Here is a 72,089-nt window from a genome sequence, read left to right as displayed (position 1 = left end):
AAATGTGAATAACAAGAAACAACATTTTATTATGTTTGGCAGATAGATAAAAAGCTAAAAAATTCTGAATTCAAATACAAACACTGATTCAAAGGGGTTTTAAAGATTAATATACAATTGAGACCAGAGGTTTTTCTTTTGGGATTGATGGACAAACAACTGAAAAAAGTATGGAACCTTTTTTGGAGGGAGAGGGGTACATGATAGTGATTATGGTATCCACAAAGATGGAAAGATCTGGTACTGACCACAATAGAGGATTAGTTGGCAAAGACAGTAGAACTGGCTTAGATGGCTAAATTGACTTTTTTGGATCAAAGAAAAGGCAACAGTTGTGTTTATTGCTGACTGGAATCTCCTTATGGACTTTTTAAAAAACCAAAAATGAATTTATGATTTATGGTTTGATGATTAGACAGGAAAGGTTACAATCAGAATAAAATTATGTTTTAACTATAGAGTAGGAATTAAATTTATCTATTCATAACAATTGTAAAGGAGATTAGAAGCTATTCCTTTATATAATGTTTCTTTCTTTTCTATTTTTCTTTTACTCCCCCCCCCACATTTTCTCTTGTTTGCACTTGTAGCTTTCTGTTTTGCTTTTTTCCCTGTCTTGCTTTATGTTACAGCATTGACTTTTTAATCTTTTCTTTTTAAATTAATTAAAAACTATGTTAAAAATAACAATTTAATAAAATTTTGGGCTAAATGGAGTATATAAGAAACATAGACGTTAGCTCACAAGGCTAAATCAAATGTTTTCTTCCCATCTCTCTTCTGCTCCCTATATGGCAACCAAATTTATTTTCAAAAATCAACCAGGCATAGCAAGAGGATATTAAAGTTAGTTTTGCTGTGGTCTACTGTAGTGAGGAGGTGGATTTCCAGGAGAGGAGGGAGGGTAACTCAATCTAAATATTATGTGTGTGAGAGAAAGAGTTTGAAGACAGCTTCTCCTAATTGATCAGAGTGCACTGTACATGCAGATAGTAGAGAGCTTCAGCTGGCAAAATTTTGTTTATAAGTGTGAAACTATTAAAAAAAAACCTCTGCTTGGAAGAATCACCACATCATTCTTGGTTTTGGGCCTCCTGTTTTGGCCTTGGTTTTGGGCCTGCCAATGATTATTTTTGATGCAAATATGCGTTGCTATATATTGAAAGTCATATGTACGTTGTGTGACGTTTGCTTCTGGACTTCATACTGCCACAAGACATATGGCTGAGAACTGGGTACCGTCACCTATGAAGGCTACCACATAATTCATCATCATAGATTGAGGCAGAACCTAGACTGAGGCAGATCGATACTTTGGGTTAAAAGATCTGGGTTGCAATAGCCATTAGATGGGATAGAAAAGTTAAATATCCTTGATTTCTTGACAGTGGTGGGATTCAAATAATTTAACAATCAGTTCTCTGCCCTAATGATTTCTTCCAACATCCAGTTCACCAAACTGCTCAGAAAGTTAACAACTGGTTCTCCAAAGTGCTGCGAACTGGCTGAATCCCACCACTGCTTTTTGATGCTATTTACTAATCCTTTGTATATTTGCAGCTCAGATCCAGCAGATTTACAAATACAGGGTGCTGTTATAAAAGGGAAAATGTTTCTAAAACAAAACAAAGAGCCAAAGTAGGTATCTGCATTTGGCATCTTTTTGCAGGGGAAATATTAAGCTAAGTGGTAGTAGTAGTGGTGAACCAGTGAACCTCAATTCCCAGAGTTTTACTTCACCAATATATAGAATAACATATAGGACAGATTCCCTGCCTTGGTAAAGTAGCATAGAAACTATTGTTCAGTCTGCATTAGAAGCTGTTCATCTTTATCTCCTGAAGCTGGAGAATCCCATTAATTTGTCATGATTTATTAATATTAATAAATTTGTAGACTGCCATACATTGGAAGGTTCTCTGGGCAGTTCACCAAGTTAAACAACAATGAAATAACATAACAGAAACCTTAACCTTCTAGAACTGGAATAGTGGTGGACATTCTATCCTTTGAAACTAAGCCAGCAAAATAAATATATATTTACAACAGCTTTCTCTCATTTTTCCCACACCAGGGAGAGAAAACTAAAAGCAATTTGATAAGAATTTTGAAAAAAAATCTAGATTAAATTAGATGCAGACTGGATTCATTTTCCTTTCCTTGTTTCTTACACAAAGGCTGAAATAAGTAAAGTAATAAAAATAATCAGGAAAAAAACAGGTAACACTATTACTGGTGTTTAAGCAACTTGTTTCCTCTTTGTTTCTTCCCCCCCCCCCCGCCCCGATAACAGATTTTGAAATACTTTTTATGTGACATTTAATGTTGAGTTTTGTGGATTTACAACCCTGATAGAATTGTGGGGGTGATTTCTTTTGCTCCTGGCATTTTTGAAAACATGCTGTTTTGTCCTACCATCCAGTTCCTAAAGGTTTGAAAAAGATATTTCTACATGCAGTAAAATTAAAGAAAAACTGGGGGTAGGGATTATTTATTCCTTCTGGGTTGGAAACATGAATTTGAGTTGAGAAGAGTCCATTCATTTCCATAAGAGAAGTTGATTTTCCTTCAAAATATGTGGGCTCTTCTGCAGTATCTAACCCACATTATTATAGTCATGTCCATCATTTTGTTGGCACTCCAAACTGATAGATATCTGATAATGATAATTTAAGAATTTGCTCCAACAGTTACCTTGAAGGTCCTATTTTCTATTTTCCATTTATTGACCCATGGTTGTACAAACCAAACTGTGTTTCTCAAAGCTTCAGCTGAAATAGGGAAGAAGTTCCTGACAGCCAATTCTATTCTTCTGTCATTTGATCCTTGGGGAATTTTTGTAGGGACAGAGAAATGCTATGTGCTTAAAAAACAAAGAAGCTACTGACATTTCTTAAGAAGGGATCCTCAGAGTGGAATCGTTCATAAAGAACAAGATAAAGTTGTGCATTTTGAAGAAGTAGATGAGTTGTGTAGAGGATGAAAATTACATGGGAAAAAGTAGCGCTTTTTTTTTTTTGGCTAGCTACTGAAATACATTTCTCAAATAATCTTTCTCCACCATCATAAAAATGAAAGTTTTATTTAAAAAAAAAATTAGATAGTTAAGTTCACACCCCTGTCTTAAACCGTAGTTATTTAACCATTGATTGTTGAAAAGGAGGTATTTGATGGAGTTCACACACCATGTAGTCAGTGGCTGTTGTGGTTTTTTATAGACCATGTACTAAAATCATGGCTTACTGATTTGTGTAAACTCATGTGTAAATACTATATAGCACAGAACTAATCAGAAGAAGTTTGTCCTTGACAATAGAAACATTTGCCCGCTATTTTGCTGACAGAAATACAGAGAGGAAAAGGGGGAAGTATGTACTTTCTGAGATTAAAAAGATTTTCCACTGATATAGAGGTTATCTTCTGTTGTCAGTTTTCCAATCTCATGGATTGATCACTATGTGAGATCAGAGAACTATCAGCAAGTGAGCCATTCTTTCCCTCTTTTCTTCCTGTGATTCTCCTGCCATCCATGGGAAGTGACGTGGGAAGAAAAGGACATCTTTACCTAGCACTCCATCAGGAAATCAAATATTTTTGGTGCTAGGAAAAATGATACCAAAGAGCCAAATCCCCTCCTTCTCTTTCTGTTCTTCTTCTGACATCCTTTGGTGACCAGAGAATAGAGGAAAAAGTAGGTCAAAGTTCTTCCAGCTAGCCATCTATCCATTCATCTAGCCATCTAGCCCTCCAGATTAGAGAATTGATAGAGAAGTCCAGCTTGTCTCCTTTTTCTATACTCTTGCTATGGTTGGCAGAAACAGCAATTAGGGCACAAGGGGAAAATATCTTTACCACTATCTATGGGAATCGGGAAAAATTAGGGAGAGAAGCAAAGACAACAGTCTCTTTGCTGCCAGCCTTTTAAGTCTCACGGACTGATTACTGTGAAACTTCTGCTGAGAATTACTGGTGATAATTGAGCCTGGTAGAGCTTCATTAATATATCTATCTGGTGGATATTCTACCAGGTAGATATTCTACCAGGTAGATATTCTACCTGGTAGATATTCATTAATATCTGGAAACCCTTAGGTCTCCTACCTTTGCATGAAAAATTCTTATTTACAAAGCTTCTGCTCAAACATGGCATGTTGATGGTCCCGCTTTTAAAAAGTAAAATTACAAATACTCCTATTACAACCCTTTGTTCCTTCTTAGGCACACTGAATAATCAACCCCCTCATTCATACCACCAACTAGCAACACTTCGCTAACCGTCTTTAGAGTCATATCATCTTTGCATGTTTTCTGTCTCAGATCACAAACACTGTATTGAAAAGGGGAGGCACAAAGGAGCTCAGCTTTTCTAGAATACACTGGAATTGATAACTTGTGTGATATTATCAGTCAGAAGATTAACTCTTCTTGGGGTGTTGTTGTTGTTTTTATTTGGTGGCGGCTTCATGTTCATGTTCTCTATGGTGAGGCTGTCACTCTTTGCTACTTTCAGAGGGTTTTTTTATTTATTGTCCCTGTCAGTTAGCAGCCCAAGGTTACTGCCAGCTCTCTGTCAGTGCTTTGATTTTTGTCAGCGATGGCCAGGTCCTTTTAGTTATCTGCTATCTTTTCAGCTTTGTTCAGTCTGAGCTCTACTTGTCTACTAATTAGCTCTTTGGAGATTTCCTTTTTAAAACTCACTATCACAGAGGACAGGAACCGTTCAAAAGTTTTATGCTTCATAGTAATTCCATATTCATCCACATCCCATGCAACCATCCTTTTAAAATTAAAAGTGGCAGCTCAGGCCAATTTAAAGTATATAAGCCACATAGCCTAGTTTTTTTAATTCTCTCTGTGTGTGTGTGTGTGTGTGAGGGAGAGAGAGAGAGAGAGAGGTGGATATATATGTATTTGAAAGATATATTTAAGACTCTGGAAGGAAGGAAGGAAGGAAGGAAGGAAGGAAGGAAGGAAGGAAGGAAGGAAGGAAGGAAGGAGTTTATAACCCAATGACCAAAGTATTGCACATTGAAGAAAAAAAGCCATTCTTTTGTATAACTTATTCTGATTTTCTTTATTTTCTGGTGCGCAAATATTGTGCTAGCTGAATATAAAAGTAGCACAACTTTTGGGTACCAAAAAAAAAAAAACCCCTACACTACAACAACATCAAGAGTGGTCTTACATCTAAGGAGGGCCCTGAGGATGTCTTTGTTGTCAACTTCAGAAGAAAAGAGAGGAACAGAAGAGGAAACTGGCAGAAGGAATAGATGCCAAAGAGAACTCAAAGGATTAGGTCTGGGCGAGGTGATCGGTATTCGAAAACCGTCTGCCTTCTGGCTCTGATCTCAGGGAATAGGCTGGCAGCCAAGCCAGAGGGCATAACAGCACAAACACACCTTCAGCAGACTGCTGGAGGCTTGCCTCAGTACCTTAAAATTGTACTAGCAATTAGAAATCAAGGTGCACAGCAGCAATAGGCAAAAAGGCTCTGTTTATAAATAAAAAGCCTGATTTTTACATAATACTTGGACTATTTTTATCTCCCTCATTGCCACCACCATGAGAATCACTTTCCTTTTTTACTACTGTGCCTTTTCTAGGCCCCCAGAGGTAATTCACTGATGCAGCGAAGTTGTGACTACATTGTACTTACGTAGTGTTAATGCTAGCAAGATGAAAGTAAAAAACCTTTGAATATATTAATGTTATAACACAGATGTCTTACTTTTCAGGGTCTTCTTCTTTCTTTCTTTCTCTCTTTTTTCTTTTTTAGAAATATGGTGTGGTTAATAATGATGCAGATTGTGCCGGACGGATGAGCAGATGAAACGGGGGAATACAGATTACATTTTAAAAAAGAAACAAAAAAAAACCCCTTCAAAGCTTGAAGTTGGCTTCATAATTTAACTTCCGTTCTTGTCAGGAGATCATGTTGTTAGGTGTAATTGCAGCCTCATGTTGTTCCAAAGCATTTGTGTATAAATGAATAGCTTTAATCTAAACAACATTAGTGACTCAGATAACTATGCTAAAGGAAATGGCTGGCAACTCTACATCACGGCAAATAATTAGACATATGTTTGTAACTCACATCTTACTTAATGCTTCTTCTGGCTTGCACACAATTATGGCCTTGCTCTCAGGTGGAACATTCAGTTTTAATATCACGGTTAGAAACAGTTGCATATCCATTATATAGATTGAGAATTTCTTTAATGTTACTGTCCCAAAAAGTGAAATAGAAAATAGAGATGGGGCTGAGCAGTTACCATGTACAAGATTTGTGATGCAGATTAAAAGAATAACCATTAATTGGCAGCAGAAGTGAAGCTCTTCCTGGTATGTATAGTTTCTCTGTGTATCATGAGATACAACAGCAGTACAGGCTAGAATGTGTACAGTCTCCAAATTATCTTTCTTATTAGAACTTTTTCCCCCAAAACCCAAAACCAACCTAAGGCAACGAGGTTATGAACTTGACCCAACAAGAGTATTTGCCAGATAATCAAGAAAGGCTGCTAAAAATTTGTGTCTGTATAAGACAAAGTGAGAACAATCAACCAATGGAACAGCTTGCCTTCAGAAGTTGTGGGAGCTTCATCACTGGAAGCTTTCAAGAAGCAATTGGACTGCCATTTGTCAGAAATTATGTAGGGTCTCCTGCTTGGGCGGCAGCAGTGGGGGTGGGGCTTGGACTAGGTGACCTACAAGCTCCCTTCCAACTTTGTTAATCTGTAAAGTGGGATCCCTATGAGTTAATTTAAGTCAACCAGGATCTGAATGCTTCGCAGTGCTGCAGAAGTAGAGATGCTATCTACAAATATGTTCAGGACTTCTTTGTCTATCATGATCCTGTCCATTGTATCATTGCATTTGGAGAGAACCTGCTTGAGATCCCAGCCCATTTGAGGTAGACAGTATGTTGTCTACAATCAGTGGTGGGATCCTACCGGTTTAACAACCGGTTCGGTGAGAGCACACTTCAAGCGCACATGCTTACTTCGCTCCTGCATGCACCTGAACCAGTCCAAACCAGCCTGAACCTATCTGAACCGGTAGAATCCCACCCCTGGATACAATGCTGACTTTCCAAATAATGGTATATTATTGGACACACTGTCCTTGAGCCATAATCCTGGTCTTCAGAATTCTTTTCTTTATTTGTAGTCAGGCTTTCAGCAATGGTTAATGCATTGTCAGGATGGAGGGTGGCCATCTAATTTTACTTTGGTCTTTGTTTTATTTCTTTGAAATACCCTATTGAAGACATTGCTGTTAGGAAAACCTACTGTTCTCAGCCTGTGGTTTTTCAGGCTGTGATAAGTAATGTTTTCAAGCTTTCTACATATTTCCTATCAGTCTTTCTGCTGATTATAGATGTTCTGCAATTGCGGCTTTTTAACATAATTCCATTCTATCCATGTTCTTCACTGTATATATTCAGAACATAAAGATAGTGAGTTTGATAGTCAAAATGCAGGAACAAGTAATAACAAACTACTCATTTATAGTTAATTCTAGTTAATGTTGGACCCGTGAAAAGTATACTCAATTAGTCCCTCTCTAATTATAAATTCACTTCCAGTTTCAAAAGTTAATGTAAAAATGTTCAAAAGGCTATATCCATAAGTCAACAAATACTGTCTCCATCATCATCATCATTTAACCTTCCCATAATCCCTTGAAGGGTGGAGTCTGGGCAACTGAATGGAGCTAGTAGAGTGTTTAATGGCCAGATGCCCTTCTTGTCGCCAATGTGGAGCTTTGTTCAGCAAATATATTCTCATTGTGCCCAGAGAGAAATATCTGCCCTTACCTAGGATTGAACTCACAGTCTCCTGATTGTGAGGTGAGAGGTCCATCTCTAGGCCACCACACTACTCTAACAAGTGACCCTCTCCATGCTCCTCCTAAAATATGACTGGTGAATCCCAGCCAACGTACATTCAAAATGCAAAGATACAGATTGATGGTCAGCTTCTTCAGATAAAACCCCACCATATTATACTCTTGGTCTTTTGCTAAACTTTAGGTAAGATGAGCCATCTATGGAATTATCCATAGAATAACTTTTAAAACATTGGTAAAAAGAATAATTTGCCCCTGGTTTAGCATTTATATCACCACCTCTTAGTATAAGTGTTATATCACAATTTTCAATTCCATAAAACCTTATCTTTATATCAACTGGGAGTCAGTACAAATTGAACAGAATAATTTCCAGATTTTCGAAAAGCAGCAATTGCCAAACATCTAAAGGAGGAAGAGACACACATTGATTACTACTAGTGAATGCCAATTAGAATAGCTAATTCCACCTTGTGTCTCTTGTCTAACACATGAATTAATATAGAATCCATTTAAATGTAGCTCATTTATAGCTAGAAGGACCACACAGGACCACCTTTATTATAAAGAAGAGTTATTTATTTCAGAAAGTTACCCTTTGGTTATGCACAGTGGTGGGCTGCTGTGCGGCCGCGTGGGTTCGGGCAAACCCTTAGCTTTGATTGTTGGTTGGGCCCGCCCACGCACCCTTGTGCTAAGCCAGGGGTGTCCAAACTTGGGAACTTTAAGACTTGTGGACTTCAACTTCCAGAATTCCCCAGCCAGCCATGCTGGCTGGGGAATTCTGGGAGTTGAAGTCCACAAGTCTTAAAGTTCCCAAGTTTGGACACCCCTGTGCTAAGCTATCCATTTATAACTAACTTTCGAACTTGTTCCCTCCACCTTCGCTGCCCAGCTGAGTTTCACGCCGCCCCTGCTTTACTCACCGGAGCTGCCTGAGTTGATTACCTGTTTCTTTGAAGCTCCGGTTCACTCCCAAAGGGGTGCGTGCAAGCGAAGGTAGTGTGTGAGTGTGCACTCACAACCAGTGAACCGCTTGTCAACATAAGTGCAGCCCACCTCTGGTTATACAGTATTTAATTGAATTATTTATTTTCTTGATTTGCTACTGAATTTCCCTTTTTCTTATAACCATAAAGAATAAATGTTTATTCCTTAAATACCTCTTCCAGATTTATCCATTGTTTTTTTCAAGAAAATATAATCACTGTATTTATAGTCTATCTATGTATAGTTAGTGTAACTATATACTGTCAACAATGTTAAAAGAACAAATGTTGAGAGAAGTGCAGATTTGTATAAAATTGCAGCCTATTTTATTTGTTGAGCAAATTTTGAAATAGTGCTCCTGTTTAATTTTTAACTTAATTACAGTCCATCTTATCTTAGTATGGAAGACTATTTGGATGGCTTTTGTCAGCTCAGCCTGCTGTCAAGGTGTTAAGCATTGCTGGACAAGCTAAGGTTTTCCTACTTAACTATCCCATGTGTTTCTACTGTAAGGATCACTTTGGCTGAATAACTTTTCAAATAGAAGATTCAGTATATTTATTTTCACAGCCTAACTTAAGTCCAGCAGAAAGTAAATTGATTGGCTAGCCATCAATTAGAAAATCTACTTATGGATACATTTGCTCAAAAAAACAAATAAACCAAACTCATATATCAAGCTGCAGCTTTTTTTGTAGCGTTGTAAAGGGTTGTGGAGTCACCACGTTTGAGATAATCTTAAGAATCAAAATAAGCAGTCTGATTAATAATGATCACATTTTCAAGAGGGGGCTAATCACAGTTGTTAGTCTGAGGGTCAGGAATATCCACAGCTAAAAAGTAATCTGTCTAGAAATAGTTCCCTTCTGAAAGGACTTTAATTATGTCTCTTCTTTTAATTTATTTTCATATGATTTACCCATTATACCTTTATTACATTTCATAATGCAATTTTATGAAGCATTACTAAATAACCCTTTGTGCTCTGCAAAGTGGGATGTGTGGCTACTTTATTTGCAACCGAGTGAAGTACATTTAAATGCAGTTTTTGTATGACAGAAGTTCAATGGGAGTGGCTAGAACTCCTCTTACATACACAGAATAATAGGAATTGGACTACAACTAGGGTGAAGGGATTTTCTATTACAATTTTCATTTCCCACCATTGTGTATGCCTAATTTGCCCTGTCAGTTTGGACTAATTGCATGGGGACCTATATTAAGAATCTGTTCTATACTAGTTCTTTACTACTGGAAAGGCCCTATTGGATAAAAAGACCTCCCCAAAAAATGAGTTGCCTGATTTCAGAATATAAGATCAAAATTTATCACATACCTTTACTTGCCATTTTAGGTTTTATAAATCATCTCAGTTGTAATGCAAATCATATATAAACTGTTAAGCTTCAAAGATAAGAACAAAATTCACTAGAACTTAGTAATCTAAAGAGAGCTAGATAGATATAGCTATATAGATTGCAGTTTTCTACAACAGTTAGTTAAGTGGTAGTGATCAAATGTTTTCACTAGAATTTGACCTATAATTCACAAGGGAAGAATTTTGCTCACATTTTCTACCACACAGATAAAAGGTAAATTAAGGTAACATGTACTTAGAATGGAAAAAAAGAAAGTACACAGACCATAAAAATGTATGCCTCCTTAGGCATCTTCTCTTCAGAAAAATCAAAAAAGTCAACAAAGCAAAATTTAAAAATATCTTTTGGAAAGTAAGTATTCTGCAGGAAACCTCCCACTTTGTGCCATATTTCAAATTCCTGATAGTAAAGAATTCTCATTCTTAGAAATTCTTTTGGCTGTTACTCTCCACTTGGACTTCACTTTATCTGCCTCCCCTTTTTTTCCCCTCTCTCTCATTCAATGTTGTTTCCCAATTTCCAGATGTACCTAGAACCTTGTTGATTTCTTTGGATTTGTCTAACTATCAGTTCCTCAAGCTCTCAAGGCAATTGTTATTAGTCTTGTATTCTCCTCTCCAATTCTCAGATGCTTCCACATCGTGTATGACTTCTTAAATATGCATGAAAACTAAGTTCTTAATAGGACAGTTGCCAATATTAGATCAATTTTAGTTTTTATGGGACATGGTTCATTAAATTGCAGGATCTTCTCAAAAATAAAGTCCTCTGTGTAAAAAATTGATGCCTATGTATACTTTTTTTCTTTCATCTTGAGAACTTAATATTTTACTCTCAGAAAAGTAACTAATAAAATATGACATCATTTACTTTGTAGAAGACATAATGACTGAAAGGATAACAGGCACTGCCCTTAAACCTTTAAATGCATAGAACCGATAGGATTTACATTTTCCATGCAGTTCACAGAAATTAGTTATAACCTTCTAGAAAAAAATGGTCATGGAGTCTAAATTATTGAACATTACTTCTGTGTTTTTATGCAATTAATCAAATCAAAACTTTGTTATGGGCATAATGCCAGCAATCAAGTACAAAAATACTACTAATACTAATATCTTTCAGATGCAAGGAGAGATGGATGTTGCACACAGTTATATATTTAGGCAACCTGGGAACAAATACCCAACCAATGGTCATACAAAGAAATCAAATATATAAGCTATGCTTCCCGCTAGAAAATTTCTTCAGATAAGATAACACATATGAAAGTCATCAAGGATTCACCGCCGAGACAGCAGTAAAGGAGCATTTGACTTAAAACTCTACTGATTGGTACAGTCTAATTGATTTCTTTGTGCCTGTAGAATGGGATAATAATGTCCTGACTACCATGCGCCAACCGGTTCCTGTTGTTCCTTAATAATTCAGAGGATGGGATGAATGGTGAAATCTCCAGGGGCTTTCTATAAAAACTGAGGTGCAAAGATTGCATTTCTCTGTATAGCACCCTACCAGATGGACAATTTTCTTTACAGATACTCCTTAAGACCCCAGAAGTTACTTCTATGAAAATCTTCTGTCATCAGTAGGAAAATCTTCTGTCCACCATCATTGGCTAAAATAGCCAGTAGACGGATGTCATAGTCATTATTTACTCGCTAACAACCTGACAGGGAGAATGAATAATAGCTTGGGGAGGAAAAAGGTGGCCAGTGAGGATGCCATGAAAGCTAGACTGAAGGATCAAGAATAAGAGAGGGAAAAAAAGAAAAGAAAGAAAGAAGATCTTGTAAGTATGCAACCCAGATGTATTAATGATAGAACTGTCATCATATGCAGAGTTTGGAAGTCAGAGAAAAGTTGCTGAATTTTTCTTTTCATAATTAGGGGATATGATCTTTTCTTTTAGTCCTCCTTTCATACTCTAATATCTAGGATAGCAATTATTGGTTTGCTAATTATGCTTGCTGGTTTGATCTTTTCATATATTTCATAAATTGTTTTCAGCATTAAATATATGACTGCAAAATAATCTATAAAATAAAGTAAGTTCAAACTACCCAAATGTATCTCTTTATCAACAGGAACAATGACTTTATGACGTTTCATTTAAGAATAACTGACCAACAGCAAGAATGACAGAAAGTCACATACAAAAAGGAAAAAAAAATGTATCTGCATTTCCTGTTTCAAAGTTAATAAATTGCTGCACCAGTGTTTTACTTCCAGACAACTTTTGATATATAATTTTATTCCAAAGAATGGACTAAAGTATGAGTGATGCGAAAGATGTAATTAATAATCAAGCAGGAAATGTGAAAATGCAACTTCTCTGTACTTTAAAAGCAGTGAGCAGCCTACCTGGTCCCTTTTGGACTAAGCTGTTTGATCAGCCTCCTTCAGTCTCTGTGGATGTCCTTATCCTAGTCTAATTGAAGGACCCCTGTTCTCTTTTTATTTTTGCTCTATGAAAAATGCATTGGAGATGTCTTATAATGAACTTTGATATGGCGAAATGATAATAATGTCCTAATTATATATAAAAATGTAATTACACTTGCTACTATTATAGAAAAAATCCCTTTATAATGAAGTGTTATGTTGGAAAAAAGATTTCATTATAGGTGGATTCCTTTACTTGTTAATTTGGTCTCTGATTCATCACTGTAATATTTAAAAAAATTGAAGTTACTTTTGATGTTTCTCATTTGTGGTTCATTTCATGGCTCTTGCTCCAAACTTTTTAAAGATACCTGCTCTTTCTGTATAAAAATAGCTCATTTCTTTCATTAAAGTGGAAGAACATGTACTATGGCAACATTTTTATTGACCACTCACCTTTATGCTTAAAATGTTTTCCCAAGAGGGTGACTGAATAATCATATTTATTGCATAATTAAGGGCTACAAATGGATGGTAAATCAGAATAAATGGGTGATGCTGTCACTAGAAATGGGGCAAGGAAGTTAAAATGTTATTGTTTCACACTCTGGAATTATTCAGAGCATGAATTTTAATTTAGTAAGAGGACATACTTGAATATCTTCCACTATATTATCATCAGAATAATTGTTCTTACAGGCATGACACTGTCCCATCCCATCTGTTCAATGTGATTGCTTGGGTTTTTCATCTGAGTCTCCCTATCAAATATTTCCTTTATCTGTAATAATCCAAGCCTAATAATTTTGGATTCTCTATAAATGAAGCAGTTTTCCATATTAATGGGACATCTAAAATATAACAAGTTTCATTTTTCTAAATGGGGTTTCTTAGCTTCAGATACAGATACTGCATAGTTCCAAAAATTAAATTTATTCTGAAAAATTAGTGCATCTGATTTTGTTCTGGGATGAGTTTTTAAATAGTTAGTCGATATAGTTGATATGATAGATGGATGGATGGATGGGTGGATAGAGGGATGGATAGATGGATAAATAGATAGATAGATAGATAGATAGATGATAGATAGATAGATAGATAGATAGATAGATAGATAGATAGATAGATAGATAGATAGATAGATAGATAGATATAGATATGATATATGATATATATATGAATTCTGGAAAGATAGGGAGACAGAAAATCCCCCAAAATCTCCTTTTCTTTGACTTTTTGAACATCGTTTCGTGTTCGGGGGTGGGGGAGGGGGAGAGGGTAGTGTCAACAACTTAACACCAGTAATTTAGCACTTAGCTTCTGAATGTGAATGATGATCTCCTCCTTACATCTACATCCAGTGTTTGAAATCTGATAACTCTTTGTGTCAACCTGGTGCTTATTTGCAGCAGGAAAGAATATAAAAATCTTACTTTCATTTTTATAAAATAAAATGATCCAGCAAAAACGACAGAGTGCACCTTAAACTCTAACAAAAGTTAACACTGCAAAAGCTGAATGCATTTTACTAGAAACATTTTAGACAAAAGTTACTTAGTTTTTAGTTGACTCGATTCTATTAAACTGTAGTACATACAAGTGACTGTAGTATATACAAATGGCAAATGTGGTGTGACGCTAATAGATACACAAACTATCAGGTTACAAGCAATAATAATAGAAATGGACTTGCCTGTCTTTTTGTGCTTCCAGAATTTGTGCCAAAGCTTGGTTGTGAGTGCCTGGAACAGATGGAGAGTCTGTCAAGAGTAAGGTGACCAACTTTTTTACAATGAAAAGGAGGACAAATAAATTGGAAAAAATATATCGTAAATAAAAGAAATATTTTATTCATTGCAACAATAATACACTAAAATATGATATATGCATAATAAAAACATTTGCAACATTTTATATTGTAATTATGCTTACATGCCTGTTAATTATTATTTAAATGAGTACTTTTCCATTGAATTAATATTTTTTGTCAATGTATCATCTTCTAACAATATATTGGAAATATCTGAACAAGAAATATCCTTCATATTGAATTTTACGGCAAGTGTTGCAGCTAGAGTATCAACATTCAATCTCGATTTCTCACGTGTCCAAAAATCATTGGCAATTGAAAAAAACTCTTTCAACTGCTGCATTAGTTCCAGGGCAGCACAATGTAAATTGAACAAGTATAAATAAATGTTCACATGGAATATGTTCATTTTTGAAATGGCTGAAAATATCCACCCATCTTTTATCAATTTCAACATGTTGATTTTCCCATTGTATTAATTTTTCAGAATTTAAATATACATTCAGTCTTCTAATTTCTTCAAAGAGACAATTGTCGTCTATTTTAATGTCTAGCATTTCTTTAGATAAAAATTCAACACAAGATTCAATATATGTTCAATATACTTGCGATGAAGTAAAAAAACACCATTAAAAACTGTTTAATAAAATACGTCACATAACGCGCAACAGATTAGCCTTCAAATATCAAAAAGGAGGACATGTAGGAGGACACTTTTCGAGGGAGGACAGAACTTACAAAAGAAGGACTGTCCTCCCTAAAGGAGGACGGTTGGTCACCTTAGTCAAGAGGAGGGGAAAGTGGCCCCTTGATTCCCCATCAGAACTGGTAGAACTGAAGCATTGCATTTCATTGATACATATACTGCAAATATCCTCTTGTTAGCATGATCTAAGTCCCATTAAATCATTTCTTCCTTTCTCACAGTAGCTTGTGACTTTTCTTGTACCTTGTGACTACAATCACCCTACCCGATCCTGTTGTTCGTTCCTCTAACTCCCATACCTTTTACCTTAAGCTGTCTACCATGGACCTTACACATTTCTTAAGAGATCCCTAAGGGGCCGTGCATAAAGCACTAGCGTGCCTACGTCCTTGTTGTACTGTCCCATTTATATGTACTCTTTTGATGTGTTTTATGGTTATGTTTTGCTTATTTTATCCATTTATTTGTGCCATTTTTTTCATGTGTTTTTCATGCTTGTTTCCTTGTACTTATTGACAAATAAATAAATAACTAAATCTTTATGGCAATTTTTTTCCAGTTTCACTACAGACATTTTTTCTTCTTTCTTCCCAGCAGTTTAAACCCAATTCTTTAGGGAATGGTGGGATATGTGCTCGTATCTAATGCTTTAAATTGTTCATTAGGGGGAGAAAAAGCACACGGGGAAAGAACGGGACAGTACAGCCTTCAAGGAACTAAGGGTTCCTGTCATCTTGAATTATTAACCAGTTAGTCTTCCAATGGCCTTCTCCTGACTGCCTACACCAGGTGGTGCCTGCCTGTTTTTGCCTGGGAAGCATCTGCTTGCTTGGAGTCTCCCAAGAGCCTCTACAGTCATTTGTTCCATTTAAGACAGTCACTGTCATTATTCTGTGCAACACTTCACAGACGTAGCTCCTACAAAATGTCTGAACCATCCGAGCAGCACTGGGTGAAGCTGCAGGCTCCATTAATAATGCATCCAGGCTTATCAATACTTAGACAACAAGTATTTAAAAACTTCTTCAGAATGAAGGCTTTTTTTTCCAAACCACTTAGCTTCATTCTGTCAGCGCCTTGATGCAGACATATCCAAATGACTTCTAAAAACAGGAGGAACAAAAACTGTGTTTGACTTTTTTTTCTCCCCTGGCTTTGGAGCACTTTTGGAGTGGCATAATTATGAAAACAATCTCTTCTTTTATACTTCTTTTTCTTCTGTTTTTTAATGGGTCCTGAGGGGATGTGGGTGCTGTGAGTGGGACTGGTATAGGTTTTTCGCACTTTTCAAGCAAAAGACTTTATTTTAACGCAATAGACAGACTCAAGCTTCCAGAATATTTCAAAGTTGTAATATTAATATACATCATAGCCAGGTTTACTGCATATTTAATTTGATGTACACAGAGAAAACTGTGACATATATATATTTACGGAAGGGGCTTCAATACTTCCTTAGTTTTGTGTGTATGTGGGGGTGTGGGGGTATGGGGGTGTGGGGGTTTGTACATATGTATAGTTTTACAGTCAATGCTTCAGTTGAGTGTAATCCAATTGTGTCTGTTCATTATGAAAATAGCATTCACTAATAGAAAAAAAATTACATTTCCCAAATTTGCTGCAAGTGTTGGAAAGCCACCCAGGGTAGTTTGTTGGGATATGCAAGATTTATGCAAGGCACCTGGGAGATTAAAGGAAAGGAAATAGCTACTGGGCAGTGATGAATCTAGTTCTATAGGCATTGTCAGCAACATTGATCCCCTTTTCTCCTAATTGGATACCTGTAAAACTGGCACAGCACTGATTCTCAGAATATGATCAGCCTTTCACGGGAAAAGATACCTTAGCTTCCCATTAGCTTTTAAATTAGTGTTGCTATTTAATGTTGTAAAAAACAATAGTGCCATATTTTTATATTACTTCCATGCAACTGTATCTTGAAGCCATTTACAAAATATAAATTATATTAATAAAAACAAGCTGGAACATACCAAACCAGGTTCATGGTTGGAATGAAGCAGAAAAATGGAAGCAAAATACTATATCTATCAACATTTAGCTAACCAAGATTTGGGTGAAGAGAGCGATTGTCAATAGATAGCATGGAGGTCTATCGCAATTTTGTTCGGGTGGGTGGGGACGGGACAGCAACCAGGCAGTAGACTCCGCTACATTTTAGTATCTGCCACGTGGCACTCCATATGTGCTGATAATCTCAGTTTTTTGTAACAGTGAAGGTGCTCAGTCAGGTCTTACCTTCCTTGGAGTCTAATGCTACATAAACAAACTTGAACCTGACTCAGTATCTAATTGATGAGTTCAGTCATTCCAGCAGAGGTGAAATAAATAGCCAGAGTTCATCAATCAGCAATTTGGCACCCACGCCCTCCAACAGCTCTAGTTTCTGAAGCAATTACAAAATGATCTTCCAACAGTGCACTCGTTGCCATTGTAGCTTAGGATAATGGAAACACTTCTTTCCATTTTCAATTAATGTGAGACAAGCCTAATCCAAGATGTGCCCTCTTACACATCAATTCAATGATAATTTGAAACAGGTACATGGCTATCATGAGCATGGCATGCTAGGTTGGCCTAGCTTCAGCATGAGTATTGAAGTCCTGGGATCAATTTACCAAGTCTTTTTCACTGGAACTGAGTGCTAATTTGTATAGGAATTATCAACTAGGGACATGAATCATGAGTGACATTTTCTGCAGAAAACTATTGTTCTGAAAAAGGGAAAGACTATATCAGTGGTGAGAATGCATCTAAGCCAGGGGTGTCAAACTCATGTTGTCATGGCATTGTTTTTCCCCTTCGCTAAACTGGGCATGGGCGTGGCCAGTGCGTGATGCATCTGGTTTGTGGGCTGTGAATTTGACATCCTGGTCTAAGCCATTTCACCGTTAAACTATTCTGACACACAAAATGAAAAAGATCACGTATATCTTTCCTTCCCTAACCAAAATAAGTTGAACCTACCAATTGTGAACCAAGTGTTTAAAATATCTACCAACCAAAAGATTTAGCCATAGGTGTGGTCCCAATGCCCCCCACGCCCAAAGGTCCAAATTTGATCCCTGTAATTTCCTGGTAGCCACTTTCTCTTAAGCTTTATACAGTTGCTAGTGGTCTATCTGGACAATATTAAGCTAGAGGGCTAATTTGTTTTTTATTATGTAGGACAGCCTCCTATTTTCCACTCCATTAAATAATATAGCAATAATTACTCATGCTTTACTATTTCAGGATTGAAGTTCAAAGGAAAGACTAAGTTCTAACTCAAAGAACTGCAAAATGGATGCAGAATCAGTGAATGTGACAGATTCCATCACAGTCTGTAAAAACTGCTTCAGTTGAGCTTCTTCTTGTATTCAGCTATAAAAGGCCCAAGAGCACCTTTCATAGTCAGGTACTAGCAACGTAAAAGAACATATCTCTGAAGAAGATTAATCATAATGCTATCCAATATAATAAAAAGGTAGTCAAAGAGCCCTGGAGGGAATGCCTATCTAGAGGGACCTGGATTCAAATCTCAGTTTCAGTCAAAGATTTATTGAACAACTGTAGGCTAAGAGATATTCCTTTCTCGACTTGCATTGTGCCAAAAATCAGAATGACATTTCCCATAAATTTGTTTTTACAGAGAACAAGAAGGTTTTGAAAGTGTTGTGGCGCAATGGAGTAATACAGATAATAAATAGCAATTGTTTCCTCTCTTTTTTCCAGGAATACATCTAAACTTAGTCTGAGAATACATGATTCACTGACCTTGGTAAAACTAAGGGCTTTGGATCAAGAGGAAATCTGGATAGAAGGCCACTTGGAAATCCCTAGCAAGGTACCCTGTTTCCTCCCTCCCTCAAACCCACTGGAACATAAATGCGAGGGGCAAAGATGAATATAAAAATATGATTTTTAAATGTTTCAATAGAAAAAAGTGATTTTTCAAATAATGTTCCATGATATTTGGAGATATATGCAGTTAGTCCAAAAGATTCAGACCCACTGAATCACATATCAAAATTGTAAGTTTTCTACTTATTCATTGCAAACCCAATGTGTAGAATTTATCCTTGATAGATAACTCCATCTTCAAACCTCTCCTGACAAGATAAATACCTAGAGGTGAAGACGGGGAGACATAGATGCTGTTGCCGTAGCTATTGCACACAGCAGATCTTTCCTTTGTGAGTATCTGCCAGAAGCAGTACATTCAGAGTAACTGCAATGCCCCAAGGAGAGAATTCTAACATGGAAAATACATCTATTATTTCTGATTTTGTAAGAAAGAGAAAATATTCCATCTCAATTGTTGCACGCAAATGTGTGATGTAGGAGGGAACGGTAGGAAATAATCTCTACTATGACATTATCCCACTTACTTATTTTTTTAAAAAAACAGAGAAATGAATGTTCTCCCTGTAAAAGCTGTTTTAATGTCAACACTGTGATTTGTATAGCAAAAGACTGAGTTTAACCTTCTTTAACCTGTTACCAAACAAGCACCACAGCAAGGGTAGACCATACACACCTCATTGGCTTATGAAGCGAGGATCTGATCTTAAGAAATACTTAGGACAAAATGGAATAGACAGCAGGAGAGAGGGATGGAGGGAGAAAGAGAATGAGAGAGAGGCTGTGGAAATATTACACTTACCATAACATTCCCCCCACAAAGATAAACTTGGTACTAGCCTTATGTTATACCTCTGCCATCATTGCCTTGACTGCCTTGTTGTTATTGTTATTGTCATTTTAGCTGCAGCCTTTGGCTAAAAAGTTGGTAATCTCTGTAACTGAACTCAAAAATGGAAGAAACAAAAAAGTTCAATCATCACTCTGCCATGTTTTCATGTAGCCTAAACATATTTTATTTTTTTCTCGAAATGCGACATTAGGTCAGCCTTATGATAATGCAGTTGAATATTAAATGTCAGAATTTACTTTGATGGAAATAGAAATACACACAAAAAAAATAAAAGGTAAAAGAAAAGAAAAGAAAGAAAAGAAAGACAAGAAAAGCATTTGACTTATAGAGAATTTATTTATTTAATTATTTTATTTGATTTCTAGACCGCACCCTCTCCCCGAAGGGACTCGGGGCGGTGTACAGGTACCAAATTAAAAACCATACAAATAATCATAAATATAGTTAAAATCGGATTAAACTTTAAACCCCTGTACAAGTTTATAAAAATTAAAAACTTAGCCTAAGACCAACCCATGAAATTTAAAAATACAGACTGAGGTGGGAGAGCTGGAATTAGGCCAAGCCGGCTAGAATAAACAGGTGGGTTTTGAGCTTCTTACGGAAGGAGCGGAGGTCCGTGGTTGTTCTAATATCAGGGGGAAGGTCATTCCAGAGGGTCGGGCCCATCACAGAGAAGGCCCTTCCCCTGGGCGTCGCCCGCTGGCACAGCCTAGTGGACGGCACCCGGAGGAGTCCCTCTCTGTGTGAGCGAATCGGCCGAAAGGATGTGTGGGGCAGGATACGATCCCGCAAATAACTAGGCCCTGTGCCATGGAGCGCTTTGAAGATGATAATCAGCACCTTGAAACGCACCCGAAAAGCTACAGGTAGCCAGTGCAGCCCGCGCAGGAGAGGTGTTATGTGGGAGTATCTAGCGACTCCCGAGACTGCCCACGCGGCCGCATTCTGAACGAACTGCAGTCTTCGGGTGCATCTCAAGGGGAGCCCCATGTAGAGAGCGTTACAGTGGTCTAGCCGGGACGTCACAAGCGCATGGGTGACTGTGCGAAGGGCGTTCCGGTCCAATAGGGGACGCAATTGGCGCACCAGGCAAACCTGGTGAAATGCCCCCCTTGCCACGGCTGTCACATGGTTGTCCATTGACAGCCGGGCATCTAGGAGGATGCCCAAACTGCGTACCCGATCCATGGGGGCCAGATGTTCGCCCTCAATGGCCAGTGATGGAATCAGCTGGTTGAACCGGGGTGCCGGTAGCCACAGCCACTCCGTCTTGGACGGGTTGAGCTTGAGTCTGTTACTTCCCATCCAGATCCGTACGGCTTCCAGACACCGGGACATCACTTTGACGGCATTGTTGGGGTGGTTTGGGGTAGAGATGTACAGCTGGGTATCATCCGCGTACAGATGGTAATCTACCCCGAACCCACGAATGATCTCGCCCAGCGGCTTCATATATGTATTGAACAGGAGAGGCGAGAGGACCGACCCCTGTGGCACCCCACAAGTGAGCGGCCTCGAGGTTGACCTCTGCCCCCCTGCCAATACAAATTGCACTCGGCCAGAGAGGTAGGAGGAGAACCACCGCAGAACGGTGCCCCTCACCCCCAGCCCCTCTAGTCGATGCAATAGGATACCATGGTCGATGGTATCAAAAGCCGCCGAGAGGTCTAGTAGGACCAGGATGGAGGAACAACCCCCATCTCTGGCCCTCCAGAGATCATCCACCAACGTGACCAATGTCGTCTCCGTGCTGTGGCCGGGCCGGAACCGGACTGGCGCGGGTACAGATAATCAGTTTCCTCCAGGTGGCGTGGAAACTGTTGTGCCACCACACTCTCTACAACCTTCGCCAGAAAGCAAAGGTTGGAGACGGGACGGTAGTTGGCTAACACAGCTGGGTCCAGGGAAGGCTTCTTGAGTAGGGGCCTCACCACCACCTCTTTCAGGACGGCCGGCAAGAACCCCTCACTCAAAGAAGCGTTAACTAACTCCTAGAGCCAGCCTCGTGTGACCTCCCAGGATGCCAGTACAAGCCAGGAGGGACACGGGTCTAGTAAACATGTGGTGGCTCGCAGTCGCCTACGCAACCTGTCCATATCGTCGGAAGTAACAGAGTCAAACTCCTCCCAGAGTGGAACCTCAAGACCCACCTCCGACGTCCCCTCTAGACCACTAGTAGAGACCAACTCACTTCGAATCTGAGCGATTTTGTCCTGCAGATACTCCCCAAATTCCTCTGCTCTACCCTGCAAAGGGGCTTCCCGCGGCCTCTGTTGAAGGAGGGAGCGGGTTTCCCCAAACAGGGCGGCAGGGCAGTTATCTGCGGACGCAATAAGTGTGGCACAATACTGACGCTTGGCCACTCTTAACGCCACAAGGTAAGTCCGTAAATGGGCTCTCACCTGTGATCGGTCAGATTCAGAGCGTGACGATCTCCATCTGCTCTCTAGGCATCTCTTGCGGCGCTTCATCACCCTCAGCTCCTCGGTAAACCAAGGGGCCTGGGTGGTTCGCTGCCGCAAGAGAGGCCGCAAAGGTGCAACCCGGTCCAAGGCCCCGGTGGCCGCACTGTTCCAATGATTTGTAGATAATCATTAGGGAAAAATTTGAGCTCATTAGAGGCAGGAACAAAACTTGCTGATAAATTTCAGAAAGGATCTCCTTCATTCATTCTGATTCATCTGGACAATCTCTGGATGTAATGTGACAATTCAGTCGAAAATAGTTTCTGTGTGGTTCATTTTTCCTTCATTTTCATGTATTAATGACCTATATCCAGTTATTCTTCTATAAAATGCTACAACCCTACTAGACTTACAATGTGTGTGGGGGGGAGAGTGTAAAAATATATTTTTAGGATACTCTCACAATCAAGTTTGATTAAAATCTATTGGTGTCAGAGGCCAACCCATTTGGTAATCTGCACTATAGTTTAGTGAAGTATAATTCTTAGTGGGGGTAGGGGAGAAACGAATTCTCATGGAAACAATGCTAGCATAATTTGTTTCTGAAAGCTACAGAGACCTTCTGGATGAGGAATGTAGTTATTAAAGGTAAATGTGCTCAATATGTTGTAATGAAATGTTTGTGCTATACACTTCATTAAATGGTTTGTGGGCCACCTGGGAAATTCCATTTCTTCCACACAAAGCAACAGTGTTTATAGACAGTTATCCCTAGCAAGTGTGTGTATAGCAAACCTGGATGATCTTGTAAATTAAGCCTCTAAAAGAAAAGAGCTGTGAGAAAATGAAAGTTGGACTATTGCACAGAAGAAAAGGATATAGATTTACTCTAAAAGAGATGCAGCTCCTTGCCTGCACAATACTTCTTATCATCTGGTTAATCTTAATGCACTGTAAGGCATAAACATATTCATTAATAATATTAATATTGATATATTTATTTGAATAGAAGATCATTAAATTTTATGAAATGAATTGTTTTCCAAAAATCTATGCTATATAATTACAATCATAGTTAATTTAATCCGGCCTTATTTCTCTTCGGTTATTCTTAGATAAACAGAAGAATGGATATTTTCATTAACAAATCTATAGTACAAAATAACCATCAATCTTATACATTTTTTACTCAGAAATCTTTCATTGAATTCAATGGTGCCAATTCCTAGTTCAGTGATATAAGATACTTCGTGCTCCTGAGATCCATATGCACACCCTATTTAAATGGTGTTGAATTTTTTGAACCAATTTTAGAAAGGTTTCTTAAAATCTTAACCCAATAAGCTTTGTTCAGGAATTACAGTACAGTACTGTATTGAGTAAGATATACAGTATCTGTGTGGTTGGATTTGTGTAGTAAGTCAATTTTATTTGAGGGAGAAGGAGAGAAATATCTAGTAGAAGTTCTGTCAGATTAAAAATAATTAAGGCTACTGATATCGAAATACATCAGGGGTTTCAATTCAGCTGGATGCTGATATGACATGAATGTGCACTTGGAAGATCAAATGTTAGACAATGTCTTAAGAATCCATCATGACTTGATAGCTTGATGAAATCTTATGAGATGCCCAGGACTCTACAGAAGCCTTTACATTATGAGGAATTCTGCCATTCCTGAAACATTATATTAACTGGGTAAAGCAGCGAGTAACTTGCTCAAAGTGGCCAGAGTTTGAAGAATATTTACCAAGATAGATTTCTTCTGAGACAAATTGGAACTAATTTATTGGGATGGAAGTTTATCACAAGCAAGGGAAAGCAGTTACTGTCAATGTTACATCTTCTTTCTATACTGCACTTAAGGGAGGAAAATGACCACAAAGGCCATGTCAGGTAGAGGTTCTTCCTTATTTATATTTAGGAATCTTTCAATTAATGATATAGCACTTCTAAAAACCTTTGATTAAAGATATGTAGAATTATTATCCTCTCCTTTTATTTAATCCCCCCCCCCATGCCTACATTTTGATATTTTTGCAAGACAGATTTAAAAATGAAATTGTGTGGAATTGTGATTTTCAGTATAATTGTTTACATTTTTGCCCCATCTGAGTAAGACACGCAATAAAATTACATGATAAAATGATAAGATGCTGTTGGATGCAGCAAGTTGGATATGACAGTGATGGCGAACCTATGGCATCATAGGGTCATCAAGTGGCACGCAGAGCCATCTCTCCAGGCATGCCAGCCATCGCCTGTTGCTATTCTGGTATACGCAGGACTGCTGGAAACCGGAAAACCAACTCCCTGGCGTGCATGCGCACGCCGGAAAACTGAGCTTCAGGTTTCCAGCGTGTGCATGCATACTGGTCAGCTGGTCCTCACACACCCATGCATGCCAGAAACTGGAAGACCATGCGCGCCGGGGAACTGCTCTTCCTGTTTCCAATGCTCCCACGCATGCTGGATCATGGCATCACAATCATGGCAAGGCAAATTAAAGTGGAATAAAATTAGTGTGTTTTGCAGACCATGCTTTTTACATGGCTACATAGAATATTTTGCCAAGAAAAACAGAATAAACTAATTGTAAATCTCAGAGATGTCATAATTTCAAAAACTGTACCCCCCCAATAAATTGAATTATAGAATGTCTTTTACATTTCACAGAATCTTTATAATGTTATTTAAATAACCCAAGATTGTTTGCTTGATCAAGAATAAAAAGACAACCCTTTGAAATATGGAATACTGAGTATCCCCTTTTAAATGACCATCAGCATTTCCGTGACCAGCATAGTTGATGCTATATTTGAAGTCCAAATAAAATTTAATTAAATTCATAACAAACATATAGAAAAACCTGTGTTCGTTAAGGTAATCGTTTATTTTTTGCCATTGAAAGGCCAAGAAAATCACTTTGAACAATTTAAAATAACACATTTTTAATTTTATGGCTGCCTGTGATGGGTATTAAAGGTCCCAGTCTTTTTAAAGATTAACAAAACATTCACAAGAACCTAGTACAACATATTGTGGGCATAAAACTCTCTTTGGTTAATATGTTGGTTGCAAAATCAAAACAAATCATATTTCTGAACATCTGCGTTTTCCTTTGCTTCTTCCCTTTTACCTTCTTGCTTTTATGATGTGAAAATCAGTGAGCACGAGCTGCAAGCTACTTTTATTAATACTAGAGATATGTTTATACATTTTCTGGAAGCTTTAAAGCTTCAATAGGCACCAAAGTAATCAGGAACACCAGGTTCCAGAAATGTCTTTTTGACTCCAAAACATTTAAAGACATAGTTAACAGTGTTAACTAGATGGATGCTCCCTAAAACCGATATGTATTTACTTTTAGTTTTCTTTATGTGTGAGTCTGTACTATAAACATTTCTAACAATTTGAAAATATCTATATTATTGGTTGCTGCTGAACATTATTTTCATTGAATGGAAACCTGATCTCCTTTTGGGGTCCCAGCCTCTCTCATGCTAAGAAAATGTGTATTAGGTTAGTAACGTATAGAATGAATTAAGATATCATGCAAATATTAAAATAAATGGTTTCACATTAAAATATTGTCTCTTTAGTGCAATATGCATTCCTTGTAACAATATGTCTAATTTATTTCTGCTCTGCAATTGTTGAAAAGCAGGGGAAAGAAACTAATCCAAAAGAAATAAAGAAATGAACTTAGTGTCAGAGTTCAAAATATCATCCAAAATTAAATCAGAGTCCAAGGCAGAACTTTCCCCAAACTTCCAATTTATTAAGAGAGACATGTTGACACATCTGTGGAATTTTATTGGCCCCCACGAGGGAAGGAACCACCTGTAGAAATTGGCAAATCCGATGAAAGCTGTGTTAGACTGGAAATCTCGCAGACAACTACAAAGCTTCCTTGGATTTGCCAATTTCTACAGGCAGTTCATTCCGACTTTTATGGAAATTGCCCTCCCATTGACTGAACTATTAAAAATGGGGCCTTCCCCAACAAAGCCAAAAACAAACCATCTGCTAAAGTGGACAATGGACTGTCAAAAAGCCTTTGAGAAATTTAAACGGCTCTTTGCCCAAGAGCCCCTACTGCAATACCCTGACCCAGAGTTACCATTCATAATCCAGACAGATGCCAATGATGTAGCAATAGCTGCAGTGCTACTGCAAAAGAATAAAGAAGGCCACCTCTTGCCGTGCGTTTACATCTCCAAGAAACTCACCACTACTGAAAGGAGGTGGGTCATTTGGGAGAAAGAAGTGTTGGCGATCAGGTGGAGCCTGCTCACATGGAGACATCTCCTGGAAGTGGGGGGATATGCTGTTCGAGGTCTGGACTGATCATAAAAACCTCGAAGCTCTCAAAGCCCATTGAAGGTTATCCCCCAAACGAATTCGCTGGGCACAATACTTCCAAAGGTTCCAATTCGAACTTAAACACATCCCTGCAGGGAAGAACTTGTTGGCGGATGCTTTGTCGAGAAAACCCCAGTACGACAGTAAGAGGTTGTTCACGCCATCATTTCTTCCTCCCACCAAAAGGTGGCCCACTTGCCCAGCCATGCAAGCCAGTAGAAAATTGATTATCGGCTTTGGGCCGTTACCACCAGTGGAGCCAAAAAGCCACCCAGGAACGATTGAACCCAACAGCCCAGACCCTCCGGGAACCTGCAGCACCTGCAACAGACACCAAACCCCCAGGGATCCAACAAGTACCAAAAGACTACTGGGACTTGGCGGAGGTGTTCAGTGAGGAAGATGGCAACTGTCTTCCCCCTCAGCAGTCCACAGATGTGCCAACATGTCTCTCTTAATAAATTGGAAGTTTGAGGAAAGTTCTGCCTTGGACTCTGATTTAATTTTGGATGATATTTGGAACGCTGACACTTAATGTCTTGCAGACAGATTAAAGTCTCAGCTCCCAAATGTCTACTACTGTGGCCCTTAGAAGCAGCCATGGGAAATGTTGAGCGCCATTGAAAATTGTAAGCTTTCAGATTGTATTAATTCCATTTACCCAACCCTTACTACACATCTCAGACATAATAGAAAATCCATTTTAATAGTCCTAGGGCTCACATTTCCACTTGTCATATCAGTTAATATAGTGATATCAGAAGAAACTATATAATAATAATAATAATAATAATAATAATAATAATAATAATAATAATAATAATAGGAATAAGTTGTATTCCATCATCTTCTAGGACCTTGCCTGAATGGCAACCAAGGCAGGCAAGGTCCTAGAAGATGATGGAATACAACTTGAGAATGAAGAAATGATAAAGGCAGTAAAACCAGAAGAAGGCTACAAGTACTTGGGGATTTTAGAGGCCTCTGACTTAATGCATAATAAAATCAAGGAATTTAACTCAGCCAAGTCCATTCAACGAATTCGCAAGATATTAAAGTCCAAACTGAGTGGAGGAAGCATCATAAAAGCCATAAATACCTGGGCTATACCTATAATTCGATACTCTGCAGGAATAATTGACTGGGCCTAGATGGAGTTGGACAATTTGGACAGAAAAACAAGGAAGCTTATGACAATGAATCATGCTTTGCACCCTAAAAGTGATGTTGACCGATTGTATCTACCAAGAGCAGAGGGTGGTCGAGGACTCCTACAAGTAAAGCAGACTGTGGAAGAAGAAAGACACAGCTTGAATGATTACATCCAGAAAAGTGAAGAACCAATGATTAAGGAAGTAAATAAAGGAGGCCTTTTGAAGGCCTTTTGAAGACAACTAAGTTAAAAACTAAATATAAGAAAGAAGTAATTGAGAAGCGAGCTGAAAATTGGAAAAGCAAAGCTATGCATGGCCAATACTTGAAAAGTATTGAAGACAAAGCTGACCAAAAATTAACTTGGAACTGGTTAAGATCAGGAGTACTGAAAAAAGAAACAGAAGGCTTTGTTTTGGCAACTCAAGAACAAGCCTTAGCCACAAACTGCATGAAGGCAAAAATTCAACATGTTAACACCAGCAGCAAATGTCGCCTATGTAATGAGAAAGATGAGACAGTAGACCACTTGATCAGCGGGTGCAGCAAAATTTCACAAACTGACTACCTACAACGCCATGACCACCTTGCTAAGATTATTTACTGGAAATTGTGCCAAAAGTTTGGATTTGAGTACAGCAAAAACCACTGGGACCATCAGGTTGAGAAGGTTTTAGAGAATTAGAAAGGCAAAATCTTGTGGGACTTCAGAATCCAGACTGACAGGCACTTGGCCTACAACACACCTGACATAACAATAATTGAAAATAAAAAAGTATGGTTCATTGACATTGCAATACCTAGTGATGCACGAATTGAAGATAAACAGCAAGAAAAAAAATCACAAATTTGCTGCCAGTATCCTACGTATCAACCAAGTACCTTCTTAAAATATAATGAAAATAATGATAATAATAGTACAAAATGGGTGGAGGGAAACTAACTTACAAAAACTAACATTGATTTCATTTCAGGTACATTAAATATGATTAAGTGTAAATGAATGGCATGTTATTTTTTCTTCTATCATATAAAGATTACAATTTATTAGCTAAACTCAAGTGACCATATTCAAGGATGTTTTTGGCATTGGTACTTCTGTGATATCCAGTAACAATCCACAAAATAATCCTTTATGCTTTAATCCTAGCCTTTTCTATGGTAGTGAGCGTTAATGAATAAAGTTTGGATCTCCTATTTTCTGGCTACGTGGCACTGGTACATGCTACTTGGATATACATCTAAATAAGGAACAGGCAGAGCGTCTCTTAAAGATTCATCTGAATTTTCTATTCCATGCGATGAATCTAAGAGCTAGAGGTTATGGCCTTTGTCTAAAATTAGCATGAAGCTTGGAAATGAAAGCATTGCTCACACAGTACAGTTAATGGCTTGGGTTTAGAAATAAAGCCAGGAAAGTTATTCAAACTTATTTATTCAATAATTATGGAGGAAGCTTTTCTCTCCCATGAAATGTTTTGTAGTTAAACGATTTACCAATATGTTTGCAGTTTTGACCTGGTCTTGGTTAAACTGAGAAAGTGAAGGAAGTCATTTAAAGACGGTTATTCACAGATAGGATGATGCAAAACATTTTGAGTTGAAAAGGTTTTGATTGCGAGCCAGAATAAAACTTTCCAACAAATGCTATTTCAGATGATTCACTGATAGAATGAAAACCAGTTTGTGGTTAGGCATCAGGCTAAAAACCAGGAGACCTATGAGTTCCAATTCTGCCTAAGCATAAAGCCAGCTGAGTTGGGGCTAGTTTCTCTCTCTTAGCTATAGAAAGTAGCAGTGGCAAACTCCAAAAATGCTGCCAAGAAAATTACAAGAATTCATCCAGACAAGTCATCAGAATCAAGACTGGATGAATTAACACAGTGAGTAGATAACAACTCTGAAATACACCATTCCAATATTGAAATGTCTTATATTGTATGAGTCATAAACGTAAAGGTTCCCCTCACACATATGTGCTAGTTACTCCTGACTCTAGGGGGTGGTGCTCATCTCCATTTCAAAGCCGAAGAGCCAGCACTGTCCGAAGACGTCTCCGTGGTCATTTGGCTGGCTTGACTAAACGCCAAAGGTGCACAGAATGATGTTACCTTCCCACCAAACATGGTCCCTATTTAGTTGCATTTTTCCATGCTTTCGAATTGCTAGGTTGGCAGAAGCTGGGACAAGTAACAGGAGCTCACTCTGTTGCACGGCACTAGAGATTTGAACCGCTGAACTGCCAACCTTTCTGATCACCAAGCTCAGCGTCTTAACCACTGAGCCACTGCGTCCCACATATGAGTCATACTTGATTTTTTTTATAAAATGCTTAAAAGTTAAAACAAACCTCTTACTTGTGTCTCAGAACTGGTCAGTTCTAGTTCAGATCTTTTTCTGGCCTTTGGGCTGTAATAAAACTATTTGATTTAAAAGTTCAGTTTGGATGGACTATATCAGTTTGAACATTTCAAGTGGGTCTTTTACTGTCTGTGACAACTAATGTTGACAGGATGAAGGACTCCTCCTTTCTGTCACTCTCTCTAATCCTAAATAGCCTGTGAAGTCTCATAATTTAGTACGGCTAAGGAACAGCAGAGGTTGAATTTGAACTATCAGTTAACAGGAGGCCGTATATTCAGAATAGGGTGCTAAAAACAGGGTGCTGATTGCTTCCCTTTAATTGGAATGATCTGAAGTTATTAAGCCCCGTCTTCTACAAGTTTCTGCTAAAGGTCTGGACTATAGAACATATGGCTTACCTCATATAACATAATTTCAAATAGCAAGATGGATGGAATGAAAGCATTTCACTTATTCAGAATGTACCTTGAGATTTTCAGATGTGATTTTTAATTCATAGTAGAACAGTAGAACTCTAATTTAGGAAAGTTACAAAATATACAGAATTGTACCCTAATCAGTTTAGCTGATTAATTGGTTTTCAGGTAGCAACAAACCACATTTCCTGAAAACATATGTAATAATATATATTAAATATTAACATATTATTGTATATAATTATTATGTTATATATAATAATATATTATTATATATAATGATATATTATATATTATTCTAATTATTATATATTAAATAACATTATTTTTCTACTTGCATTTTTTATGTGCTTTCGAACTGCTAGGTTGGCAGAAGCTGAGACAAATAACGGGAGCTCTACTCCATTACGCGGTGCTAGGGATTCGAACTACCAACTTTTCCAATCTGCAAGCTAGTGTCTTAGCCACTGAGCCACCACGTCCCTTAATATATATAATGGCATGGAACAAATGTCATACTTAAAACTTAAGAAAACCTTTATTTTTAAAACAATGAACTAATATATATGAAGGTCTATTTCCACTTTAAATCACATCTTCCTAAGGAAGAACATGCAGATGTTCAGGTACAAGAGTATGTATAATGCCCAAGTAAGAAGCATGGAAAATATATTCTAAAGAAGTACTCAATTTCAATACAATTGGAAGGAAAGTAATAGCATAAATCAACCTTCCTCAGACCATCTGATTATAGCATACATCTACAAATATGTACCTAAATGAAATATATCCACTATATGCCATTATGTATATATCGCCTTATATCATATGGACACTCTGCTGCATACATGATACGGATTCCTACAGTTTGTGCATAAATTTTTGGATTTTTATTTGTACATAGGTCTACTCTTAACAAAAGAAAAGCTTCTTTGTTGAACAGTTGTATTTAAACATGTATAGGCCCTTAGGTTTGTGGCAAGACACTAATGATGCATGGAATGTAAAAATGTAACATTATATGCATCCCATCTTAATGCTTCTTCGATTTTTCAGGGAAAATAGAAGAAATTACTATTTCTCATGCAGATCTGCCTTCTATCTGCCTCTTCCTTTTCTTTTTATTTTAATTACCACTTTGAAACATTTTCTTCTTTGACTCAGTATCCCATCCTCCATCAAATATAGGTGTTCCTATCCAAATGTCATAGGAAATTATGTGTAGAAGTTTTTTGACAATGTAATGTCTCAATAGGGCTGTCCATTTCCCAGGCTGCAATGATAGAAGGACTCTTGGCAAAGCATTAAAAACCAAGGAAGCAAGCTGACTCAATCAGAGGAACAAAAGATGAAAACAAATGACTCTTAAAAGCACCAGGGCGGTGGAAATATTCACCTGGTCCATCAGAATTTAGAACTCAGTGAACTGCTGGAATCTCTATACTTTATTAAGTGTATTTTTTTTAGTGTTCAAGATTTTTCTGACATAGAATATAATACTATAACAGAATAAAATGGCCAAAGAGGAATAGAGAGGATCATTAGATTGAAAGAGGGTTAAAAGACGCCAGTTATGTTAACATTGAGCAGTTTATGTTAACTCTCTCAACAGAGCTGGAGGCATAAGGCACCACCTATCTCCAGTCTACAATGCAGCTCTTGCAGCAGTTCCAAGGAAATTCCACAAGCAATTGCTCTCTGATTCAGGTGATCCTGAGGGTAAGAGAATGCTAACGACCAGATGACTGCAAAGAAATAAAAATCCTTCCATACACACCCCACCATCCTGTCACAACCTATCCTTCCATTCCCCCACCATTCAGTCTCAATTGTCAAGTATCTATCCATCCCTTCCCTCCCCTCCCTCCTCCTGCCATCATAACTGATTAAGTTTCTTGGATGAGAAACAAAATGTTTTGTTCTTCTTCCTCAAGGGAAAAAAAAACAGCAAGTTGCCTCTTGAAAAAGCACCTTTGAGACAACTATGACCCGGATTACTGAGAATCTCAACAGACTGATAATATGCAGTACTTCATTCAAACCAACTTTCAGGTGATTGTGTCTGTGTGTGTGCGTGTGTGTGCTTTTGAGTCCATGTTAACTAGGGCTGAATCATAGTGAGCACAGGTGGTATTCAGCAGGTTCTGACCAGTTCTGGAGGACCGGTAGCGGAAATTTTGAGTAATTTGGAGAACGGGTAAATACCACCTCTGACTGGCCCATTCCCATCTATTCTCTGCCTCCTGAATCCCAGCTGATTGGGAGGAAATGCGGATTTTGCAGTAACCTTCCTCTGGAATGTGGAGGGAATGGAGATTTTACAGTTTCCTTCCCCTGCCACGCCCACCAAGCGATACCACACCTACAGAACTAGTAGTAAAAATTTTTGAATTCTATCACTGGTAGTGAGCCATCCAAGGTTACCCAGCTTGCTTTCTGCCTAAGGCAGGACTAGAATTTATGGTCTTCCAGTTTCTAGCCGGGTGCCTTGACCACCTTGTCACACTGGCTCTTTATTTTCAGAATAGGGAGCTTTGTTTATTTTTAAAAGGCTGCACTCTTATTATGTCACTTGTTTCTCCATCAGAATCCTATTTTCCTCCAGAAATCATTATTCCAACAGCTTATTGGTAACTATTTGAAACTTGGTCAAGTGTATAGCACAAATTATCTACAGCAAGGTGAGTTGAATACACCCATTTCTTTAATGCTGGAAAAAAGCTTCACTTAATTATATGAGATGAGGTTTCTATATTCTTTGCAACTTTCTTAAATTGACTACAATTTACATGTTTTATTTGGGTTCTTTGTCTCTGCTGTTTATTGCATGCTTTAGGGAGTTCAGCAACAATCTTTAGCATCTTTAAATTTTGATCAATCAAGCAATCCAGCTTATAAAGGATATATACGATTAACTCAATAATTATTAAACAATGTGATCGCTTTTGAAATTTGCCTTAAGGAGCTGCTGCATATTAAAATATACTGAAGCTGATATGTTTGGCTCAGTGTTCAATGTTTTTTCTGACATAGAACATAATGCTAACACAAAGTAAAATGGTTAAAGAGGGATGACATAAGATGCTAGCAACCCATTTTCTATGACAACTGAGATGGTAAGGGTAGTAGGGAGAACCATAATATGAGTATCTACTGTGTTTCCCTGAAAATAAGACAGGGTCTTTTCTTTTGACCTCTGAAATAAGCACTTGGCCTTATTTTGGGGGAGGTCTTATTATTTCTGAGGCAGAGGAGACGGTGAGTGTGGTCACCTCATGGCAGCTGCTATGTTGCAATATTTGGGGAGAGGTCTTATTTTCAGGGGAGGTCTTATTTGGGGGAAAACAGGGTAGTAAATTTCAAAATTAGTATGTTCAGAATTCTTTATAGGAGAGCAAGTCATCAGCATAAAGATAAAGGCAAAATGGAAATACTGCTGTTTATCCACCTGACATTTTAATCAATGATTTAGACAGACACCGATACACAAATTCATGGGAATATTTTCAGGAATGCTGCTCCAAGGAGTTAGTTTATAATTTATTTTAGATATCTTAGCTCTTGACAGGAAAGCTCAACTTTCATAGACCGGCTCCTAACTCAAACGTCTTCCTGCTAGAACATTGACCCTGCTGAGAGAGCAGAGCTGAAGCTGTTCTTTTGCACAAATAAAGCTATGGAATTGGCAGTCTTTCTCAGAGTGTGAGCTGACATAATGGGGCAATTTCTTTTCCCCCCGGAGCAAGGATTAGTTTATTTGCAGGACAAATGACCTGAAGGAGACAGTTCCAAAAGCTCTGCATTTCATCTTGCTTTAAATGCTATCTCAGCTCTTCTTAACCTACTGTAAATTGCCATGTAAATCCCAGAGGGACACCACCCTAAATGAATTAATGCATAGAAAATAAGCTGATGTGTAGCACATTAGAAGTAATAGTGAGGCATGGATATCATCACAAAAATTCATTATAAAAAGCAAAGAAATGTGAAAATAGGTATTTATGCCCTGTAAATACTTTTGACTACTATCTGGGAGACTTTTCAAAACAATCTTGGAAACAGTGATGATCAATTTAAATTGTTTTTGGCCTAAAACACTGAAAAACAATGAAATAAATGAAGAAGGGAAGGAGGAAAAATATGTATTTATAGGTAGTTCTTGGCTTACATCCTGTTGCTTAGTGACTATTAGTCAAGGAAGTTATGACATCCCTGAAAAGTTATGACATCCCTTATGACCTAAATCCAAAGTTCGACAGTCATGCTCCCCTCCCACAGTCACTTGGCAGGGCACTGCAAACAACTGTAATTGTGGATGTGTTGTTGAACTCCTAACGTGTGGACTTTAGGAGTTCAACAACACATCCACAATTACAGTTGTTTGCAGTGCCCTGTTGTCATGTGACCATGCTTTATGATTTTTTGTCAAAAATCAGCACTAATTTCTGATTGTTGACCAAACTGCACACATAGCAACCAATGGGCTCACAATTATGATCATTGTGTTTGCATAAACAACCATGGCCTTTGGACTTGACAACCACCATGATTGCTTAATGTCTGCTGCAAAAAGAAAAAAAAATGTAAATTGGATGTTATGTGACTTACAGTCATAACTCTGTAAAGTTTTACCAATTGTTATGCATTATTTAAACAATGGGAGCCCTAACTTCACAATTTAGAAAAAGTAACTAGGGCAATGCAATACATTTTATTGGCTAAGGTGGAGGAAGAAATGCTGTTCCCCTTCCAAGTACCGAAAGCTTTAATGGGTGTGGTATAAGGCCTGCTGAGGAATCAGCTTCCAATGAGGAAAAGGACTACAGTAAGGCAACCAGGGAACCAGACACAGACAAAGCAGATCCAACTGGATTAAGTTACAATCTCTACTTTGTCTGACTCCCAGCTAGCATGCGTCAACCACAGCGCACTGGAGTTAATCACAGGAACATTGTCACCACCACTTGGCAGAACAATAGACACAGCCAAGTGTCCTCAGAAATAGCTTAACATAGGACTCTGAGATTATCAATGCCAGTTGTTTTCTTCCAGTACCTAGGGTATTGTGGCATTTAAGTAGGTTGCCTTATTTGGTGCTGAGTTGGAATGACATTAAACATTTCATTTAACATCCTGAATCGAAACTGCTGTGAAGTGAAACACTTCTATAGCTATATTCCAAAAGAAAATAAAAATCAACTCACTCTTATAAATGGGTTAGAACTAAGAAACCCACTTCTAAATATCCCTATGGAGCAGGGGTGGATTGCTGCCAGCGTTACTGTGGGATCGCTTCACACGCGCGCTAGCCACACATTGCTTGATCGAGTCCAAATTGCCACTATCGGTTTAGCTGAACCGGTGCGAACCGGTAGCAACCCACCTCTGCTACGGAGAGGTGAAGCTTCTAGTGAGTTGATTTCATTAAGTGTAGTAGACCATACTGAGCCAGATAGATCAGTGCTCTCAATCTGAATGAAGTGTCTTCTGGTTGTGATATAGTTTGTCATGGTTATAAGGCTGGCTATGTTAGTCTTACACAAAGAGCAGAGATCATCTTAAAATGCTACCTATAGTCTAGATCAGGGGTGTCCAAACTTGGGAACTTTAAGACTTGTGGACTTCAACTCCCAGAATTCCCCAGCCAGCTGGCTGGGGAATTCTGGGAGTTGAAGTCCACAAGTCTTAAAGTTCCCAGGTTTGGACACCCCTGATCTAGATGTATACTTATTTTTCTTTTAATATAACATGTAATAAGTTGCAAACAAATCTTATATGAGTGTTTTGTAAGTGACAAGTTTTTTTCAGAAATATTTATCTTTCTTCATATATTTTTGAAAACATAAAACAATATTTTTCTACTTCTTTTAATAGAGCCAGATACTTTGCTGATATTTAGACTTTTGTTGTTTTTAAATTCTACCAAAGAGCTGCTAAGGCATATAGCCAAAAAACTGGCTGTCTCTTTTCTGTGCCAAGGATATTACTGTGCTTTTATCAATGTTTATCTTGCAAACAAAATGAATTTAAATTATATCCTTAGTTTTTAGTACTTAGGCTTCTTCTGTTCTCTTCCCAACATATATGCCTTCCTAAAGTGGCCCATTTTCTTTTCATCCAAAGCATCATCAATAATTATAGATGGACAAAAATGTAACACTTTAAGTAATGTGGGCTGTGTCTAATACATTAAAGCTGGGAAAAGCACTGCTTTCCCAGCATGAGCAGTTATCAATTAAAATTAATCTTTGTTTTCAGAAATCACTGATAATATTTTCTCATCACTCTATGCTCTTATGGAGAATCCAAAGAAATGGTCAGTTTATGACACACAGATTTATTTATCATAAACAAAAGACACGTATTAAAAAGATTTGTAAGATAGACTAAGAGAATAGATATAAAACCGTCCCTGAATATGAATAATTGCAGCAGTTAGATGGCTAAGACTCTAAATGGTTCTACTTAAAGATTTATCTGTTCCACAATGTCCTTAGAAGGAAACAGGCTCGTGTAGTGCTTTGGGTCAATGAACTAAACTTTCATGTCAAGAATATGGACTCATCCCAATTCTAAAATTCTCAGGGGAACATGAGAATATTCAGTTTCACTTTTAGGCTAAAAATTAAACAAATGAAAAATGCATATGAAATCTTCCTGCAATATTATTTTGAGTGCAATTTAATATTTGCACTCAGATATTACTCCACTTAAAAGAATAGAAAAATTTGGACTAATAAATTAAATTCATTTATGGGGAGAGGAGAGACATTTTCTGCTTTATAACGGGCAATGTAAAATGTTGCTGCCTGAGGAATACAAAATTAAATCCAGTTATCCTTTTTGTAAAACCTGGACAATGGAAGGCTAAGAATTGATACAGAGCAAACATTGCATAGACGAAACCATAAGCTTTTTCAATTGTTTCTATTATATACATGGTCCAAAGATATGCTATACATATGCCATATACATACATACATACCTGTAGTGGGTTTCAGGTCCCGTTGCAACCGGTACGCTGCAACGGGAGCCGGGGGTTGTACCACGGGCATGCACGCTGTGCACACATGCGCACCCACTGTCTGCGGTGATCCAGCTGCTCGGCGGAGCATCGCGCAGGTGCCATATGCTGTGCGTGTGTGTGCAAATGGCCTGTTTCCTTCAAATACAGGTAAGGAACAAGGGTGGGTGGGTGGGGCATCCAAAGCACCGTTCCAGTACAGCGGCTGCTGCTTCTGGCAGGCACCGGTACGCGCATACTGGGGCGTACTGCCTGCAACCCACCACTGATACATACATACATACATACATACATACATACATACATACACACACATACACAGACATATACATACATGCACATATATCTAGATTTGCCAAACTCACTGAATGAGTGATGCTGAAATAAGCTCTAAATTCTTGCTTCCAAAATAGAAATTTTTGGAAAGGCTTTGAACCCTGCTTCTTCACCAAATGCACCAACCTTATTTATCTGCTTTTAAATATAGGTCTCTCTAATATGTGATAAAGCTGTTTTGTACAAATTTTTCAACAAGAATGTTAATCTGTGCACTGACTAAATCCACGTTCATAATATCATGCCACTGGGTTCCTGAACATTTAAGATGACTTTCTTTTGTATTCTTAATTTTGATTAAGATTTAATGCTTGGTGACTTTGGTGAAATAAAAAGGAGATTCTTTTGCAAAACTGACAAATTGTAAAGGCATGCAACACACGGTACAGTTGCAGTACAAGGGTTAGCACCATGTATGCAGTGTGTCTCCATTCCTTCAAATTGGCATGATATCATAGCTGCCACATCTCTTCCAGAAAGTAGCTTTATTATTTATGGAATGCCCAGTAATGAGTTGTGAATTGACTTTCTAAAGAAAAAGATGAAAAGTTTTCACATTTCCAATAATTGCATAGGAGGAATAATTATTCTACCATTGTCATAAAAGTTTCAGAATGTAGAATTCTGAAACTATGAACTTTTTCCTTCTCTATTTTCCTTCCCTATCTTGCTTTTTCTAAAAGCAATTATGATTAAATAGGAATAGACGTTAGCAGGGTTTTTTACCATTTGTCCCCATCAAGCATTTTAAATACAACTTTGCATTAATATATGGGAAAGAATATATTTTTTGTCTTAGTCTTCGTACAACTACGTACCTCACAGAATTATGGGTAGACATTATGGCAAACAAAGAATTAATGTGCACCAGAAAAGATTAATCATCTCTTCCTTACTAATAAAATAAAAAATGCATAGTCAGAGCTTTAGAGTTGCTCCTGAAAGCCAGTCTCTAGGAAGTAGAGTTCCCAACAGATTTCCTCTTGATCTTAAAGCTTAACTTGAAACATTTATATGCACATAGCACCTGACCAAAAGATGTGGAAAGAAACTTTTATCATATTGGTTGTATTTCTTTTTAAATAATACATCCATGATTTCTCCTCATCTCTGAAAACTTAATAATTCTCAATTTTTTCTGTTCTTTTAATAAGGGTTTTAAAAACCAAGACACTTTTTGCAGCCCTTGGCTAGTCATTAGCACTTTCATTCTTAGAAACGCTTGATCGATTTTCAAAAATATTCAAGTTAGCGGAGTGTTGATACAATGTTTATACCCACTAAATATACGGATACATTTATCTGATTTTTAATTAAGACAACCCCATCCTATTGGGCAATCCAGAATCTGTAGTAAAATAAATCAATACTCTGAGTAAACTACGATGATTAAAAACAATTCTGGTGTAATAAGTTACCTTCTGATGCTCTATGACCATGATGGCAAACCTATGGCAACCTCTGTAGGCATGTGAGCCATCACTCCAGTTCAGCTCTGCCCCGCATGCGTGTGCGCCTCCCGCTGGCCAGCTGGTCATCGGGTCTCTGCCGTGCATGGGGGCGGGGTGCATGGGGGGGGTGCATGTGAATGCATTGGGGTGGGGCACATGTGAGGGACAGGGGGCACACGTGCACATGGGGGAGACCACATCCATGGGGACCACACACACATTGCATTTTGTGGGTTCGGGTACACATGCACGCATTCATGCTTTGGGCACTCGGTCCGGAAAAGGTTAACCATCACTGCTCTATGACATTTCTTAGCTCTTCTGAAGGGTCTTTACATTTTTCCTTGTCCTAGAATTTAGATATGTAGAATGCAGCACATTGAAGTACTGTCACTGAGGGATTAAGATACATTCAGTTGGCCATTACCATTATAGCAAAGATGCCACCTGCACTTTTCAGACCATAATGCATTTAGATCTTACTTAAGGATGCATATTTATATGAATTTATACAATTCGTGCAAAAATGCTATCTACTTTAGTTTACAGGGCCACAGCAAGATACAGATTTTCCTCTTAAGAAATTTGGTAAATTAAAGTTAGGATAAAACAAAAGTTAATTTGTATGTTTGCTCTTTCGGAAGGAAATCAAGGAGCTAGAAGAAAAACATCCAATAATTGATTCTAATTCATCATTAATGGGGTTGGCAGAGGAAAGAAGCAAGACTGTGGCCTGAATCCAGAAATAAAACAATTTATCTGGAAATGTGTTAGATTATCTTTGTGGAGTTCTTCATAATTTATCATTCATAATTCGACTTGGCTGTTTAGCCAGTCAGCCATTCATAACATGGTAATTATATAAATTGTTTCTAAATGCCACATCAAATTGTAAGTAAGATTTCATCAGAGTTGCAGCTGGGTCCTTCTCTTTGTTTTTGTTCATCCCTAGGGTTTCATTACCAAATATAAAGCAAACTAAAAAATTACAGGATGGAAAGAAATGTAACATATATTTTGTTATAGAGGAGGGGAAGAAAGAATTCAGCAGCTGTGTGTTAAAAGTTGGTTTTGTTTAAAGTCTGGCTGGGGAATAAATTGCCTACAAATCTGACCTAAGCAAGAAAATCCCAAACATTTATCTTGATTCTATTTCTAATGAGAACTTAATTCTGAGTGTATCATTCTCAATACACTTTCCAGAAAGGATCTATTAAAATTAGAAATCCAGAACTTATTGGTGCTATGATATTTACATCTAAGTTGACTGGCATTCCAGGCCCAACAACACTTTACAACACTTTGTATTTACAACACTTTAAGTAGCATATTGTAAAACTTCGGTGATGGATCAACAAAGCAAGGTGTCTTTGATTTGATTATACACAGATTTAGAATTTAAAACATACTTAACAATACATCCCATGCTTTTAAATGTGTAAAACATACCACCTATATCTGTATATGTACACATGAGTGTGCCTGTGTGTTTATTGTATATCAGTTTTGTTTATTTGCAAAATCTGCTTTTTAAGAGGCTCTGACAACAACATATTTTAGAGTCCTGAACTTAAGCAGAAAGTAGTGGATTGGGCAGATTTTGCATGGTATTTCAAGGTATATTGCATGGTATTTCAAAACCAAGGAGTCTATGAAATATCATGCAAAATCTGCCCAGCCACATACATTGGACAAACTAATAGGAGAATAAATGCACGCATCGCAGAACACAAGAATGCAGTCAGAAAGGAAGAAAAAAACTTCCTCCCTCTTCCAGCACCTTAAAGCTACAGGACATGAAATTGATTTTGAAAGAACCAAATTAATCTCCAAAACTAAACACTTCAACAAGAGAATAATTATGGAAACCATAGAAATAGAGAAACACCCCCACAACATGAATAAACGTGACAATACCTCCCGCCTACCAGACATCTGGAAGCTGGCCCCAGTCAACAAACGAGTCCCAGCCACGAAAACCAACACCGGATCCAGAACAACACAGGATGCAACCACCAATCACCCTCACAGACTCAAACCCATCCAATAGACCAAATGCAACCACCATCCAGAAGCCAAACCACAGTGGCATCACCAACTGCTGCACCCCCCTCCGACCCCCACACAAAGCAAACTGACACACACCATGAACACATGAACACATGGCCAGACCGCAAACTCTGAGCCAAACCAAAGCCCGGGATGTTACACCTCAGCCATCTGCTCAGGACATTACATCACAGAACTCAGGAGGTTACAACACAAAGGCTCAGGATGTTACAACACAGCCGAGCCCCCAGGAGGTTGCAGCACAGGACTCAGGATATCACTACAATAGAACTCAGGAGGTCATCACACAGCCCATTACCCAGGTCGTTACAACACAAAAGAACAATAGGCACACAGCCAGTATCTCAGCCACTCAGGATGTTACGAAACAGCTGACTCATCTGCAAACATCAACTCCATCAACTAATCAAGATGTTACAACACAGCCAACCAATCCGTTTACAGCAACAAAGCCAGCACTCCACATACATACATACATACATACATACATATATATCTACACATACATACACACACACCAGTGGGCATCCTCCACATGAATGTGCGCAGCGCATGCACATGCATCCTACTGTCCAGCAATGCCTCCACGATGCTCCAGCTGCTTGGTGGAGAATCGTGGGTGCTGTATGTGCCAGGCGCATGCACAGAAGCGCAGAAGAGTTTAAAGACAGGTAAGGACGATGGACGGGCAGGCGGGTGGGCCCTCCGGAGCACCGTACCGGAATGGTACCCGGTGTTCCGGGCAAGCACCGGTACACCCGTACTGGAGCATACCGCCTGCAACCCACCACTGACACACACAGTCACACACACACATCTCAATATATATGTATCTATAACTTCAGTATGCTTTAGGCTGAAATGAATCAGTTCTTCTTGAAGTCTTAGGAGTCTCTTTTGAAAACTATTGCTCTTAAATATTTTCCAGCTCCCAAATATAGCTAATATGTTTGGAAATTACAAGGCATATAAATGATACATCAATAAAACATAAGTTAAATCTTTGTATCTTTCATACTGATGCACAGAGTGATACCTATAGCACTTGTACTAATATGCAGTGATATAGCCCAACATTTTGAAATGAATGTTGGGCTATATCCATGAACTGAAGAAATAGATGTGTCTTTTTAATTTTGCTAGTAATCATTAAACAATCATTTATACATTCAGATCGACATTTGGCAGGCCATTTTAGGCCCTTCCACTGCAACTGATTATTGCCGATGATCTGTCAAATGTAGATCTTCAAAGATTGTTTTAGATTGTAGAACATGTGCAGAAATTTTGTTGGCCACGGCAGAAGGAAATGCACTGGATTGTCTAAGATACCCGGGGTCCTAGACTTGCAATGCAGCAGAAAGGCCTAGAATAGCCTGCCAAATGTCAGTCTAAAATTCTAATCATTTGTTTAATTTTTGTGCTATTCGGTCATTATAATTGTGGTTGGGAAAAGATTATTGCTTTGCTTACTTTTGTATTGTAAAAGAATCATCAGTATATTTGCAGACATTAAGATTTTTAGACATTCATCTAGGTAACTTACATAAATATCTACAACGGGAACTTTTTGGTAAGTAACACATGTGTGCATTTATAGTATCATCTATTTTTTTAATTAGTTGATATAACTCATCATACACTTGATGACAAATATAGCAGGAATCGGGTTGCACTTTTTCCAACACCAGATTCCTGACTTCTTGCCACCAAGGAGTAGAACAATTATTTTCCTACAATATACAAATAAGAATAATTCAATGCACTATTATTCAATTTAATGTGTAGTCATGTAGCTATCTACAAATACATAGTTTAGAATTTGATAATAGCAATTAAAGGTAATTAGGTAACTAAGAATATTTTTCATTCTTATACTATGTAAGAATTTTTTAAAAAAAGTTTACATTGTTATATAGCAAAGATCAAAAGTGACATCTAGTGGTCATTATTGTATATCTACTTATTTCAAACAAACTATTTCATGCATCTTCATAAAGTAGTTTGGAGTAAAAATAAAGAGGAAACAAATACATGCATTGTTTTAAAAAGTTACATGGTTTTATTGCACTTTTAATTTTTTTTAAAAAATGTAGACTTATCATACATTTCATAATATTAAGAAAAATTTGGATGAGTGCCCAAAGCGTGAGAACTGAAGCAATGACCTATGTTGCAATTACCTGAATCAATTTTCATGGGTAATTCTGAAAACCAGGGAAGATTAAAGAAGTTATCCAAAATACACTGTTGGTGTATGAGTTGCTGTGATTATGTAATAATGTTGAGAACAAAAAAAAAAAATGAATGGAGATAAAATTATAGAAACTCAAGCTATACTCCCATGTTACAAATTGAAGAAATAAGCTGTTATATTATGCCGATTATTTAGCATTTTTCCCGAGTTTGATTTCCTTTGCTGTAGGTAAATTGTTCTTTCTTAATATTCCTAAAGGCATAAAAATAATTCCAACTCTGTTTATGTATTTGTATGTTTGTGTGTGTGTGTGTGTGTGTGAGTGAGTGAGTGACTATGTATGTGTATATCTAAAATGTAGATAGGTAATCTTTGATGTATGAACACAAATGAGCCCAAAATTTATGTTGCTAAGCAAGACAGTTGTTAAGTGACTTTTGTCCCATTTTATGATATTTTACGACAGTTGTTAAATGAACTGCTGCAGTTGTTAATTTGGTAACATTAGGAACAACACAATTGTTAAGTGAATCACATGACTATATAAATACATGCCAATTGCCAAGTGCCCAAATCTTGATCACATGACTGGAGGGATACTACAATTGTTGTAAGTGTGAAAAACAGTCACCCTTTTCAGTGTTGTATCTTTGACAGTCACTAAACACATGGTTGTAAGTCAAGGACTTTCTGTATGTATTTACAAATGCAGGCCAAGACTCTCAAAATAGTGGACCCAACCATATTATCTATAACCCATCCCTTTTATATGTATATCTGGTGCATGTTTAAAAAGGGCCCAGGCGTTGATCATTTGGTTGCACCTGCAATTTTAACATTGGTGATGTCTTCAGCAGAAGCCCCCATACATACACTGTACACAAAATAAACACACATACACAAAGAGGTGCAGTGAAAAGCATGAGGAACTGTGAGGAAAGAAAGAAGTACAATAATAATTTTGTTAAATTCCAAGTTAAAAGATCCTTTTAAATATCATTGTTACCTAAATGGTAGGAAATTTAATTTTCTAATGCATTCCAGAAGGCATTACACTAACCAATGATTTGTATGCTGGAATTTTGCAGCTGTCAAAATCAGTGTCACTTTCTTTTTTGCATGTAATATCCCCTTTTCTTTAAAAATGTACAATTTTCATGCTGGAAGGAATATGACAGACTAGAAATATTTCTGGCACTAGAATAGATCTGGCCCTCAACCAAAGATGAAATAGTGATTAAAACTGACTGAGCCACAAAAAAGGTGTTGGGGGGGGGGGGGAGTAGCAAGGAACTCTCATTAATTGTCAATATTTGTAAAAAGATGTGCACTGTATCTAATAACAGCTGACAAAAAGTACTGAGGAAATTTTTTAGAAAGCTCAGGTAATTTAATAATCTGGTATGGATCTCATTATAGGCTCTAAATGTTAGAAACTACTCCAGACATTAGAAGATAAAATATGTGTATAACTGCATCTTCCATTCAGTCAACACAGTATGTATTCAAGAGGAAGTAGATTCATCTTTATGTGAGTTTGTGCAAAGAAGTAAGAGCTTGATACCAAATACATACCTATCCCCCAACCCCCACAAATGTAAACAAAACAAAATTAAAAGGGTGAAAAGATCATGGTTGGGTTTAAATCATACAAAACTCTAATTTATAGAGAAACCATATTGTTGACAGCTTTTAGGCAGCTTAAGAGTTACTAGGATTAACTTTATTCAATCAGTTTCTATGTTGCTGAGTTTTTGTTTTTAAGTGAGAATTTGCTAGACCAGTAATGACATTCTAGAAAGAGTGCAGAGAAAGGCAACAAAGATGATTAGGGAACTAGAGGCTAAAACATATGAAGAACGGTTGCAGGAATTGGCTATGATTAGTTTAAAGAAAAGAAGGACAAGGAGTGACATAATAGCAATGTTCCAATATCTGAATGAATTAATGAAGAAAGAGGAAGGGAGGGACGGAAGGAGGGGGGAAGGAAGGAATCTATCTATATAATTTTATCTATGAAAACTTGGTCCTAGCATATCTGGTACACCTTCATTTTTGAATATGTATGTATAATATATATAAATGACAATTGAACAGTGGAGTTTTTTGGGGGGGGGGGTCGTTGTTGAAATAAAATATTATAAATCATTCCAAACTCCCATTTCCATATGGGCTGTTTATCCCTGGAACTGATCCATTCAGTAAATGTATTCATTTGTTATTTGAAAAATGATGCATAGCTCAAGGGGAAAAAAAAACTAAAAGGAAGAATAAAACTGTGTGAAAAGTTTACCCTTTTAGCAAAGTTTAGAGCTGAAAAGGTCTGGCTAAATGCCTAGTTCTTGTAAGATTATCATTGTAAATTTTTAGTTTATTTTTTTTTTCAGTCCCTGGAAGTATAATTTCTAACATTAGTATGGGATGAGGCCTCTTATGGAGGTTTGCTGAGTGGGAAAAGCTGAGCAAGAGGTATTGCCACTGCTGTTGCTAAATTAGCTCAGTAGCAGTAATAAAAAGATCATTTTGCATTTTATTTGCATCTCATATATCTCAGCTTTCAGTGCAGTACACAATACTGATGTGAAAATGTGGAACTTTGCTCCTGGCAAAATGCAGTCCTCAAGACTAATACAGATGGGCTCTGCAACAATTAGGAACTTTCATCTTGAGACAATTAAATTGTGTGTGGGGGGGAGGAAACACAGCTGGAGAGGGAAAAGTTAACTCCAGTTTTGCCTGCTTGCTGGAGTTCCCTGCTTAAAGAAAATAACTAAATAACTTCCTGCCTGGCAATTTGCCTTGAAAACTGAAACAAGCAGAAAACTGCTTTTCAATTGAGATTTTTCACTTTAAACTTTTTACACTTTATTTTTATTTTTAAACAAAATGTAATTTTCATGTTTAAGGTTTTAGTGTTCTTGCGTACTTAATTTAAAAGAATTTTGTCTGCGGCTCAGAATATATATATATATATCTAATATTATATAAATAAATATAAAGGGTTGCTATAAACTCAGCTTCTCAATAGATATACAGTGAGGTAGAGAAAATGTATAAGTTCCATTGAATCCATAATTATTGCTGCAATATCTCATTTAATAGCAGTGAACTTGGTTTTAATTATTTCAGTACATTCATTTCACATACTCTGGTTTGTGTTCAAATATATATATGGCGTGCATTTTACTTTTTTAATGACTTCTTGGAACTAATAAATAATAGTGGATAAAATTTCTCCTCTAAAGTCCAGGTTTATGACAGAATAAGTATTTTTAAACACTTTAAACATTTTCCAGGTATCAGATCTGTCTGGTTTCCCTTGATATCATAGCTTTTGCCCAAAATCAAAATAATAAATATAAGCATATTCAAATTTAATAAATGCAAATTAAAACATGTTAATAAAGAATGCCTAAAATATCACAAGATATACATTCTTGCTGGAAAATTTCTTCTTACATGAGAACTAAAGGGATTTTGCTATTTCACAAGATGTTTTCCATTATAATTAAATACACTGGATAGTTGCTGTATTTTATATATATATTAATAGTACTCTAACTGAAATTTTGTTCAGGAATGGGTGAATTGGGCAATTCATTTCACCCATTCCTGAACAAAATTTCAGTTAGAGTACTATTAAAATATACAAAATACCACAACTATCAAATGTATTTAATTTAATTTAATACATTAAAATGTATTTAATTGTATCAAATGTATTTAATGTAATTCATGGTGGGAAACCACCATTAGCACAGATCTCTGAAGAGAGATGGCAAGCATCAGCAGTTTATCGACTGAACCTTGCAGGAAAGCAAACAAATCATCACCAGAAGCATTATTTTCGATTAGGAAAGTGATAATTTGGTCTACTAAACCAAATCACATAAAGGGTTATATAGTCTATGAACATTAAAAAAATAACTTTATAAATAATCTTATTTATCATTTCAGGTACATTTTTGTTGAATTCATTGTTTCATTTATTTGAAGAAATTTATTTATTATGACTATAACCATGTTGCTTGTATCTTTACAATTTATATTGTTTTATTTGTTTCCTAGTACGATTTGATTGCTTATTAGTAACCTATGACTCTCACTAAGGGTTGTATCTTATGATTCTTGATAAATGTTTTTTTTTATGAACACTGAGAGCATATGCACCAAAGACAAATGCCTTGTATGTCCAACAGGGATGGGTTCCTGCCAGTTCTAACCTCTTCTATAGAAGAGGTTCCACAAATCTACAGTGCCGTTTAGAACCGGTTCCAGCTCCCTCCCCCCTGCCCGCCCGCACATCATCAAGATGAAGAGCGAGAGGAGGAATTCTGGGAGTTGAAGTCCACAAGTCTTAAAGCTGTCAAGTTTGAAAACACCCCTGGGTTTTTTTTTCTAAAGGGTTAGGGGTGCAAGGGTCTTGTAACTTGACAGCATTAAGACTTGCGTACTTCAAATACCAGAGTGTCTGAGCCAACATTTTGGTTGCTAAGCAAGAGCGTTGTTAAGTGAGTTTTACCACATTTTACAAGTTGGCCACGCCCACCCAGTCACATGGCTGGCAAGCCACTCCCATCTGGTCACATGGCTGGCAAGCCACTCCCACAAAGCAGGCCACACCTACAGAAGAGGTTCTAAAAAATTTTGAAACCCACCACTGATGTCCAACCAGACGTAGCCAATAAAGAATTCTTTCTATTCTATTCTATTCTATTCTATTCTATTCTATTCTATTCTATTCTATTCTATTCTATTCTATTCTATTCTATTCTATTTACAAATGTTTTACGCTGAGAACTAATCCAGGTTTTGATGATTTTCTGTGTACCCTGAACACTTAATGTGCTCTTGTGTGCTTTAATCTTTGTAAGTAGTCTGTTCCACTTATTTTCTATGTTTGTTCTTTATGTTTGGATCTCTTCCCAAATGGACATTCCCTGACTGAAATGTATTTATTTTTTATATTTATTTTCCCTTTGTTTCATGTGAACTGTGTTATTGATCTGCATCATCCATTCTTCTCATGGTCCCTTTCAGAAAATTGGAACAATTGCAATCCTGTAATCAATCCTGTTAATTTTGTAACTCCTGTTAAGCTCCTGTTAATTTTAATTTTTATTAACTCTTTTATTCCTTAAACATGAAACTCATAAGCATACACGTAACACTTTATTGGAGGAAGCTGCAATTTCTTGATGTCTTTTGTAAAATTCTTGGACATGGTACCACGTGCCCCGATGACAATGGGTATAACTGTTACAGTTATAAATAATACCGTACTACTAATAATAATAATACTCATTTTTTTTCATTAAACATGAAACTCAGTCAACTGACCATTTAAAAATGTATCACAAATATCATTGATTGGCGCTAATGGTTGATGAGCTTGCTGCCAGCATCCTAGGTATCAACCAAGTTGTTGTTCTCATTATTGTTGTTATTGCAGCTATACAACTTTAATAAATAACTGTTCTGACCCCCCTTCTCGTATACCAAAGCACTCCGAGACAAGGTCTCTGCAAGATGTTTTATTTACACACAGTTTAAACCTTGGCAGCAATCCAGTACAGACAACACCTTGGCAGCAATCCAGCCTGCCAAGGTAGGACACAGACTTGAGAGCACCTCCAAAGGATAAGTTGATTCCTGCAAACAGTTTGCACAAAGTCATTTCTTTTTATACAGTCTTGAGAGGAGCCTAATTGCAACCACCTGGGTCCAATTATCTCCTGTAAGTGTGTAGCTGTTCTTTACGTCTATTAGCTCTCCATTGCCGGGCATCCAGAACCACCTCCCTTGTCTCCTCCCCACTGCTCCAATGCATGACGTCAGGAGCACACTCTCTTTGGCTTTCACCACTGCTCCATGCCTCAAGCGCCTCCTGGTGGCCAACCAGCCTCTCTGATCCCTGCTCGGAGTCGGAACCTTGTCCAGGGTCCTCCACATCTTCCAGAACCGAGTCATAAGACTCCTCACTGTCGGAGTCTGGTTGCAGCTCCAACAGCTCCTGCTGGGTCACAACAAATAACTATGTAGGATGCCCTATGTAGTGACATTGGGAGCCATCAGACAAGGGCTACGAAAAGAGCTATACAAGAGAGGTGATGCCAGCATCTTAGCTTCACTGTTTATTTGCTGAGATAAGATACCCATATAGATATATAAGATGGGTGACCATAAGATTGTGTCAATCAAAAACAAGTACATTAGCATTGGCAATTGGCAATAACTGCATGAATAGTTCTGATTTCTATTTAGAATAATGGTTCCTTGTACTCTGTACCAGAAATTCCAAAGTCATGGCTTGAGGTCACAATTACCTACTAAGTCAGTTGCTGTTTATTCAGACAAAACCTTTGAGCTAACCATGTACGACTGTTCATAGTATAAGAAGAATAATGATATGTACAATAAAGGGGTCCCAAAGGAGGTCCCAAGGGTCAGATCAGAGACAACTAAACAATTATACAAATAAAATGAAATCCAGCAAAGGAATTTTAATGAACATAGCTAGAGTTGGCAAGATAATTCCAAAATCAAATATACAGGATGGGGGGAGATATGCTTTCTTCTTGTGCCAGTAACATTCAGCTGTCATATACAACTTAGATTCCTAATTCAACAAAGTCCAGGCATGTTTATTAACACCTAAACCAGAAAGAGAGTCAGGTTTTCTATTGTATTTCCTCTTCCTGAGTAGATGAGTTCTGAAGGAGGAACAATTATTTGATTAGTGAAACAAAACGCAGGATTTAAATGGTCTGGAATGCATTTAAACTTCTACTTCTGCTCCTCCACCTTTTTATTTTTAAGACACATGAAATACTAAAAACAAAATTGAAACTATTACACTATTAACATAAGAACTGATTTACTCTGAAAATATGATTTAGGTCTTAACTGTTTTGACAAGCTCTACTCGAATTTGGGTGCCAACCGTCCCACTGTCATATGCAGCAAAAGAAACTCTTGGGGCATCATTTTACCAAGAGTATAACTTTACTGATAGATCCATACAGGCACAGGAGAAACCAAGCCAGTTTTGTGCAAAAAAACTGCATAGTTAAAATGCACGGTCACCCACTGTCCATTGTCCACCAATCCAGTGCAATCTTTTTTTGTTTTTGGAAGCTCAGCTCAAAAGGTTCTCATTGTTCGACCTTGAGATACCAGAATTCTCTCAGGCCACAGACGGTGCATATAAATCCCTCAATTCCCTCCCTGCCACCCGTACATTCCATCATCCCCCACCTCCCTGGTTTCTGTTGTCTGGCAAAGTTGCACAGTGAGTCGGCCATGACACTGGATCTATGAATACAAGGTTCATTTTTCTATATCGGATCTTTGAAAACCTTCACAGCTCTGGCAAAATATTTATTAAGAGGCCCAAGTATTTATTGAGTTCTTTATTTTTTTATTTTAACTTTAATATCATGTGAATAATTCTAGATGCCACACATCACTTTCAAATTAATCTGGATAGGGATATGAAACTCAAGCCACGTATCAGGAGGTATTTAAAAAGGCCCTAGGAAGTCTAGAAGATGCCAAAAGGAAAGATATTGCACAGGTGACTTATAAAGATATCTTAGTAAGAAATGTGCATTTGCCTTTGAAAGTAGCATTTTGTGGGGTGTGTGGGGTGTTCAGAAAGGAGTAGTACTTCTGGTGTAGGGGCATGCTCATCCACCTTTGGTCACTCAGCTCTCACTTGTGGCTCCTAGTAGCTGTAGCATGCACAGCGGTCACACCCCGGGCAACAGCTTCAACAGCCTGGCCAAACCAGGTTGCATGCTATGCAATTGAACCACTTCCACATGACCTGCCTCCGCAGACTTCTGAGGATCCGGTGGCAGGACAAGAAGACACAGAAGTCCTCTCCAGAGCAGGCCTGCCATCAGTTCATACCCTGCTGATGAAAGCCCAAACAGGTTGGGCAGGCCATGTTGCAAGGATGCCAGACCATTGCATCCCTAAACAGCTGCTCTATGGTGAGCTATCTCAAGGAAAGCAACCGCACAGGGGACAAAGGAAGTGATACAAAGCCATGTTGAAAGTCTCCTTCAAGTCCCTGGATATCGACATCACCTCCTGGGACAAGATCAAATTACATAGAGTACATTAATCCACCAAGGCTGTCAGACATTTGAAGACAGAAGAACAACCACAGCACAAGAGAAGCGAGTACTCCGCAAAGCCAGAGCTTCAAATGCTGCAACAATGGTGCCCACAACATGTAGCAGAACATTCTGTGCCCATATAGGCTTTACCAGCCACCTGCCGACACAACGTGGACGGCCCACAATCCATTAAATGTCAAGGTCCTCTTTGAACATAATGGATAAAAATCATCAGTGTTTTATATGCATTCAATTCATTACTTGTTTTTATATCAGTGGTGGCTTTCTATTATTTTTAGTACTAGTTAGCTCGCGCATATGCGACACTTCTGCACATGCACAGAAGCATGTGGGCGAGTAGCTGGAGCCTCCCGCCACTGCTACTACCGGTTCACCTGATCCTGACCAAACCAGCAGCAACCCACCTCTGTTTTATATCTACTAAATTGTGGCCAAGGAAGATCCATATTATGCATTCATATAGATCTCGTTCTATTTGACAATTTTACTGCTCTACTAATTTTCAGAAGGTAAAAAATGGTTCACCTTATTGTGAAGAATGGGTTAAGCAAAAGTGGACAAAAATAAAGATCTAGGCTTCTTGTACTCTAAAAAACTTATACCATGAAGCCAAAAACAAGAAAGAAAAATTCAGCAACTCTTCCATTTTGTCCAAACAGCAAATCGTTTGGACAAAATTTTATTGCTCATCCACAGCTTTCTCGTTCTCAAATGACCCAACACTAACTGTATTCTTTCTATTGCAAGAAAGAGCAAGAAGCCAACATTATCTCGGTACAGTACATAACCTTCCAATTTCTGTACCGTCTCTTTCACAGCTGTCAGAATGTCCTTCTGATTCCCTGCTTGGGCAAGAGATCTTCCAGAAACAAAAAACAAACTGTTTATCAGTGCCTGCTTTTTGATAATGAGCAAAAGATACGGAAGGGCATCTTTTTAATCAAATGTTCATATGCAGTTGAGATACGCAGAAATTAGATTATTTTCATTGATTGAAAGGGCCAGGCGAGACATGTAGGAAGAAGCCTTTGCAAAATTGGAAGTCTCCTATGAAAGAATCATATAAGGACTTCTAACCAGCATCAGAGTTATATCACCATCTTTTCATCTAGCTAAGACGTTACATTGCTTTAGCTCATCAGGCCCTAAATGTGAAATTCTCCTCTCCTCCCTTTCTGTGGACCATTTTATTTCCAAATAAGGAGCGCATAGTTCATGGAAATCTCTGCCAAACTCTTTCAAAACTTTAAATACAAAACAAGGAGCAATGGTTTTGCAGTAAATTCTCCTGTTATTTCTGTAATCTGAAGCCAGAACTTTAACCTGCTCGCAGTGCTTGTTTCCTTGACCTTCCCGTATATTGTGGAAAAAAGGAATCGGAATTAATTCTTGGTAGTCTAAAGAGATGATAATTGTGAATGGAATGTAACTTTTGGGAAATACAGCCCATTTTTGCTGTCACAACAAAGGAGGCTCAGTATTTAACATAAATTAATGATTGTTTCACTTGTTTATGAAACCATTTAATTAATTGTAGTCTTTGATCATCTCTGTAAAATGATATTAATTCATTCCGGTCTAATTAAGAGTACAATTATATACAAGGGAAAAAATAGAATGATAAAATGCAGTGTAGCAGCTAGATTTTTAACACATTTCACCACAGCAAAAAATGTGTGAAAAAAAGAACAACCGACTTTAGCAACTTAAATAATAGACACAGGAAAAAAATTTTTTATGAATTATCAATTGAAACCTAAAGCTGGCAGTCATATGGCCAAGACTAGCACTTCACTAGCAAAACTAATATGACCACCTGTCCCATCTTCGCATGTTTCAGAGGTGTTGGACTCTAAGTCCTATCACCTCTAGAAATTCTTGCTGTGGGTGATGGAAGGAGAATATAAGTCACCTAATGGGTGATAACTGGTGGGAGATCTTCTGGATTTGTTCACATGCCTTTCCACATAAATCAAAGTCAAGGGCAGCCTACATTTTAACTTCTTATCTTTTCTCAGACAACAGCAAGGGTTCACTTAAAAGTTAGAGATGTTTTAAATGCTCATTTGAACATTAATTCAAATGTTATACTGAAAATAAGTTGAATATTGGTCTATAGTTAGGGATTTAGGTAAAATAGGCCAAGGCTTTCCCGGCCATTTCTCAGGCAGAAAAAAAAAATGAGGGGAAAATCTTCACACAATGCAAGAGACTAGAAGCAAGTAGCAGCATTCTGAAAGATTAAACATAAGGAAGATGGGAAGATGAGAAGATGGGAAGAACACCCTTACTCCTTGCTCAGTGGTAGGTTTCTATTTTTTAACTACTGGTTCACTCGCCCGCATGACGCTTCTGTGCATGCACAGAAGCATCCGGGTGGGTAGGCGGAGCCTCCCGCTGCCACCTCTACCAGTTCACCCAATCTAGGCCGAACCGGGAGCAACCCACCTCTGTCCTTGCTGTTCTTTCATTTGGTAAAGATGATGATCGCAGACATATTACTTAAAACCATTTAAAATTAACAGGATTTTAAACCCATATCTTGCCTTTCTTATTCAGAGTTCTGGGCAATTCAGATTAAAATCACTCTAATATGGAGACCTTTCAAAAATCACTGGAGAAAAAAAAAGCAAAATATCTAATGAGCAATTGATTTAATTACAGTCAATTTGATATAGTGGTGAAAGGATTGAAGTAGAACTGAGAAGACTCAACTTCTAGTCTATCCTGGCTATGGAAAATCAGGGGGTCTGTTTGAGGCAGTCATTCAGTCACACTTAGAGGGTTGCTGTGGAAAACGACAACAAGAACATAGTATTTGAAACTCTGGAGAAAGTGAGATATAAATCTAAAATCTACCTACCTATTTACCTATCTATCTTCTTACCTACCTACATGAGTTTATCAGCCTTATAAAGTATTTAGAAGAATAGTAACTTAGGAGAAGGAGAAGTTAGGAGAAAAAGAGACAGGTTCAAAATGTCTTTACAGATGATATTATTAGATTACAAAGTCTTCATAACTGAACACTATAAATAATTAGTTTCCATTTTCACACTCTTGTGAAATAGGTATTTCTTACAAAATATTTGTGAGATTTTTTTTTCTTGATTTGTGTTAAATCAGAAGCCCAGATCTGAACTTAAAGACTGAAAGGGGTTTATTTACTGAGGACAGAATAGTGTTTCAATCCCAAATTTGATGCAACAATATTGGCCATTGAACCATACTGGAGAAACAATAAGTACAATGAAATTGGATGATAATAATGACTTGAGGATTAATAGAAGAATGAACACATGAACACATTATTGGGAAAAGAAAGAAGGTAGAGAAAGCACATGGAACATGGTTTCTGGAATTCTTTTTAACTATCCACCAGTGGTGGTCAAGGCATCTACTGCATTTTCTTCTCTATAACAAGGTAACAGTACAAGTAGTTCATATTAAAATATCAGTTATTCATCAATCATTCAAAGTTGCGATGGTGCTGAATGAGGGGGACTTGTGAGTTATGACATCTCATCATAGTTGCAGCTGTTGCTGAGTCTCTGCAATCCTGCAAATATTTTAAAGTAATTTTAATATTATAATTGTATGTACTAAAATGTCATTTTAAGAAATCAGTTTTTGAAAATAAGCGTCTTAATGTTGGAACTATGAAATACAATAAATAAAATCACAGAGGAAGTCTCATCATTCAGCTTCACTCAAGCAAAGATAAATTATTCTTTGACTCAAAAGAGTATTATCCAAATAGAGTTTAAAAAAAATTACATTACAGTTCTCAGCAAGCGTCTTAGTGCTGAATTCCACTGTGCACTGTGAAGCACAAACATTAATATAGTAAAACTGTGCGAGTTTTTGCATGCTTACAACTGAAAGGCGGTATAAATATTTGTAATGTGGATAAAATACTGCCAAAGTATTGACAATATTGCCCTGTCTTTTCCATTGCTCTCCCAACTCCCAAATAATTGCTTGTGACAAATCAAATGATTTATTAGAGATCATATCTAGTGCCAGGATGCATCATCCTTCATCAAGCTTAGGGATGGAACTGTTCTTTCTAAGGGTATCTTCGTTAAAATAATCAAGTTTTCCCTAAACAATGTGGAACTTAGGGACTGAACTCTTAATTACTCTTTAATAATGAGTTGAGGAAATACCGTATTTTTGGGAGTATAAGATGCACCTTTTTCCCTCAAAAAAGAGGGTGAAAATCTGGGTGCATCTTATACACGGAATACAGCATTTTTTGCCTCCTGAAACCCCGCCCCCTTTGCAAAAATGGACATGCAAAGGGTTTGGGAAGCTTTCAACGTGCTCCTAGGGGCTGGGGAGGGCAAAAACAAGCAAAAAATGGGCTGTTTTTGCTCATTTCTGCCCCCCTCAACCCTCAGGAGCACTCTACAAGCCTCCCAAAGCTCTGCATGCCCCCCCTTTTTTTTGCAAAAAATGAGGCGTGTAGAGGGTTTGGGAGGCCTGAAGAGTGCAAAAACTTTTTTAAAAAATTTCCCTCTTCAAAATCATGGTGTGTCTTATATTCCAGTGCATCTTATAGTCCGAAAAAATATGGTATTTATTAAACAGTTAAAAAAGTAGCTTCTCTAACATGAATCCTTTGCCTAAAAATTAGTAATCCTAAAAATTGATTTTAGAGGGAACTGTAGTGCCAATGATATTGGACAAAGTTATAAATACATAACAGGAAAGTTTATGTTAAAAATATGGATAATATCATCTTTTCATGCCCTGGGACTTTCCAGCAGCAGAACAGCAAAGTTAAAGAAAGAAGAAACAGTATTTGTTTCAGTTTATTTTAATTTTTGTTTTGGGTTTTTTGTTTTGGTTTTAAAGAAAGGTATTCTCCCCAATAATGTGACAGATAGAAACAGAAATTCTCAGGGCAGAGATGTCAATTATGTCAGCAAACATTCAGCTAGAATGTTTTGCAGGGCAGAATAAGATGAAGCAATGGGCTTAAAATGCCATAATTATAACAGGGAATTGCTCCCTCACACTGACACTCACTGTTTAATATGTCTTCAAATAAATAAATAAAGGTTTCTTATAAATATACTTATCTAGCAATGTGGTGTCAAGTGACTAAGACAACTAAGTTCATAGCAGCTTCTTTGACTGATTATGTGCCATCAAATCAGTATTAACTCTTAGGGACCACATAGATAGATTTTCTCCAGGATTAGTTCTCCCAAGCATGACTCTTTGGGTTGACCAATGATGCACACATTGTCTCTGTAATCAAATCCATCCACCTTTATGCTGATTATTCTACTCTTCTTTTTTCCTTCCATCTTTCACAGCATTATGGAATTCTCAAAAGAACTGGATCTTTTCATAATGTACCCAAAATATGAAAATTTGAACCTGTTACTTTGTGACTCAATTGAGAATTATGAATGTATTTTTTATCATTTTCTAGCTGCTTATGATATTATCAGGAGTCCCATCCAAGGCCAAAATTCAAAAGCATTGAAACTCTTTCTATCTGCTTCTTCAACTTTCATTTCCATAGAGGATCATAATAAATATATCGACTCTGTTTTTAATCTTTGTAGAATCTATCCACTACTTCAATATCTTCTTGTCAGCTCTGACAGTCATTGTTATATCTGTTATTTGTTCTTTTTATTTATCTTAATCTTTTTATAGTGTTCCTTGACGTTCATTACTGGAGCTTGCAAATAATTTACATTTCCAGCTATCAAGGTCAAGTATCATCACTATGGCATAGTTTATTGAAGTTTCTGGGTGGACTATGGCTTTCTGTTGGATATAGATTTTTAAGAGGACAGTAAAATGCTCTGGATATTTTCTTGAGGACATTCTACTACTTGAATGGTCAACATAACTAAAAGGCTCTTCTATAATAAAAAAGCTTCTGTTTTATATTCTTTGACTTTCTCGGTTATCCCAGTTATCCAGTGCTTATCAGTAATCTTGTCTCTTGTTTGTCAGCCTTTAAAAAAAAACTCAGTATTGGATGATCTTAAGCATTATTTTAGTACAATATTAAATTGGGAATATTGTGCAATAGTTAACAAACAACAGAGGTTGTTTTGCTTTGATCTGCTTCATCAACTTATTAGCTTGTTTAATAAATTCTAAAGATAAGTGTATACCCTGTATGCTTCCTACAATAATTTATCTACTCAATAAATATATTAATACATTATCAATTTATTTTTCTTAATAAGTTAAAGAACAAGATAAATAAAACTCATGAAATAAAATTGCAGGATGAAATGTATTTATGAAGATTTTTGTTGAGCTATTAAAATGCTAGGTATAGTTCAATTCTCTTCCTTAGATTTGTATTTGCTATATTGTTAGTTTCAGCAACTTCAGTTAGTAGTTTCAGCTTTTTGTGATGACAGAACACCCAATGTGTCAACGGCAGATTTGGTTCTTCTGATGCGCTGCCTTCTGGCAAAAGCTGTTTAATGTAGACGGACATACTAACAACAGGAAGTGCAGCGCTCTGTGACAGGAAGGGAGAACCAATCATGCACCATAGATACTTCATTTATCAACTGCGTTTATTCAGAGACTAAACCAAAATCCAGTTTTCCCCAAAGAATGAGCTATCTATGAGATCCTTCAGTCTGATGGCTGTTGAATTTCATCAACTTCTTATCACTAGATTATGACATGCTGAAAAGGAAGAGGAAAAACAGGAACGGAAAATTAGATATGACTTAACCACAGTTCACAGTGAATAGGGGAACTCTAACTTCACATGTTACTGTGACCTGGCTATTCACAAATAAAAATTTGAAGTGGGTGTGAACATGAAGTGCTTCTTGAAAAATACCATGAATAGATATGTTTCAGAAACAGAAGGATTGTAGTAGAATCTATAACTTTATTTTAAAAATTAAGTTTTATTTGTATAGTTTGATCTTTTGCAAAAGGGAGTGCAAAGCTATTTTGCCTTCTCATGGTGCATGCTGGGTAGTGCCACAATGTGAACTGAACTTTCCTAGCTGGCAAAACACACAGTAACAAAAATGAAAACAACCAAATGTACCTTTTCAGGCCCAAATGACAAAAGAGATCAAGAATAATATTCTGATTTGCCAAATCAATGTTGAGGGACTCAGCAGATTGAAGGACCAATATGTTTCCAGACTTTTATTGAACAGTAACATAGATAGAGCCATCCTCCATGAAATACACATAGAAAATGAGGAACACAACTCAGAAAAGTCAAGATTCATGGCTGTGACCTGTTGGGAACCAACTATCATTGTAGCTATGCATGGTTGCAAATGTTAGAAGGAATAGTATAGTATAGCCTTTATTGTCATTGTACAAAATAAATATGATTACATAGGAATATAGAGAATGCCTCCTTATTGTCAACCTCTACAAAGAACAATATACATAGAGTAGGAGAGAGAGAGAGGATGTTATTGCCAACCAGGAGAAAACATATTTTTGAAAATTCAAGGCAAAAAAGCTAACCAGGACACTGACCAGCTACTGGATAAGAAGGTCTCTGAAGCCAGCCAGAAGTGGTCTACTACTAGGGCAGAAAGACATCTGGAGACTATTTGCTCTAAGGGTTGAAGATATCTCATGTCAGAAAGCAGCACTTTTGAAATAAAAAATCAGGTACCAGTGCTATTCTAGGGGTGGGAGGGGAAGAAAATAGCTGCAATTAGATGGTGGTAAATGGCCTTATAAAGGGGATGAGTATACAATCATTCTCAGGAGATTGTAAAAAAATTCTAATCACTCTGTGCTAGTAATAGCATAAATCATATAGCATAAGAGTCCAGAAACTGTTAGTAGTAGATTCCGCTTTGATACTGAATCAGGGACAACTACTTGAAAATACCTGATTCTAGTACTGTTTTGTTTATTGCAAAAAAAAATAAACCATTTATGTTTATTAGGAAGTTAAGTCAAATATTTTGACCAGAGTATCAAAGGCAAGTGATAAACTATATGTTATTATAGATTACCAATTTGCAGCCCAAAGTTATAGTTTCAGATGTGTGCTATTTGACTTTTTGCTGTTTTTGTTTTTGTTTTTTTAAGTAGAAAAATGAGGTTTACATTATACTAGAGATCATAGTTCAACAGAAAGTAAGAAGGCCTTGTTCCAGAATGCCTCTCTTGTGAAGGGGTAGTGGCTTTATCTACTAGAACCATGTATCACATCTTACTTTTCTTGTCCAAAAATGGTATTTAAAAAGTTCCTTCGAGCCCTGCTATTTTGAATTCTTGTTATTAGACTCCGAGTATATAAAATACTGAGTTATAAAATAAAAGTAGCTCATCTAACACAAGGAATCCATACAAGAAGAGAGCAGAAACTAGGATGCATACTGAAAAATAGTAATTAAATCACCCACCCTGGAATAAGTACAGTAGGAAAGATGGCTATTAATTGCGGAGGGATTTTTAAACACTGGGGTTGTTCTTTAAAAAAGGCTTAGCATGACACAAGTGAAGATATTAATGTAATGGAAAAATAAAAGTAGTTTCAGTTAAATAAACTCTGCTTTCTAAGATGCCATGCATGTAGTGTCAGTCTCCAGATTTTTACATCTCTTTCTCTCTCTTATTTAATTTTTGATTTTTGTGGTTTTTAAAATCAATATACCCAGCTGGAGTACACTGAGCTTGCTTAGGCAATAGGATTTTTTCAGAGTTCAAATTCTTGCTAAGGCAAAAACATCTGGCTCTCTGGTGGTTACAATCAAAAGGCTAAGAAAAAAGGTTGCTTAACGAAGCCTGGCTAGTCATATGATTTTCTGATTTTCTTTGTTTGAATTTTCTTGCTTTGAATTTTTGTTTGAGGAGCAAAATGAATGAAAACAAATGAAATATGCTGAAAAGATGCAAGGCACCGATCCTAAGTTCTAGAATGCACAGTGGTGTTTCCACCTTCTTGAAAGCTGTTTTGTATTCTCTGCCAAGCCTAATTCCTGTTTCCTGGAGACAAGACCCTTGAATACCAAATAAATCATGTGACAAGATTTGGGGCAGTAAAGCAGAACTCTTGAGTAGAGATGGATACATTAGCCTCACAAATCAGGAATACAGTGGGCTTCAATAGGCAAGAGCAGACCAGCATAGATACAACAGCATTTATTGACTCAAACTGGAACTGAGGAACTGCAGGCAAATCCCTGTAATGTATACTCTTGGCCCACAGGGCCTTAACCAATTGAATAAAAAATTAATGTTCTACGTTTCCCTCCAAAACAGTTGGAGTTAACAGTTAGGGTCATCAAAAGGTTTGTTTCACTTTAGCAGGCTTAACACAACTATATATATATTCAGTACATAACACCAGAGTAGAGGGTCAGGCCATAAAAAAAAGGAAATGTGTTCCCTTTGTAGACTGGTACAAACAGTGGTGGGTTTCAAAAATGTTTAGAACCTCTTCTGTAGGTGTGGCCTGCTTTGTGGGAGTGGCTTGCCGGCCATGTGACTGGGTGGGCGTGGCCAACTTGCAAAATGTGGTAAAACTCACTTAACAACGCTCTTGCTTAGCAACCAAAATGTTGGCTCAGAAACTCTGGCATTTGAAGCACGCAAGTCTTAAAGCTGTCACGTTACAAAACCCTTGCAGTCCTAACCCTTTAGAAAAAAAATCCCAGGGGTGTTCAAACTTGACAGCTTTAAGACTTGTGGACTTCAACTCCCAGAATTCCTCCTCTCGCTCTTCATCTTGATGATGTGCGGACAGGCAGGGGGAGGGAGCTGGAACCGGTTCTAAACGGCACTGTAGATTTGTGGAACCTCTTCTATAGAAAAGGTTAGAACTGGCAGGAACCCACCCTTGGATACAACAATAACTGCATGTACAACAATTGTTGTAATTGTTGTATTTTATTCCATCTTAATTATTTTATGTTGCTTATCATTGACCGAGCAAATAAATAAATTCTGAGCACATACAATAAATTGTGTTCCCTTTTAGGTATTTATTTTATTTATTCATCACATTTTTATACTACCCACGTCATCTAAGTGACTCTGAGTAGTTTACAATAAAAACATGTCTCAAAATATAAAAGTGTAAGTAAGGGCAAAGTTAAAAACAGAATTAAAAGATTGAGTTTCAGTACTAAAAGTTAAAAATATAGAGATAACAACTTCAAAACACCAACTAAGTACAGAGGTGCTTAACACTCTTTGACCAAATGGCAAAGCCAGGACTTTCTTGCTCTTTCTGAAGCCAGAGAAGTGAGGCCCTACATCATGTCTGGAGATAAGGTGTTCTAATGATTTATTCTGCATTAATATAGAAACATTTATTCACTGCCTATGCAAGAATAAAGGAAGTTTTATGTCTAAAGTATCAAAATGGATTAAATGTTCCACAGAAAGTAGAAAGGAACTAAAATAAAACGAAAGTCCCTTTACTTATTTCTCTCCCCCACTGTGTCTGTCTGCCTGTCTGCCTGCCTGCCTGCCTGCCTGCCTGCATGCCTGCCTGCATGCCTGCATGCCTGCCTGCCTGCATGCATGCATGTGTAGGTGTTTAAAGTAGTCATTTAAGAGAAGATCCTTGAATGTAACAACCACATGAACATATATTTCCAAATATGATATCAGTTTCTTTAAAAAAAAAAGAAGCAACCAAATCCCTTCCATATTTCTTACTGAAACAATATGTCAGCCTAAAAGTCTCTTCTTCCCAAAGCCACAGTTTGGAGCAAAACATTAATGCAAATCAAGCTCATCTTTCTTTTCTGTAGAACCTTAGTGCTCTTGAGTTATACATACAATATTTGCTTCAATTCATAATAATATTTTTGTTATTATATAGTAATATTCAGTGTGGTTGTCTGGAACTTTCATCCTTTTTTTTAATTTCTGTGACAGTTTCACAGTATTTTGACTCATATTCACTAAAACATATTAATTGTATATACAATTCAGGAAAATTATAGTTTTTCTACTCTTTCAAAGGCATAAAAATATATGGAATCATTCATTCTCAATTAGTGAACATAAAAATGTAATTTTTCTGAGAACGTTGAAGTTGCTGATCTGTTTCTTCTTTCTTTTTTTACATACAAATTATGAGAGGAAATGAAAAATGTGTCTCAGTTGGTATCCAAACTATGGATTAAAGTGATTAATTTATCAATGATTCCAAAGAGATGATCTGCTGCCAGCACAGGTAATGAGCAGGAATCTCAAATAATATTCCTTCTCCCATGAAGGTAGACTTGTAAGGTTAGTTTTACTTTTAGGTACAGCAAGCAAGTAGTTGCCTTTATGCTAGGAAGTAGAGAGAATCTACAGAGTAATGAAGGACAGGACTGTAAAGGCAGTAAACCTGTAGCAGGGTATGGTTGTATCTTGGAGTAGCAGTCATTGGTTGATTTGTTTGTGTACATTAAATAGTGAACTATTTGCATTCACCTTTAAGCATTAGCTATAGGAATAACATACGAACCTAAGCTTAATAACTGGTAAATTTTGAAGCAAAGTATCCCATCCCACAATGAGGCTATTAAAATGACATTTAAATTTGATGACATATGTACTAATTCTAAATAAGGTATGATCTTTCACAAAGGTCCCTCTGGGGAGGGGATGGACCGGTTATTATTGGAATTATCATTTTCATTTTTAAGGAAGGAAGAAAAACCTGAAGAGAAGTGTAAATATATACTATGTAATTTCTAACACTGTTTTCTTCATGGTGCTCTAAAATAAAATAAACTATGCCACTAATGGTGAAACTATAAAATAATTTTTCTGCTGCTGCAGCAAACTATTTTCTCTTCCTTGCATTTCTCAAACAAAGTAGTTTGGTCTATGTAAAAACTATCAACAGAAAAGTAAGTCATGAAAAAAGAAACATTTTCCTGGCCATCGTTGTTAAAACCGGAACTCTTAGGCATTTATAATGTATCTTAAGACTTTACTAGATGTCATAAATATTTAGTCACAAACAATCCTAATGTTTGGATAATTCACTCAGCCAATGATTTAAATAACTCAGTGGTTTAACCCAATACATGCTTATCACATAAAACAATCTTGAATACTATTTGGACAAGCAGGTGGATGTTAAATTTATGTAAAATATTTTTATGTAGTCACATTACTTTGAGTGGAGTTACTCAAAAATTGAGAACACAGAAAAGTCATGATTTGATTGGAAGAAAATAGAAAAATTTTCTGAAACACTGATTTCTTAGAAGGTTTTTCAATCTTGGGTCCTACTGTGAACCCAACAAAAAAGACAAATGATTATTCACTTAATTGGAATACCCAACATTATTGTTTTCTAAATAAGAACTTGGTGATGTTTCCAGAAGAATAAAACTAAAAGGAACAAAGAATAGACTTTATAGAAATAGCTACACTTCAAAAAAAAAAAAAGCTTTGGGTTTGTTGTTTATACAATGTAAGATATTTTTACTTTTTAATCAAAATATCTGAAAGGATGAATGTTTACAGTACATATGTGTATAATTGGACTGAAGAGGAAATCTGTGACCTACTATATCAACACTATGCTTGTTCTGGGAAGACATGCCCACCGCAAAAAAAAAAGTGGATGAGAACAGCAAATGAAGGAGAATATTTGTAGCTCAGGATTGAAATGAGGAGTCCTTGGTGCTCTTTGAGCTTGGTTGTTTTCTTGCATATGTTTCACTACACAAACTAGGTACTGATAATGTTACCTAGTTTGGGTAATGAAATATCTGCAAGACAACAACCAAGCACTCAGAGAGCACCAAGGACCCCTCATCGAACAAATGCTAATATTAATCATACTTGCATAGTCATATGTATAACAATTTTGGTTCTTTAGCCCATTTAAAATTTACAACTTGGTAACTGCAAACTAGGGCATACAAAGCCTTTGCCAGATCAATTCTCAAATATAGCTCATCTGCCTGGAATCCACACTGTATATTGGACATTAATGTAGTTGAGCTGGTCCAGAGGCATTTCACGAGAACAGGATTCCACTCCTCTGCTCACAATAGAATTCCTTACGCCACCAGCCTCGAAATTTTGGGCTTGGACAACCTGGAAGAGTCTGAACTAAGCATAATACACAAAATTGTCTGCTACAATGTCCTACCTGTCAATGACTACTTCAGCTTCAACCTCAATAATGCACAGGCAAACAATAGATACAAACTCAAGGTTAACTGCTCCAAACTCGATTGTAGAAAATACGACTTCAGCAACAGAGTGGTCAACGCCTGGAATGCTCTACCTGACTCTGTTGTTACATCCTCAAATCCCACAGCTTCAACCTTAAAATGTCTATTGTGGACCTCATCTCATTCCTAAGAGGTCCATAAAGGGGACATGCATAAGAGCACCAGCGAGCCTAACGTCCCTCTCCTACTGTCCCCATCTATTTGTACTCATTTCCTTTGTCCATGTTCATGTTTATATTTATACCTGCTATCTTTTACATGTTTGACAAACTAAATAAATAAAATAAAATAAATAAAACGTATTACCTCAGGGCTTTCGCCCCAAGACTTTGGAGGCTGCACCCATGCATGAGACCTTAAAAAGTCCATTTCTGATTTGTACAAATTAGCTGGGACAATTTGACTGAAAACAGTTCTTTCACTTCACAACTCAAACCTTCAAATGTGTTGGTATCCAAATTCACACAATTCTCAACTAACATGTCCATTTAATTACTTTTCCTTTTAATAATAAACAAAGGGGGAATTGTCTAGTCTATTCATTTGTCCTCAAAATTTTGCAGAGTTGTCAGCCAACCAGAACTATTTCTCAGAAAGAGATGTTTTCACCGAGCAAGAAAACTCATTTTACAACTGTTTTAGCCTTGTTTCCTACCCTGGACTGAATTCATGGTATCTCTAAATAACCTGGGAAATCAGTGAAGTGCTGCGTGTATAGCATTTGACTGTATTGTATACAATAAATGAATTAGATAGCCTCTTAAGATCTTTACAGAGACTTAAAAACATTTACTAATTATGCTGAGAGTTGAGGAGCAGCCAAATACTTTTACTTGAGTTTGAGTTGTGAGCCATTTGCAAAGTACTGCCTGTACATAAACAGCAGCATTTGGAAATCTTTTCTTCCCAAAAACATAACTTGTGAACAGACCGTGTTTGAAATATACGCTATTATTGCTCAAGGTTATATATTGAGCTTCACATTAGAGGAAAAGATTTGACTCTAGATCCACTACTGGAAAGGAGGAAAGCCCTAATTATTACATGCACCAAAGATATTTTTGCTTTGCAAACTCATGGGCTATTAGTAATTCACCCCACCTTGTTAGACATATAACTCAAAGTGGTGAACATACCTAATATTCCTGCCTCCTGTTTTCCCCACCACAACAACAACCCTGTGAGATGCACTGGCCTGAAAGAAAGAGACTAATTGCCCAATTAAGGACTAGCCTATTTTGTGGCTAATAAGAATGTAAAGGAAATAAAAACAAGGAATATATTTGCTCAGCACAAAACTGATACAGAGTAATAACCAGATTTCTTTAGAATTAAGTAGATAATTATATTGCAGAATATTTTAACTAAAAAGCAATAGAAATAAAAAAAATATTCATTCCAAAGAAAATTAAATCCTGATCAAGGGAAGATCTGTGATGCTTTCAATCAATTCCAGCATCCCATTGCGGGTAAACATCCTGGAACTGGAGTGGCAAAATAAAGGAAATTTGCATATATCCCTTGAATTTAGCTTATTGCTGCAAGTGTGATGTGCGTATGGATTGGATGTCAGCTGAGTTACATTTTCTCCTAGGTGTCATGGGTGCTTGTCTTACCAAATTTGATAGAACTGACAAGTGTTTTCATGTAAGAGTGGAAAAGGAGAGGGCAATATATAGCACCAATCACCTTGTCAAGCTGAGTGAAGGCAAACTCCAGCATATTCCTTCACAAGTGATGAGATGTTCTGGAGTCATTAAAAGTCATAAAGTTAGACTGCAACTATGCGCCATGCATGCAAGATGAAGTTGGCTAGGGCTCTCCGCCTTGAAACAGGGCGAAGGCTCTTCTTCTATAGCCTTTCAACTTTTTGATAGAACTCTGTGCTCTGGTTGAGCTGGAGCACATTTTTTCCCCAATGCATTTTGGAAATTCATAAGAACTTTAGCTATAACTTTGGCCAGGCTTCATGCCACATGTCTCATTAGACAGGTACCCAAGGTTTTTCACTTCTCCCAGTTATTCCCTAAATATCTGACACTGTTCAGTAGCAATAGCCTACTGTCATTTATTTCTGCTGTTTCTCATTTCATAATAACCCGAATTTCCAATGAACAATGATAAACAACCATGGGGGAAACTGGTTTCTATTTACTTGTAGGCTTTTACTCTTCCTTTTTTTTAAAGTAGAGAAAAAGAAAGATAGATTTTTTTTCCAAACAAGGAGTCAGGCTACCAAAGAAATAACATGATTTTCTGATTCATTACATATTAATTATTACAAAATATAGTTAGCAATTAAATTATAGACATTCAATCATAGACCTATAGGAAGGCTTAGTTCTTATATAGAATTAAATCCCTTTTGCTTAGTATATATATATATCTTATTATTACAGTAATATGGTGTGTTGATTATAACTTTGATGGTGATAATATCCAAATATCACATGAGTTGTTAAAATATCAAGGACAATTTTCTGTAATAATCTGAATGAAGGACTCAAGAGTCTGACTAACAAATGTTAAAAGTTGCATGTTTTGTGAGCTGCTTATGTTTTTATTACTACTACATTTCTGACTCTTTGTTACCATAGAATAACATGGCTATCTTCCTATCATGTCTTCAATAAACCACAACAGACTATCTATGAAGTTTCATAAATTGACCTTTGGATAGGCAGGAACGGAAGCAAAGCAAAAAAAGAAACCTCCAATTTATTCGTTTAATGTTTTCCTCCAAGCTTGATTTGTATTGGCGTGTATTTTTAAATATAATCTTTATTCCATTCTTCTTCCTCCTCCTTTTTAGAAATTATCAGCTGAGTTTAATTTCATGTAAGTGTTGATGTGTAAGTTTCAACAATTTTGTAAGTTTTACCAAAAAGTGGATTCGTGATCCCATAGTCTAAACTAGGGGTGTCAAACTCGCGGCCCGCGGGCCAGATGCGTCACACACTGGCCATGCCCATGCTCGATTTAGTGAAGGGGGAAAAAGTCCCGACCTGACGCTGCTGTGACGCCATGAGTTTGACACACCTGGTCTAAACAGTTAAAGTAATTGAGAATAGCACTGATATATGTTTGAGTTGGCAGCTTTATAAGTACTTGAAATAAAACAAACAAGAAGAACTAAATACATCATTACTCCCCAAACATTTCATAATTATCTGTTTATGTTCTATTAAAAAATTGCAGCTTGGTGACAGCTTATAGAAGGATATAGGAGAGGACTGAAGGCGCTTTTGAAACTCCTGTTACCTAATCCCCTCAGGCTACATGTCCTAAATTTCTTGAGCTATGATAAAACCTTATCAAATGTGCTGTATGTTAAGTGATATTCTTAAAGACTTAATGACTTAAAGACATGTAATGTAATATTCACTTAAATGCAGTTTATATTTGCTTCACATTTTTGTCCCATTATGTACAATTATGATTCTGAAACTTCTAAAACATAATAAGATGCAGAATTTTAAAACATTGTATTCTATTTGTAACACCGATAAATAAACCATTTAATGTCTGGTGGGAAACTATCTTGTGCAGGGAAGTGTGAAGTGTGAAGCATGAGGTGTTTGTTGCTTTTTCTGACAGTCCTAAGAGAGAAAGCTTTTATTTTTAGAAGGCACAGTTTTCACAGCCTCCCTCAAATAGACTGCTAGAAACCCAGACAAATGTTTATTTTAAGCCACATAGAAGATAACAATGCAATGTTATCAAAAGTGTCACCAAACACTAGGTTTTTTAATTGATTGATTGATTGACTAATTGATTGATTGCCTGATCATGGCACTAAACAAAAGTATAAGCGCACAACTTACTCTAATAGTATTTTAATAACAAGAACTATAATAGAATGAGACACAGCTCTATTTTGCATGCTCTTAGCCGGAATGTAGCATAAATTTCAAGAGGAGTCAGACATGGTGCTTATTTATTTATTTATTTATTTATTTATTTATTTATTTATTTATTTATTTATTTATTTATTTATTTATTTATTTATTTATTTATTTATTTATTTATTTATTTATTATTTATTTATTTATTTATTTATTTATTTATTTATTATTTATTTATTTATTTATTTATTTATTTATTTATTTATTTATTTATTTATTTATTTATTTATTTATTTATTTATTTATTATTATTTATTTATTATTTATTTATTATTTATTTATTTATTTATTTATTATTATTATTTATTTTAAAAAAATAAGTATAGAGTAATACACAACAGTTGAGTATCTACAAATAAAAAATGTACCTTAAACAAACAAAAAATGTAAAAATAGCAGACAAATGAATTACACTTGATACCAATAAAAATGTTAAACTATGATTGATAAAAACAGGCAGTAAAAAATAACAATATCATTTTACTTACATATATTTTGGGTTGACTTCATTATCATAACTACAATTAGTTGTTTCAGTGGGCTGATGTATTATATTTCTTTATTGTGTTGAGTACAAATCCTCAACTTCTATGTGTATTATCTAGAGACTCTCCAGAGCAATACAGGTAGTTCTTCACTTACAATAGTTCATTTAGTGACTGCCTGAAATTACAAAGGCGCTGGAAAAAGTGACGTATGACCTTAATGGCCCCTTATTGCTGTATGTTTTTTAAGCTTTTGCTTGGTGTAAAGGTGATCTTCATTTCCAGAGTATCCATTTTGGGACAATTTTAAATCCCTATTATACAAAACAATTAGAATTTCCTTCTTAAAGGAAAAAACATTTGGATACAATACAATACAATAGTAGAGTTGGAAGGGACCTTGGAGGTCTTCTAGTCCAACCCCCTGCCTAGGCAGGAAACCCTATATCAGTAACTATAATCAGTAACTATAAATCAACCAAACCTTAATTGTGTGCCCCCTTGTCTAATTATTATAGTTAATTGTGCTCTATTACTATAAGGAAGCTACATTTCAACCAACATATTCTTTTATATGTAGCTTTTATTCATAAGTCTTTTATCTACCAAAGGCCATGTGATTATCCCTGTTCACACAAAGACCAACATTTTTTTAAAAAAATGTACAACTTTTTCCCTCCAATTAGTTGGTTCATAACTAATTGGAGGAAAAAAGTTGTACATTTTCTTTTTAACACTGCTTCTCTTTGTGGTAGCAGGGATAATCACATAGTCTTTGGTAGATAAAAGACTTTGGAGAACATGTTGTTCGAGCTGTAGCTTCCTTATAGTAATAATATACATATATACAGTATATATATATATATTTCTTGTCTACATTTCTTGTGCATTATTTCTTTAGTTATCAAATTATAAGTTTGCTTCACTGCATATTGACCTGGGTCTCATATAATACTAAAACCAATACAACATCAAAAGAACTAAGAACAACAAAATGCATACAACCTGCCAGACATAAGAAGCACACATCCCCCCTAGCTCTAGGCCTGGGGGGGGGAAAGACAAATTTCGAAGACTGCTTAATGAAGGACAATGTGGAGGCCATACAAATATTTGCAGGAATGCTATTTCTTGGACTCCATAAGTGTTTGTTTGGTGGGATTTGATTGTATGGGACAAGCATAAATTACTGGAGATAATTCCTGAACACTAGTGACTTTATATTATTTATAAATAATGTCCAGTGATGGGATTCAAATAATCTAACAACCGGTTCTCTGCCCTAATGACCAGTTGGGTAGACATGGCCATGGTGGCAGGCAGCACTCGGCCTCCTGCACCCCCCTGGGAGCAAAAATGGGCCATGGGGCGGCCATGCTGCAGCCCCTGCGTCCCATTTTGGGCCTAGTAGGCCTACCTGCAGCCCCCTGGGAGCAAAAACAGGCCCTGTGGGGACTCCTGGAAGGGGTCCTGGAAGGCAGCCAGCAATTTAACAACCGGTTAGGTCAAAGTGGTGCAAACCAGTTGAATCTCACCACTGATAATATCCATTAAATTATACAGTATGTAAAAAGTAATTTCAAGCCAACCATGTGAGACTACGCCTCTCTATGATTTTCCCAATTGGAGTCCAAGTCCGAGCAAATTCAAATGACTTTATTTACCAGATGCTAGAATATTCATAACAACAGACCCAACAAAGAATGCGTCATATTCAATAATGCTTTTTGATGGCTATCTAAAGATACGACAAAGCAGAAAAGTAAGTACATTTTGCCACTGTTATCACCATAAGAGAATCCTTATTGCACAAATTCAGAATTTCCAGAGATCATTTGTAATAAACTTTTATCCCATCTAATGTCCTCTGTCTCTCTTCAAAGGCAATTCTAATTATACCTAATGACTGTGCTTACATGTGTCTGGAATGATAGTAACTGTAAGCCCACAGACTGGTTTAGAGTTATCTGTATCTCCCTTGAATTTAGCCAACTTCAACTCTACTAGCTAAAAGAAATTTCAGAGACTCTTTTAAAGAGACACCATGGCTCTCCAGATTACACACTGTATCTGAAAACAGGCCTTCCTATAATCTCTTACTGAATGGAAGATACTTATCATCTAGGTACAAAACAATTCTGATATTAACAATATCAGTAATGCCTAGTTACTCCCATGATTTTTTAAAAAAAATTCTAGCATTAGGTAAACTAAAACACATCGCCTTTCTTAAAATGTAACATTAAAAATCCATTGTATATTTATGCTAGGTAAGTTTCATTTTTTTAATATCATGTGCTGAAGACTGCACATAGTAGTCAAATATAACTAGAGTTATATTTCTATTGTAGCAGAAAACCAATTTAGAAAAGGTACTTTGAACCTATTATTTTTCAATATGACGACCAATTATTTTCTCTATATCTTTTTACTGGTTTCAGAAAATAGTTTCTAAAGGCCCAGAGAAAACCTTTTTTAGCCATGCCCCGCCTAAGCATTTTTAAACTTCTGATGCCCCCCCCCCATGACATATAATTCTTACTTCATTCAAAAAGTGAACTCTACTCATGCGGAGGAAGCCTAAAAGGTCATTAACCTGGTTTAAACAAGATTCAAATTGACCCCATTAAAAATCAAATTGCCCCCCTGTGCGGCATGGGCCCCACATTGGGAACCATTGGCCTAGAGTCTTCTTATCCTCAACTCTATCTCTCAGCCTTCTAGCAACAATGCCCAATAGTGCAGCTGAT

This window comes from Natrix helvetica (genome assembly GCF_964273705.1).
Source record: "Natrix helvetica genome assembly, chromosome: 7".
NCBI classification, from domain to species: Eukaryota; Metazoa; Chordata; class Lepidosauria; order Squamata; family Natricidae; genus Natrix; species Natrix helvetica.
The sequence above is the reverse complement of the archived record's forward strand: the minus strand, read 5'-3'. Positions refer to the sequence as shown.